The sequence below is a fragment of the Cynocephalus volans genome, chromosome 10 (assembly GCF_027409185.1).
Source record: "Cynocephalus volans isolate mCynVol1 chromosome 10, mCynVol1.pri, whole genome shotgun sequence".
Taxonomy (NCBI): domain Eukaryota; kingdom Metazoa; phylum Chordata; class Mammalia; order Dermoptera; family Cynocephalidae; genus Cynocephalus; species Cynocephalus volans.
Genome location: NC_084469.1, coordinates 51010481 through 51068054, shown reverse-complemented (window position 1 = coordinate 51068054; position 57574 = coordinate 51010481). Strand labels below are relative to the sequence as shown.

The 57574-nt window shown below is 46.3% G+C and overlaps 2 protein-coding genes and 1 pseudogene across 6 annotated transcripts; 2 read left to right on the top strand and 1 right to left on the bottom strand.

Annotated features, from left to right (window-relative positions):
• The first annotated feature begins 2964 nt into the window (after positions 1 to 2964).
• Positions 2965 to 9986, top strand: C5AR2 (complement C5a receptor 2). 2 transcript variants are annotated; one of them, XM_063111119.1, is made up of 3 exons: positions 2965 to 3150; positions 6244 to 6326; positions 7257 to 9986. In XM_063111119.1, the coding sequence occupies exons 2-3, from the start codon at positions 6281 to 6283 to the stop codon at positions 8282 to 8284; spliced, it is 1074 nt and encodes a 357-aa protein (XP_062967189.1). In that variant the 5' UTR covers positions 2965 to 3150; positions 6244 to 6280; the 3' UTR covers positions 8285 to 9986. The 2 variants fall into 2 exon arrangements, with proteins under 2 accessions (XP_062967189.1, XP_062967190.1); XM_063111120.1 differs by lacking the exon at positions 6244 to 6326.
• A 3692-nt stretch (positions 9987 to 13678) lies between these two features.
• Positions 13679 to 44856, top strand: DHX34 (DExH-box helicase 34). 4 transcript variants are annotated; one of them, XM_063111976.1, is made up of 17 exons: positions 13679 to 13724; positions 17063 to 18055; positions 20185 to 20496; positions 21743 to 21997; positions 23100 to 23202; positions 26624 to 26841; positions 29316 to 29490; positions 33222 to 33415; positions 34104 to 34205; positions 35959 to 36201; positions 36545 to 36718; positions 37072 to 37189; positions 39949 to 40055; positions 42202 to 42483; positions 43360 to 43536; positions 43741 to 43879; positions 44590 to 44856. In XM_063111976.1, the coding sequence occupies exons 2-17, from the start codon at positions 17351 to 17353 to the stop codon at positions 44721 to 44723; spliced, it is 3438 nt and encodes a 1145-aa protein (XP_062968046.1). In that variant the 5' UTR covers positions 13679 to 13724; positions 17063 to 17350; the 3' UTR covers positions 44724 to 44856. The 4 variants fall into 4 exon arrangements, with proteins under 4 accessions (XP_062968046.1, XP_062968044.1, XP_062968047.1 ...); XM_063111974.1 differs by having other exon boundaries at positions 37072 to 37204; XM_063111975.1 differs by lacking the exon at positions 13679 to 13724 and adding an exon at positions 15218 to 15482 and having other exon boundaries at positions 37072 to 37204.
• Positions 23210 to 26601, bottom strand: LOC134389529 (3-hydroxyisobutyrate dehydrogenase, mitochondrial-like; annotated as a pseudogene).
• Positions 44857 to 57574: the final 12718 nt, after the last annotated feature.

The following is a 57574-nucleotide window of genomic DNA, read 5'->3' as shown; positions in this document are numbered from 1 at the left end:
ATATGAAAAAATGCTCAACATCACTCAGCATCTGGGAAATGCAAATCAAAACCACACTGAGATACCATCTCACCCCAGTTAGGATGGCTAAAATCCAAAAGACTGAACGATAAATGCTGGCGAGGCTGCGGAGAAAAAGGAACTCTCATACATTGTTGGTGGGACTGCAAAATGGTGCAGCCTCTATGGAAAATGGTATGGAGGTTCCTCAAACAATTGCAGATAGATCTACCATACGACCCAGCTATCCCACTGTTGGGAATATACCCAGAGGAATGGAAATCATCAAGTCGAAGGTATACCTGTTCCCCAATGTTCATCGCAGCACTCTTTACAATAGCCAAGAGTTGGAACCAGCCCAAATGTCCATCATCAGATGAGTGGATACGGAAATTGTGGTATATCTACACAATGGAATACTACTCAGCTATAAAAACGAATGAAATACTGCCATTTGCAACAACATGGATGGACCTCGAGAGAATTATATTAAGTGAAACAAGTCAGGCACAGAAAGAGAAATACCACATGTTCTCACTTATTGGTGGGAGCTAAAAATTAATATATAAATTCACACACACACACACACACACACACACACACACACACACACACAAAACCGGGGGGGGGGAAGATATAACAACCACAATTCCTTGAAGTTGATACGACAAGCAAACAGAAAGGACATTGTTGGGGGGGAGGGGGGGAGGGAGAAGGGAGGGAGGTTTTGGTGATGGGGAGCAATAATCAGCCAAAATGTATATCGACAAAATAAAATTAAAAAAAATAATAAAGGGTACTACACAGGATACAGAGGAAGAGATGCACAGGGCCAGCTCTGGGGGAAGGGGCGCGGAGCTTCCATGCCTTCCCCCACGCACCACCCTCCGGGAAACTCCAGCTATCTGGAAGCCCTTCACATGCTGTATATTGCTCTGTATTTTATCGTTCAGAAGAGAAAAGAGGTGGTTTCCTCATCTTAGCCACCTGCCCTGTCAGCATCCTATAATTTCATAAGGTTGAACCCTATGGAATGACAAAATTCATCCTATTTTGGGGTGAATGTGGTGTAACGGTTTATTTATTTGTTGTTCTGAAAAATCACGGTAAGATGCAAAAACACAGAATTAGTGGCAGTTAGTACATTCCCAGTGTTGTACAACCATAACTGCTATCCAGTTGCAGAGAATTTTCACCACCCCAAAAGAAAAGCCATATCTGGTGAGCAGTCACTCTGCATTCCCCATCCTGTCGGACCCTGGCAACCACGAATCTGCATTCTGTCTCTATGGATTTGCTGGAATTCAACCTATTTTGACCTACAAAGATGGCGATTTCATGTGAGTTGACTTAATAATCTAGGATATTCTCATTCTAAGTTTCTCCAGGGAGGAGATGGCGGGTGAGTTGAGGGGCTGGTTGTCAGCATCTTATAGGGTGGCTAAGAAAGGACCCCTCCCCCTGAATGCCCCTCCCAGCCTTCTGAGGCCTGTCGAGACCCTGCTCTTGGTCCACAGCACCCCCACACCCCCAGGTTAGAGCCCTCAGCTCCAGGGACACCAGTAAACCTTTGCATCCCGGAGAAACTTACACCCAGAGACTTAGTGGCTAGATAAGGAATTTATCAAGATCAAGCAATCTGAGAAACAGACTCCTGTAAATTCTTTAGGTCAGAGGAAGTTTGACCTGATAAAGGATAGCCTCCCACTGTCGGTTTCTTCCATCTTAACTCTCTTCTTCTGACCAGGGCAGGTTCCCACAGGGGCCTAGGGTTGGCAGGATGTAGGAGATGAAGAAGCTCCCAGGACGGGGGCAGGGGGGAGGGGGCTGAGGGGACATTTGTCTCTATTGGGGTCTGGGGCCAGGCTCGGCCAAGAGAATATCAACCAGGGAAGGGACTGGAGATGCCCCAGGTCACAGATGGATTCCCTGCCTCTTTCCTCAGAAACGACTTCCTCTAACAGTGTGATTTTATTCTCTAAACAACAAGAAAACAAAAGTATAAATATATCCCTTCAGCTTCTAAAGCTTGCACAGGGAGGAGCACAGACACCGAGAAGTGCTGAATAAAGAGATTCCAAAGCTGGAGTTGGAGCCACTTCCTCTAGCTAAGCCTGCATTGTGTGAATGTGTATTTTAAGAATTTATATTGTATTCTTTGTTGTTGTTGTTAATTTCACAAACATGTACATAGCATATGTGCCAGGTGCTGTTCTGTGTGTTTTAAATCTATTCACATATTTAATGCTCATGGCAACCGTCCACTTCACAGATGAGGAAGTTGAGGCTCAGAGGATCTGAGGCCCTGAAACTTGGCAACAGTGGACCTGGAATATGAATCTTATCATTCTGGCTCTAGAGCCATGTTCTCAGCCACTGTACTATGCTAGGAGAGAAGGTTAAGAAGCACTATGGTTAACATCTTCCCATTTTACAGATGGAAAGTTGGATCTTCCCAGAGAGCAGATAGGACTTCTTTGTGTTTTGCCTACCACTGAGGCCTCAGGTCCTGTACTTGGCCCACTTGGTCTTTTGTGGAGGTTGTGACCCTGAGCTATCTTTCTCAGAACACATGAGTAGGGAGGAATATTTATCTGTCCTTGAGGCTCTGCAGAGGGCAGAAGGGAGGGGCTGAGCTCTCAGCTGGAGGCCGGGAGGAGGGTATCATCAATTGGTGCATTCAGGCAGGACCTCAGAGGGCCACGTGGGAGATTGAACCCAGGCCAAGACCTGCAGACCTTAAAGGGGAAACCACATGCAGGTCTGGCTTCCAGGAAGCTGGTGACATTGACGCTAGGGTTGGGGACATGGGGTCAGCTCTCCGCCCATCCATGTTGTCTCCAGCCTCACCGGCTGTCCTGTAATTTTGGGCTACATGAGTCATGGGAAGAAGACGGGACAAACACACCCTGGGAGTGGGAAAAGGTCACTCCTGTTTTTCCTGGTTGTGATGGTTTACTGGGGCACATGAGGTGGCAGTGGCCAGACGCGTCAGACAGGAGCCCCAGCAATTAGGGCAGATTCCAGGAGTCCGTCCACCAGCTGCCAGATATGGGAGAGAGACCCCAGACCTCCTGAGTTCTGGCTGTGGGTCTGGAGTGTGCTCTCAAGTGGCACCTAGCCAGATTGGGGAGGCTCTTGGAAGAGACGGTAAGGATGGAGGGAATAAGAGAGGGGAGGAAGAAGAGGGAGGGATTTCATGATCTTGGTATCCTAGAATCGCTACTTTTAGAATCTAGGAATCAGAATCAGAATTCAAGCTGTGTAATCTTTGCATCAGCACCCTGGAATCCAGGTCAGAGTCCTGGACTCTTGGCATTCACTTGGGCAGACCAACAGAAAAGCTCTTGTCAAAGGGTCCAAACATTTTGTCACACTTAGGCGTACTAACAGGACACAGCCTCTCTCAAACCTGCAGGAATTCTTGCAGCTTCTGGCGAATCAACCAACCTGTAGCATGCCCTGTGAACAAGCCCTTATCTCAGCGATTTCGTTTCTTAAGGAAGCTTCTTTCACTTTATTTTGATGTACAACATACACACAAGAAAGTGCACATGCCAGAACTGGGCAGCTCACAGCCAGGTAACCAGCACCTGGGCCAGGCACAGCACAGTCCCCTGACCCCCTGGGGACCTTTCCCAATCACTATCCACCCCAAAGGTAGTCAGTCCTGACTTCTAACACCATAGAGCCCTTTTTGCCTGTTTCTGAAATTTCTATGAATGGAATCATTTAGTACATTCTCCTGTGTAACTGGCTTCCTTCCCTCAACATTATATCATGAAATCCATCCACATTCTTGGGTGTGGCTTGTTCATTCTTTGTTGTAGAATATTCTACGGTGTGAATATACCATGATGTGTTTATTCATTCTGCTGTGGGTGAATATTTGGGTGGCTTCCCATCTTGGGCGGCTGTGAACATTCTAGTACATTTGGAGAACATACACGTGCTTTTCTGGGAGGAGGGCAGGTTGCTGGGTCATAGGCAAGGATTCCTGTGTTCAGCTGCAGTAGCTTCTGCTCCAGGGTTTCCAGAGCTCAAGTTCCAGCGAGACTGGCTGACATACGAACACATGTGAGGCACGCATGAGGGTGCTTGTTATCGCAAAAAACTGAAAGAAATCGAAGTGATCGCTTAGCCTCTCTGTGCCTCCATTTCTTCTTTCATTCTTTCACTCACCAAATACAGACTGAACACCTGCTGTGTGCCAGGTACTGTTTTAGATGCCACAGACACAGTGGAGCCAGAGCAGAGAGGAGCTGATGTCCTGGAAAATGAGGATAAGAATAATATTAATGATCTGAGAAATGGGGATAATCGTAATACTTACCTCACAGGATTGTTAGGAGAGTTATGTCTGGTACATAATAGGTGCTCTACAAACTCATCTATTATTTTAACTGTTATTAAATAATAAGAATGGTAATTATGTTTTATCTATAGATATAAGTATATGAGTAATCAATATAAAAATAAAGACATTTTATTTATTGTAAAAAATAATAAAATAATAATGCTTCTCATGGTTATCATTACCATGATTATTAAATGTAACCAGTTTGAGGCTGGTTAACATGACACCTGCAGCCTGTGGACTGGTTTCGCAATTCCTGCAAAGAATGGGGTTGATGTGTGTGTGGTTAGATTGGGAAACAGTTCTAAGATGCATTAAGGGGAAATGATGAAGAAATGGAAGAGTGTGTGCTGAAAGCTCTCATTTCTGTGTAAAATGTTAAGAAGGAAATGCCACAGACTGATAATGTCGCTTACGCGCAGAAAGTTCCCTGGGCTGTAATCAGCAGCAGCCGGGCAGAGCGGGTTCTGGGAGGGGAGAGAGCGTGTGTGTAGATGGCGATTACAGCAGCTAACGTGTAATGCTCCCTGCAGCCCAGTGCTGTGGTCGCTCTTCGCTCCTGCTAACTTGTTGTGTTCTTACGACACCCTGTAAGGTAAGTGTGTGATTATTCCCATTTGTAGACAAGGAAACTGAGGTACAGACAGGTTAGGTGACTTGCCCATGGCCACACAGCTGGTAGGAGTTTTGAGTTTTTAAATCCTGTGCACATTTACCCTAGAGATGCAGATAATATGAAAGCATGGTGCCAAACTCCAAACACACACAAAAAAGTGGCTTGGCCTCTTAAATGCTACCTGGCAGGGTGGAAAGACCAGAGGGGACTGCCCCAACTTCCTCTCTGTCCTTCCTGTTGTGTCAGCACCAGCTGGAGCTCTGGGCAGTGCTAGCCAATGCATGATAGTCAACAGAGAGCTGCAGGGCCAGGTTACTTTGACATTGTGTGGGGCAGGGACTCTTGGGTCCTGTCCTACTCAAAGCTCTGTCTGAGCACTTGTTTGGTGTGACATGCTTTACATGTATTAACTCCTCAAGGCCTCTCCAAACCAGTGAGGTATGTTCACCTCCATGAGTTGCATTTCTCAGATGAGGAAACAGAGAGTCAACTGCAACTGTCACCGAGGGTCATGGAGCATCTGGCTGTACTGCCTTCCAACTCTCCAGAGTCGAAGATTTGGGGATGAAAATATTCTAGAGCATGGGGTTCCAGAGTAGGCCTAACACTGTTTGAAACTCAACTGTGTTACCTACTTATCTGAGTGATCTTAGGTGGGTTACTTAACTTCTCTGGGCCTCTGTTACTTCATCTGTGAAATGGCTATAATACAATCAAAATCAGAAGGTTATTATAAGGATTAAGTGATATTATGTTCAAAGCTGCTTGGAGCAATGCCTGGCACATAACATGCCAACCCAACCTCCTTGCTGTTCCTTGAACGTGACCATCATGTTCCCACCTTGGAGCCTTTGCACGGGCTATTCTCTCTGCCTGGAACACTCTTCCCCCAGACCTCCACACGGCTCCCTCCCTCAATTCCTTTAGGTTTTTGTGCAAATGTCACCTTCTCAGAGAAGCCTTCCCTGAGCACTCATGTGAAATTCCCACATGGCCAGCTTCCCTGTGTGATTTTTTTCCATGGCATTTATCATCTTCCCAAATACTATGTATTTTGCTTAATTATTTCTTTACTGTCTGACTTTTCTCATGAAGTGTCAGCTTCCAGGGGAAAGTGATTTTTATCTGTCTTGTCTCCTCCTGTGTCTCAGTGCCTAGAATAGCACGTGGAACAGAAAAGGGGCTCAGGAACTGTGTTGAATGAATGAATGAATGAACAAATGAATTGTAGAGCATTCAACATGTTGTATTTTCTCTTTCCTAACTCTAGTATCCCATTTTAAAATTGCTCTAAGAAGATTCTAGGAATGTTTTGCTTCTCGACCTGGATGCTAGTTACACAGATGGGTTCAGGTATGAATCCCAGCAAGCTGTACCTCTGTGATGTGTGCACTTTGCTGTCCACATATTTTACTATAATCTTGTTTATATTAAAAAAGGTTAAAAATTGCTCCAGAGGCACATTTTCATTGCACCAAGATTAGAAAAAACAGGATGAGGAAGAACCAAGACAAGTACTTTTGCTATGAATACACGTTAACCTTTTACCCTCTTGATAGATATTCTGATTCCAACATTTTAAATTCTAGAACTCCAGGTAGCTAATGGGCTGGTGTTCTAACATTTCGGTGCTCTAGAATTTCACTGTCCAACAAGGTAGCCACTAATCACAGGTAGATAAACCAAGTAAAATTAAGTAAAAGTGAAAATTCAGTTCTTTAGTTTCTCAGTAGCCACATGTGGCTGACAACTAGGGCATTGGATATAGAACATTTCCATCAACGTTGAAAGTTCTACTGGACAGTGCAGCTCTGTAATAACAAATAATAATTGGTTCTAATAGTTTATTATTTTGGAATTCCAAGATTTTTATCTAGAGTTTTTATGCTAGAGTTCTAACATTGGGGTTTTCTAGAATTCCGAGCTGGGGTTCTAACACTTTGGCATTCTAGAATTACAATATTCTACATTCTACATATAAACATGCTGGAGGTCTAAAGTTGCAATATTTTGGAATTCCAAGGTGCAAATGAGATGGGGCTCTAAAATTTTTAGCAAGTCTGCAATTCCAATATTCTGACATGTTGGAGTCCTAAGATTGTAATATTCTAGAACTCCAAGATGCAAATGAGCTAGCCTTCTAACATTTAAAGCAGTAGAGTTCTATGGTTGTAATATTCTAGTTTCCAAGATGCTGATGGTCTGGGCTTTCTACACCCTAGGATTAACACGCACCTTAGAGTTTTCTTCACTGAGATTTCATAGCATTTCTCTTCTGTTCAGGTGTCTGGGGCTGGATGGAGAACGTTTCCTTCAGCTACGAGTATGGGGATTACAGCGACATCCCAGATCTCCCTGTGGACTGCTCAGATGGCGCCTGCCTCTCCGTCGACCCCCTCCGTGTGGCCCCACTCCTGCTGTATGCAGCTGTCTTCCTGGTGGGGGTGCCAGGCAACACCATGGTGGCCTGGGTGACTGGGAAGGAGGCCCACCAGAGGGTGGGTGCCATCTGGTTCCTCCACCTGGCTGTGGCGGATTTGCTCTGCTGTTTGTCCCTCCCCATCCTGGCTGTGCCCATTGCCTGTGGGGGACACTGGCCCTACGGAGCAGTAGGCTGTCGGGTGCTGCCCTCGGTCATCCTGCTGTCCATGTACACTGGCGTCCTGCTCCTGGCTGCTTTCAGCACTGACCTTTGCCTGCTGGCCCTCAGTCCGACTTGGTGGACTTCAGATGGGCGGGCACGTAGGGTGCAGGTGGCCTGTGGGGCAGCTTGGGCTTTGGCCCTGCTGCTGACCATGCCCTCTGCCATCTACCGCCGGCTGCACCAGGAGCACTTCCCATCCCAGCTGGAGTGTGTGGTGGACTACAGAGGCTCGGCCAGGGCTGAGAACACAGTGACTGCCACTCGGTTTATTTTTGGCTTCCTGGGACCACTGGTGGTTGTGGCCAGCTGCCATGGTGTCCTCCTGTGCCGAGCGACCCGTCGTCACTGGCCACTGGGCACGGCCATCATAGCGGCCTTTTTTGTCTGCTGGGCCCCCTATCACATGCTGGCGCTGGTACTGTCTGCAGCTGCCCCCAACTCTGTGCTCCTGTCCAGGGCCCTGAGGGCTGAACCCCTGGTCATGGGCTTTGCCCTTGCTCACAGCTGCCTCAATCCCATGCTCTTCATGTATTTTGGGCGGGCTCAACTTCGCAGGTCACTGCCAGCTGCGTGTCACTGGGCCCTGAGGGAGTCCCAGAGCAAAGATGAAAGCGTGGTCAGCAAGAAATCCACCAGCCATGACCTGGTCTCAGAGAATGAGGTATAGGCTTGAGGGACACTGGTTTGTTTCCTCCTATCCCATTTCACTAGCTTCAGGCATAGCTGGATCCGGGGGCTCAATGATATCTTCATTTTATTCCTTTATTCCTTTAACAAACATCCATTATGCACCTGCTATGTGGCAAGGCCTTGTTACAGGCATTGCTGGTATAGTAGTGACCAAAAGAGACACAAACCCTGCCTTTAGGGAGCTGACATTCTAGTGAAGGAAGACAGACAATAAGCAAACAAACAAAGGAATATGGAATCTGTCAAGTGGTGATAGGTGCTAAGAAACCTCAGGGGACAAAGAGAGCTGGGTGAGGCAGTGGTATAGTTTAGCCAGGCATGGCCCCTTGGGTAAGGTGATATTTGAGCCAAGTCCTGAAGAAGGGAGAGGAAGTCATGCTAAAATCTAGGTGAAAAACATTCCCAGGAGAGAGAACAGCAAGTGCAAAGGTCCTGAGGCAAGATGTACCTGGCATATTCCAGAAACTGTGAAGAGGCCAGTGTAGATGGAGCAGAGTGAGTGAGGGGGAGAGTATAAAGGGAGATGAAGGGAGAGAGGTAATGGGAGGCCAGAGTCTGAAATTCTCCTAGGCCATAGCAAGTGTTTGGGGATTCAGGGAGAGTTCTGAGCTACGATTACCAGATAAAATACAAGACTCCCAATTAAATTTGAGTTTCAAGGGCCGGCCCGTGGCTCACTTGGGAGAGTGTGATGCTGATAACACCAAGGCCACAGGTTCGGATCCTTATAAAGGGATGGCCGGTTAGCTCATGTGGGAGAGCATGGTGCTGACAACACCAAGTCAAGGGTTAAGATCCCCTTGCAGGTCATCTTTCAAAAAAAAATTGTTTTTTGAGTTTCAGATAAACAACAACAAATTTTTTTTTAGTATAAGTCTGTTCCATACAATATTTGGGACAGACTTATACTGAAAATTATTTATTGTTTATCTGAAATTCAAACTTAACTGCACATTCTGTAATTTTTGTGTGTGTTTGCTAAATCAGGCAACTCTATTCTGAGCGGGGGAGTGTCTTGATGTGACTTAGATTTTAATAGGATCCCTCTGATTGCTGGTGGAGATTAGACTACAGTGGGGGAGGGGGAGGGAAGTGAGGAGGCTACTGCAATAGTCCAAGCAAGATGATAGTGACTTGGATCAGGGTAATACAGCACAGGTGGTGAGAGGTTAACAGATTATGAACCTATTTTGAAGGTAAGGCCATGTCTAGACTCCTTAGTTTAGCATTCAGTGCTTCTCTCCACTGCTGAACACACTTATTCTCGAGCTTCTCAGACCCTGTAGCAGGCAGAGTAATGGCTCCCAATGATGTCCACATCCTAATCCCCTGAACCTGTGAATATGTGACCTTACATGGCAGATGTGATTAAGTTAAGGATCTTGAGATGAGGAGATGATCCTGGAGTGTCCAGGTGGGCCCAGTGTAACCACAAGGGTCCTTTTCAGAGGGAAGCAGAAGGATCTGAGTCAGTAGTAGGAGATGCAATGACAGGCACAGGGCAGAGTGATGTGAGACAGGGACCATGAGCCAAGGAATGCAGGTGACCTCCAGAAGCTGAAAAAGGCAAGGAAACAGATTCTCTCCAAAGCCCCCAGAAGGAACACAGACCTGTTGGTACTTTGATTTTAGGCTTCTGATATTCAAAACTTTAAGAGAATACATTTATATTGTTTTAAGTGACTATGTTTGTGGCAATTTGTTACAGCAGCTGTAGGAAACTAACATAAATCCTCTAGGCTGTATTATTTTCATACTATTGGGCCTTTTCTCAAGCTGGTTCTACTGTCTGAAAGTTCTTCTGTTCTATGCTGTCCAATTTGGTAATCACTAGAAATCTGTGGCTATTCAAATTAAAATTAACTACAATTTAAAATTTAGTTCCTCAGGCACACTGGCCATAGTTCAAGTGCTCAGTAGCCACATATGGCTGGTGGCTGCTGTATTGGACAGCACAGATATATAACATTTCCATCATTACAATTTCAACTGGACAATGCTGCTCTAGAATCTACTGCAGAATTTCACCTGCTCAGGTCTTTTCAGTCACATAGTAGTGGTACCTTTATATAGAGTCATTACTCTAAGACAGCACTTGATGCATTGTTTCTCCTTGAAGGTAACTTTCAAAACAACCCAGAGAGATAGGGTGAGATGCTTCATTTTATAAGCTAAAGTCCAGGGAAGGGAGGTCACTTGTCCAAGATCACACAACAAGGAAGTTGGAGAGCTGGAATTTGATTCCAGTTTTACTTGACTTCAATGCTCATGCCCTTTACCACCAAAATTTTTCTTCAAGGCCTCACTCAAATGACACTTCCTCTAGGGAGTCCTCCCTGATTCACGCCCCTCCCAGGGTGGAAGTTCTCTTCCCTTCTTTGGGTCTCTAGAAACCAGTTAAACTGTAAATTCCCCAAGCGTAACAACTAGACCATTTTAATTTCTGTCTCTCCTTCTCCCGTCCCAGAGCTTAGAAAGAGCCAAACTTTCTTTATCTATACCATTTTCTTCCAACTAGACTGTGAGCTCCCCAGTGGTGGGGATATCTTTCTTGCTATCTCTTTTTTACTTTATCTGATACAGGACTACATATTAGGTCCTCAACAATACATATTTTATTCCTTGGTATTTTATTCAGAATTCTCAAGCATGAATTATTAAGACCAAGAAGTCTTGTAGAATGAATTTTGTTCTGGGATAGCTTATACAGTTTCTTGAAAAGTTTGAAAAATCCTTGTGTTGATCCATTGGGACCAGGTGCCATTTTGGAGAGTTTTTTGATAACTTTTATAAAACACCTTTCATGATTTAATTTTTTTTCATTTATTATTTCATTAGCTTTTCTTTTTTTTAAGAATAAATTTTATAGGCTGGCCCGTGGCTCACTCGGGAGAGTGCGGTGCTGGTAGCGCCGAGGTCACGGGTTCGTATCCTATATAGGGATGGCCGGTGCGCTCACTGGCTGAGCATGGTGTGGACGGCACTGAGCCAAGGGTTGCGATCCCCTTACCGGTCAAAAAAGAAAAAAAGAATAAATTTTATGGGCCAGCCCATGGCTCACTCGGGAGAGTGCGGTGCTGGTAGCGCCGAGGTCACGGGTTTAGATCCTATGTAGGGATGGCCGGTGCGCTCACTGGCTGAGCGTGGTGTGGATGGCACTGAGCCAAGGGTTGCGATCCCCTTACCGGTCAAAAAAGAAAAAAAGAATAAATTTTATGGGAACGTTCAAGCATATTTCTGTGCAATTTTACATAAAATTCCCTTGGTCATTAAAAAGAATGTTTTCTGTTTGTTGTAACTCTCCATTTTTGGTTCTTAAGTTTGCTTATTCGTGTCATTTGTTTCTGTTTAATTTTTACCATAAAAATATTGATTTCCTGGAGTTTCCAAAGAAAGGTCTTAATATTTTTTCTAAGAACTAGTCTCAAGTTTGTTACTCAATCCTACATTGGCAGGTTGTGGCTTTCTTTGATTTCATATTTGTTGTTTACCTCCTCCTATTTTCCTCTTTTAAAAGTTCTAGTTTTTGATTGGAAATTTTAAGAAGAATACTTAGTTCTTTTGTTCCCCTCCTTCTTTTGATAATAATGTATGAATTGGCCTCTCTGAGTTGTTTCCCAAAGGTTTGATAATTATATCCAACTTTCCACTTGACATGTCCAATATATAATTTAAACTTAATATGCTCAAAACAGAACACTGGATTTTATCTCAGCCCTCCTCCTACATCTTGATTTCAGTGGGTGGCAACTCCATAATTCCAGGTACTCAGGCCAAAAACTTTAGGGTCATCTTTCAGGTCTCACTTTCTTTCACATTCCATTGCCAATCTATCAGCCAATCCCTCTGTGTTCTACCTTCAAAATATCTTCAGAATCCAACTGGAGCCATCTACTTTGACATTGCCCTGGTCCAGCCATCACCATTTCTCATCTATTGCAGTGGCCTATTCCCTGGTTACCTTTTCTCATCTTGGTTCCCTACTGTCTGTTCCCCACATGGGAGCTAGAGAATCCTGTTAAAATCTAAGTCAGATCATGTCTCATGTTCCTCCTCTGCTCAAACTCTTCTCATGGCTCCCACCTCACTCAAATTAGAAGCCAAAGTCTTTGCCACGGTATATATGATCTATCCTCCTCCTCTCCCCCACTTCATTCCTTACTATTTCTCCCTCCCTCCCTCCAGCCACACAAGCCTATGTGATGTTCCTTGAAGTCACCAAGATCGTTCTAGTCTCAGTTTTTATATTTGCTGTTTCTTCTACCTAGAATGAGCCCCCCTCCCCAAGGTATCCCTATGGCTCACTGCCTCATTTTTTTCAGCTCTCTGCTGAACTGCAAATTTAATGAAGATGTCTTCTTTGACCATGCCACTTAATTTTTTAATTAACATTTTTTCCCTAAGCCCTGAATTCGAATCTCATGACCACGCTACTTAAGACAGCATCACTCTATATGCCCCTTTCCTGCTTTGTTTGATCCATATAGCAGGAAGTACTGCTCAACATCCTATTTATTTTTCTTTTTGTGTCACTAAGATGCGAGCTCTCAAGATCAGGGACTTTACCTGTTTTGTTCACTGCTGTATGTCCAGTGCCTAGAACCAACTCCAGACCTGCAGGATGTACCCTCTAAAGGGCAATGTTACCCTAAGGAAATAGAATGATAGGAAGGCGATGATATTATTAACAAAAATCTAACATTTATTGAGCACTTATATGTACAGCACAGTTTATGTACCTTATGTATACGAGTACTTTTTAATTTTTTTTCCCAACAAAGTAGGTATTATCCTGTTATAAATGGGGAAATTGAGGCCCAGTCCCACACGACTGGCACGTCTAGGACTGCAGAGGACTCATTTTTCTCATTCATTTAGTCGTTCACTCAACAGACTTTTACCAACCATCTACTCTGCGTCAGGCTCTGGGGAACACAAGACGTCCAGGACAGAAACGGACCCTACCTTCAGGGAGCTTGGGGTTGGGTTGGATTTAGTTAATGATACATTAACAGAGTGATCATGGGACTGCTTTAATAGTTCCTGGGCCCGAGCCAGCTCACACGTTGGGTTAAAACTCCGGCTTCCCGGCGACCCTGGGGAGCAGGTGGTTGTGCATAAGGAGTGAGTACGGGGACGGGATGGGGAGCAAGCGCTTGCAAGTCCCTACCGCGACGCTTCCACTCGCCCCTAAAAGACGCAGGGCCGCCAGAGGCTCCGCCCAAAACGAGGCGGGGCGTGAGCGTGCTGTGCGCAGACGCGAGGTGGGTCTTGGGCCGCCCGCAACTCCGGACTGGCTCCTCTGTCTGGGGAGGGGCGGGGTCGATGCGTGAGGGCAGCGTGCGCAGGCGTAGGACTGGTCGGGCGCGCGAGGGTCGCCGGGACCGGAAGTTGAGGCGCTCGCGGCCGTTAGTGAGGTGAGGGGGATGGGGCCGTTGCGGATGGTGGCGGCGTTGGCGGCGGTCGGAGTCCGAGTCTGTCCGGGGTAGCTTGGGAGAGAGCTCAGGGGCGAGGAAAATCTGGGAGGAAGCCAAAGGATCGGCAGGAGCGGAAGGAGATGGAGCCTGAGCGTCTCTGAGAGAACCTGGGGGGCAGAGGACCGAGATTGAAAGAAGTGGAGGCACGGAAAGAAGCTTCGAGAAACTGAGAGAACGAAAGAGGGTTGGGGGTGTTGAGAGAAGAGGGAAGCAGAGAACGAGAGAGATCGAGGACGCAAGGCTGATGGGTTTCACCGAGAGGCTCACAGAGTCTGAGGCTGAGAGAGATGTGGTCGCTCCATGAACTCAGGAGGTGGAGGAAAACGTAGAAAAATTAGAGGGGGCAGTAGGGAGCAGAAATAGACCGAAGAGGGGAACGATTTAAATGGAGGAACAAGACACCGAATCATGAGGAGAGACCGGTAGATACGGAAAGGTGGAGACAATGAAATAGGGAGAACCCGACGAAAACTGGAGACGATGGAGAATCATGCTGGAGAATGGAGAAGGGAGGAAATGGATTCTAAATCCCTAGGTTTTAATTCCTCATTTGCCTTTTATTCCTTCCTTCTCTGTGGCTGAGTAAAATAGGGGGTGATAATAGCACTTTCTTAGGGTTGTGAGAAAAGTGTGTGTGTATGTGTGCATATGTATGTGATTTAGAATATGTATATGTGATAATAAAAGTAAGCAGTAAGTGTTAACTACTGTTAAAGCTTCGGACAATTGGGAGACAAAGTATGAGGTGGAGAAATGGAAAGGACGAGAAGGTGATGGAGAGTGAACCCTGGTGGGAGGCAAAAATGGAGAACCAGAAAAAAAGATTCAAACAGAAAATGAGATAGATGGAGAAAGTCAAGTGGAGAACTGAATAGGGATGGAGAAAGAGACAGTTGGATTACAGAGAAAATGAGAGTAGAAAACAGAAATATGAAGAGAGATGTGATCAGACTAGGAAAGGGAAGAGAGATGAGGATGGTGAGCAAGAAGATAGACTGAAAAAGAGACTGAGGCCTAAAGATGGTGAGAGGAAAACAGAGACCAAGTAAAGGCCATGAGCCTAGGAGAAATAGGCCAAGAGACCGGGAGATGGCTAGAAGCACAGGTGTAAGGAAACTGCAAGATCCAGACAATCTAAAAGCCTAAGAGAATAGACTAGTAGACTATTTGAGGGCTTGGGGATGCTCTCAGTTGGGCCCAGCATACATAGTTTATAGCCTGAGAGGACTGCTTTCCTTTTCCTTACCCTGTTCTTTTCTGAGAAACTCTGGCTTAGTATCACAGTAGCCATCCAAGGCCTTCTCATCTTCCCTCGAAACAGGAATTATATATATATGTGTATGTATATATATATATATATGTATATATATATATATATACATACACATTTTTTTTTTTTTTGGCGGTTGGCTGGTATGGGAGATAATTTATTCTGAAGGAGCCCTAGCATCACTCAGGCCACCGTGTTCAGCAAGAAGTGATGCACACTCCCCACAGGCTGTTGTTGCTGTGGGAAACAACTCTACCAGTTCACAAGTTCTTTTCACTGGGAGTCCGTATCTGGCTCTAACTCCCAGAGTTGTCCTGAGTTTTTTCCCCTGGGACTGCGGAGATCAGTCTCTGAAATCTGTTCCATGATGGCTCTTGAGAGGTTGAAGGCAGAGCACGTGAAATCATTGCCAACGCACTGTAATGAAGGTGATTTGTGGCCTTTTTACTCTAATCTTTTCCAGGTTGTTTGACCCTGGTTCTCACTGTTTTCCTCGTGTTGGTCATCTCTGTCATTGTGGGGGAAAAGCACTGAACTTGAATACCAGTTACTACTTAGCTTCTTTGTACCAGGGTAGGTGATAAACACTGCAGTGTTTTGGGATGGATATTGTCCCCATATTATAGATGAAGAAAACTGCCTCAAAGTTGTTAATTTGCTGATGGTCACACACCTAGTAAATGATAAAGTTGAGATTCAAACCCAGATCTGATTGACTCCAAAGCCTTTACCAAGGAAGGTTCTGAACACTTTTAAGACTATGAACCCCTTTAAGAATCTGAATGATGAACTTCCCTCCAAAAAATTGCACATATGAGGGTATGCTCTTTATTAGGACATTTTCAGCCCACAGTCAAAAACCCAGCTTTAAGCAAAAATGGCATTTTCTTGTGTAGTGGAGAAGTGGAGGGTTGAAGGGAACTAAGCCTCAAGCACTAAATGATGTTGCCAAGCTCCTCCTCTCCTTTTACCTCCATTTCTCCTCTCCCTGTAGTTGCACAGTAACCATTCTTGTTCATGGCTGTGCGTCTATATGCAGACTTTCCTCTAGAATAGTTTCTAGGAAAGACTATCATGTCCCAGGCCTACTGCAAATAGCTCCAGGTTTATATCAAGCTTGCTTAGTCATAATAGATAAAATGAGAGCTTTTCTCTTAGTAACCAAGTGTAAATTCCAGAGAAGGGCTGTGGTTAGCCCTGCTTGGGTCTTGTATCTACTCCTCAGTCCAATTGCCTAGGTTAAAGGGGGAATAGAATACCATGATTGGCCAGGCCTTTGTCACTTGCCTAACCAATAAGTGTTCTCTGATTTAAAGGATGTCAGAACCCTGTGGGCTTGAGGAAGGGACTGTTCTCCAAAGGGGGGTTGATACTGTTATCAGAAAGAGGGGAAAGGAACGTGTCATGTAGGCGAACATAATACATACATAACACATGAATTTTTTTTCCCCTCAGCTGGCTGGTGCAGGGATCAAACCCAATACCTTGGTGTTATTAGTGCTACGCTCTAACCAACTGAGCTAACTGGCCAGCCCAGCACTTGGAAAATTTTACGTTTAATTTAAAAGGGTTTCTGGTGTCCTGAAGCTCAGCGGACCCCCAATTAAGAACTCTTGCCTTATTCTTTTCATTATATCACACCCCTCTCATGTTATTAGCTCTCACAACAAGATTCTTGGCTGATCTCTGTTGATCAGCCATGTGACCTACATCTTTCCTTTAGGTCTAAGGTCAAATATCCACTCCTCTGGGATCCATCCCTGACTTCTAAGCCTGGCCAGGCACCTCTCTGGGCTCCCGTGGCTCCCGGGGCATCTTTTATCACAACCCTAATCACTGGATTGTCACAGTCTGGTGAAGCGTGTGTCTCTTATGTGACCATGGCTGTCTGTGAGGGCTCAGGTAGTCTTATACCTGACCTCCTTTTCCTAGTTCAGTACTTGAGAAACAGCAGGCTTTTATTAAATATTCCTAAAAATCAATGAATGTCTTCTGTTTTCTTTCCCAGGCATTCAGGGCCTGAAAACCCAGGATGAACTTGTATCCATCTCAGAGATTACTGCAGGAGTCATGAGGTGCCCTGTGTGTCACCAACTCAGCCACGTGCCTGGCCACTTACTTTGTCATTTGTGGTGGTCCTGTACCATGAACAAAGAGAAAAATTAGCTCTTTGAAGAGAAAGTGGTTCCTTATTGCAGGCACTGGTCTTACTGCTGGAGGTAGGAAATGGATGAGAATATTTGATCTGGGTGATCGGAACTGAGGCCAATTTAATGACAGCATTGTGATTAGCAACATGCCTTTTCCCAGAACAAGGGAGGGCAGGGATCACCGAGACCACCACCAAGCTCCCAGTGAGGAAGAGGTCCTGGAGAAATGGGACTGGAATTGTCCAGAGACCCGTCGTCTCTTAGAGGATGCCTTCTTCCGTGATGAGGATTATATCCGTCAAGGTTCTGAGGAATGCCAGAAGTTCTGGATCTTTTTTGAACGCCTGCAGAGATTCCAGAATCTCAAGACCTCCAGGAAGGAGGATAAAGACCCTGGGCATCCCAAGCACAGCATCCCAGCACTAGCCAACCTACCAAGTGCTTACGACCCTCGTTATCGCATCAACCTCTCTGTACTTGGCCCTGATACATGGGGCTCTCGGGGGATAGGCAGACGCTTGTCGATGGAGAGAATGTCTGAGTTCCGCAGAGCCTTGTTGCACTACCTGGACTTTGGCCAGAAGCAGGCTTTTGGGCGGTTGGCCAAACTGCAGCGTGAGCGGGCAGCACTCCCCATTGCCCAGTATGGGAACCGCATCCTGCAGATGCTGAAGGATCACCAGGTGGTGGTGGTAGCTGGTGACACGGGCTGTGGCAAGTCCACTCAGGTGCCCCAGTACCTGCTGGCCGCTGGCTTCAGTCATGTGGCTTGCACTCAGCCTCGGCGAATTGCCTGCATCTCGCTGGCCAAGCGTGTTGGCTTTGAGAGCCTCAGTCAATATGGCTCACAGGTGAGTGGCACATAATTGGTTTCCAAGTTTTCCAGTGTGACCCTGGGGAATAAGTTGCTTGTCCACATGGCAGTGTCAGTAAAAGTTAAGCATATACCCTTTGACCCAGCGATGATTCTTTTAGAACTTTGACGCTGGCATTACTCAGTATAGCACTGTAACAGCAAAAAAATTGGAAATGTCCTCAATGCTCATCAATCTTTTCTGAGAAGCCATAAAAAGAATTATTAAGGACACTTCCTTAATAATTTCTAGGATTCTAATCCTGGCTCTACCACTTAAAAGTTTTTGTTGTTGAAGTTATAATGCTCTAAGCACAGAAGAGTGCACACATACAATAAGTATATGGGCTCAGTGAGTTTTCACAAATTGAATACGTTTATGTAGCCAGCACCCAGATTAAAAAAGAAAAATCAAACATACCACACCCACAAACTCTCTTGTTTTCCTTTCTAGTTATTACCTTGAGCTTGAGGCCCCAAGGGTTATCACTATTCTTGGTAATAGATGATTGTATTAGTGATAGGTTATCATCACACCTTAGTTAATGGTAGACTATCATAGATTATTTTTGCTGCTCTTTTTTTTTTACTTTTTTTTTTTTTTTTGTGACCTGCACTCAGCCAGGGAGTGCACTGGTCATTCCTATATAGGATCCGAACCCGCGGCGGGAGCGTTGCCGCGCTCCCAGCGCCGCACTCTCCCGAGTGCGCCACGGGCTCGGCCCTTTTTTTTACTTTTATAGATGGAAGCTTGCATTCTCTTTTGTGGCTTTTGTTGCTCACCATTAGGTGTATGAGATTCATCTATAGTGAGTGTGTAGGTGTACCTCATTCATTCTCACTGCTGTACAGTATTTCATTATGAAGGTACCACAGTGCATTTATCCTTTCTGTTGATGCAAATATGTGGGATTTCCAGTTTTAAGCTTTTGTGAATGGTGCTGATATGAACATTGTAGGACACGTCTTTTAGTGTCTTTTGGTATGTATTTCTATTGGGTATATATCTGGGAGTAGTATCATTAGATGTTCATGTATATTTAACTTTAGTAGATACTTCCAAACCATTCTGCAAATGGTCGTACCGATTTATACTCCTACCAGCAGTATGTTCCATGTTGTCACCAATACCTGGTACAGTTAGTCTTTTTCATTTTAGCTTTTCTGGTGGATGTGTAGTGGTATCACACTTGCATTTGCATTGGGTTTCAATTTGCAGTTCCCTGATGACAAAGGACCTTTTCACATATTTATCGGCCATCTGGAGATCCTCTTTTGTGAAACAGCTGTTCACGTCTTTTTCCCATTTGTCTTTTACATTGTTCTTGATTTGTAGCTCTTCATAGATTCTGGATATGAGTCCTTTGTAGGATTTATATACTGCAAATCTTGTCTCCTCTGCTGTGAGTTGTCTTTCATTCTCTTAATGATATCTTTGGATATGGTGTCTTCTCATGTTAATATAATCCAGTTTGTCATTTTCTTTTTATGGTTAGCACTCTTTAGGTTCTGTTTAAGAAATCTACTTTAAGGTCATGAAGATGTTCTGCTGTGTTTTTTCCTAAAAACTTGTACCTTTAAAACTGTAATTCATTCGGAATTGATTGTGTGTGTGTGGTGTGAAATAGGGTTAAGATACATTTCCTCTCAATACCTCTTTTTAGCTCTGTTACCTTGGATGAGTGGCCTCAGTTTCCTTATTGGTGAGATGGGGATAATAATAGTTCTTACATTGTGTGGTGGTTTTGAGGATGAAGTGAATTGATACTCATCAAGCATTTAGAGTAGTTTCTGGCATATAGTAAGGACTCAAACAACAGTTAATTATTACTATTATAGTTAACGGATATCACATACCAGGCACTGTGTCAGATACTTTATGTGCATTATCACCTGAAATTTTCACAACATGTGGGAGAAAAAATTATGACTTTAAGGGATGGCATGGCTTGCCCAAAATCAACAGCACTAAATGGCAGAGGTGAGATTCAAACCCAAGTCTATTGGATTCCAGAGTCTGATGCATAGGCATGGCATTTGCTCAGCTTTTCAATTTTGGCAAGGTGGGGGGCTGGTGGCCAGGCCCAGGGTCCTCTCCTGACCTCACCTTCCTCCCTCCCACCCCAGGTTGGCTACCAGATCCGCTTTGAGAGCACACGCTCGGCGGCCACTAAGATTGTGTTCCTGACAGTGGGGCTGCTCCTGCGGCAAATCCAGCGGGAGCCCAGTCTGCCTCAGTATGAAGTGCTGATCGTGGATGAAGTCCATGAGCGGCACCTCCACAATGACTTCCTCCTGGGCGTCCTCCGGCGCCTGCTGCCCAAGCGGCCTGACCTGAAGGTCATCCTCATGTCGGCCACCATCAACATCTCACTCTTCTCCAGCTACTTCGGTAATGCCCCTGTGGTGCAGGTGCCAGGGAGGCTATTTCCCATTACAGTGAGTACTTCCCCCTTCTGCCACATCCCCAGACCTCCCAATCTAGTCTCTGGCCAAACCTGGACATGTCTCTTCTCTCTGTTGCTCTATTTCCCATCTCTTCAGTTAAGGACATTCTCTCTCTTTTTTAAGCAGCTGTTTTCTGAGAATTTACAGGTTGAGTGCTAAGTGCACGTTGGAGTAAGAGGTAGACTGCTGTAACAGAGAGACCCAAAATTATAAAGGCTCAAATAAGGTAGAAGTTTCTTTCTCTTATAAGACAGTCTGGACATAGAAGTTTCTTTCTCTTATAAGACAGTCTGGACGTAGAGGTTTCTTTCTCTTATAAGACAGTCTGGCCGGTCCAGGTTGGGGGCTGCTCTGTTCCCTGTGGTCATTCTGGGATGTAGCCTCCTTTCTTATTGCTCTACCATCTCATAGGGCAGGATTTCTCTAAGTCAGCAATACTGACATTTTGTGCTGGATAATTATTTGTGGTGGGGGCTGTCCTGTATGTTGTAGGATATTTAGCAGCATCCGTGGCCTCTACCCCCTAGATGCTAGTAGCATTCTCCTCTCCCAACTGTGACAACCAAAAATCTCTCCATATGTATGCACATGTCCCCTGGGGGACAAAACCACCCCCGATTGAGCACCACTGTCCTAGAGTTGTTTTTGTCTGTAGAGTCAAAGCTTCATTGTCCCTTGTGGTTTCTGGTTCTAAATGTTCATGAATCTGTGTTCCAAGCAGTCATAAAAAAAAGAATGAGGATGCTTCCTAAGAAATGCTTTTTAAAGTTTAATCCTGATTCTGCCATTTAGAATTTTTTTTCTTGTTGAAGTTATCGTACTCTAAATACAAAGAATACATATATCTTACGTGTATAGCTCAAGCAATTTTCACAAATTAAGTACATTTATGTAGGGCTGGCCAGCTAGCTCAATTGGTTAGAGCAAGGTGTCATCATGACACCAAGGTCAAGGGTGCGGATTCCTCTACTGGCCAGCCACCAAAAAACCAACAAACAATACATTTATGTAGCCAGCCCCCAGATTTAAAAAATTAAACGTTACTACCACCCTGGAAGCCTTCCAGTTACCTTGCTACTTTGTCTTTTTATTACATCCTCCAAAAATTACTCAATTTGAGTGTGCTGCCTGCTGCCTGACTGACCCTTGTCTTCTCCGTCAGCTTGTGATCTCCCCACTCTGTTGCTCTGAGCTAGAGTGACAGGGTGTGCTCCTGCCGGGGGTTGTCTTGTCACAGGTTGTATACCAGCCACAGGAAGTGGAGCCAACAACGTCCAAGTCGGAAAAGTTGGACCCGCAGCCTTTTCTGAGGGTGCTGGAGGCCATTGACAACAAGTATCCTCCTGAGGAGCGGGGTGACCTCTTGGTCTTCCTCAGTGGCATGGCAGAGATCAGCACCGTGCTTGAGGCTGCCCAGACCTATGCCAGCCACACCCAGCGCTGGGTGGTGCTGCCGCTGCACAGCGCCCTCTCTGTGGCCGACCAGGACAAGGTATCACACAAAGCCAGGCAGAGTGGGGCAGGTCTGTGCAGGCCAGGAAGGAGGAGGAGGTCAAGGTAGCTATATGCAGGACTGATCTGACTCCACAAACACAGAGATGTGTGTTACATTTATGTAAAGGTGCATAGCCACCTAGCGGCAGGGCCAGGCTGTGAACTTGAGGAGTTTGGCCCTGAGCCCAGGCTCTTAATCACAGGTCGGCAAACTTTTTGTGAAGAGCAAGAGAGTAAATATTTTCAGCTTGGAGGACCACGGGCTCTCTGTCATAGCTGCTTAGCTCTACCCCTGTGGTGTTAAAACAGCCAGAAACTAAACGGGTGAGGCAGTGTTGCTGTAATGCTTTATTTACAAAAACAGGTGGCAGGCTGGATTTGGTCCACAGGCCATAGTTGTTGCCTCTGCTCTTAACAATTGTGCTTGACTGTCTCTTAGAAGTAAGGGGTTTGTGCAAAGGGCCTGTGGGGAAAGAAATATGGAGCAACTGGGAAACAGCATGCAGTGTGGCTGGCGTCCAGACTGTGAAGGGGAAGTCAGGAGAGATGGGACTGGAGCGGTGGGTGGGGCTAGACCACAAGGGACCTTGAAAACCCTTTGTGGTGCCAGGGCTTTGTCCTGAAGGCTCTGGGGAGCCATGGGAGGGTTCTGAGCAAGGCAGTGGTCAGTGCCAGTTTGTTCTTTAGGAGATCCCTTTGGCTGCTGTATGAGGGATGGATTAGGGGCTGTGAGACCAGAAGCTAGAGAACAGAGAACAGAGGGGAAGCTGGAGCAGGATCTGAGCGGGAAAGGAGAGGCCTGGAACAAGGCAGGGGCTGGAGGTGTGGGGAGGAGGGAAGGAATTCAGGAAATGCTCAGGATGTTCAGGTGTGGCAGTGGGGCTGAGGGGGAAAGGGGACTCAGGACAGCCCAGGTGATGTGGGTGTTGAGCCATCTCTGCAGTGCAGACTCTGCAGGAGGAGAGGGTTCAGTGGAAGATGCTGAAGCCATTTTAGACACTCAGGTGTGGGGTGCCCATGGGACATCCAGAAAGCCACTGGACACATAGGTCAGTCTGGGCTGAGTTAGTCCCTGATGCCACCTCCTCCATTTTACCTAGGTATTTGATGTGCCACCTCCCGGAGTCCGGAAATGTATCCTCTCCACCAACATTGCTGAGACCTCAGTCACTATTGATGGGATCCGCTTTGTAGTAGATTCTGGTAAGGGCTACGTCCAGCCACCACCCCCCACCCCAAGGACCTAGAAAGAAATGTGGGGTCCAGAGATGTGCAGATGTAGCCAGGGAGCTTTAGACAGAAGCAGGAAGTAGGTGGCATTTGGGGCTGTGGAGCAGTGGCAACATCTTAATTTTTCTCCAACAGTCCAAGCTTTTCTGCCCCAGGGCCCTTGCACTTGCTGTTCTCTCTGCTGAGTGCTGTCTTTCTCCAGCTATCTACAAGCCTCATTCCCTCACTTTATTTCAGGGCCTACATAAGTATCTCTCCATCAGAGAGACCCACATTGTCCCCTCTGTATAAGTGACATACCCCTTCCCCTTCCACTGTTGCTTCCCATATGAGTGGGACTGCACTATATTTTATATCTGTTGCTCTGTTTTTTTTATTTTATGTCTTCCCTTCTAGTAAGTTTGCTGGAAAGTCAGCATGGCATAGTGGTTAGGAAATGCTGGAACCAGCCTGGGTGTGTTCACTGCTGGCTGTGTGACTTGGGTCTTGTCACCAACGCTTTATGTATCTGCTTATCTGTAAAATGGCAATAATAACAGCACCTCCCTCAGGTTATAAGGATTAAGTGAGTTAATATATTTGGGTGTTTAGGACAGTATCTGGCACAGAGTGAATGCTCAATAAATATTAGCAGTTACATTATTGTATTGACTCTGGGATGCCATCGATGGTAAAACATTCAATAATTTCATGTACCATTAAGAAAATTTTTTATCAGCATAGAAACTTATTTGTTTTTTTTTTTTAAAGATGACCGGTAAGGGGATCTTAACCCTTGACTTGGTGTGGTCAGCACCACGCTCAGCCAGTGAGCGAACCGGCCATCCGTATATGGGATCCGAACCTGGGGCCTTGGTGTTATTAGCACTGCACTCTCCCGAGTGAGCCATGGGCCGGCCCATAGAAGCTTATTTGAACTCAAAATAATATGGCTGTTATTTAAAATAATGTAATAATTATCTAAAGCAAATATGATCTTTGGTTCTGAGACAGGCCTAAAGGTATCATTCTTTTGAAATAAAAAATTGCAGTAAGAATGTACAAGGAAACAAAAAATATAAAAACAAGTCTGCTGTGTGTGGGTAGTTTTAACAAAAGGGACACACTACAGTATTGTAACTGAGTCCACATTATAAAACATGCAGCACCAAGTTCTCTTGCTTTATCAACTCTCCGGAAAATAAGTCAGTTACCACCACTTGGTTAATAGGACAAATTTCCTGAGGGATATGGGTAGTAATTTATTTCTATTCTCTAACTCCTCTCCTCACACTGATTTCTTTTCTTTCCTTTAAGATGGGTTTCATCCTGTTGACAAAATATTTGGTTTTATTTGTGAAATGGAGTAAATAATATCCTGACTGAAGTATTTGATGAAGTTGAAGATGCTCAGGGATCAAATTTTTTGAAAAGTCAATTCAGCTAGTTAGCAGAGACCATCAGTGGCTTGCAGAAAAAAAAATTTCAGAAATATATGTTTGCTAAACAGATGAAAAGAATAAGCAGTTAAAAATAGGTGCAAAATCCTAGGGATTATTGTGACCTACACAATCAAAAGCAGACAAGAGACCTGTGATTAAATCCATTTACTTGTAGAGTGAGGTAGTAGGAAGCTCCAAAATAGAATTTGGTTCCTAACAGTGTCCATGGCCAAAGGGCACAGTCACAAGGTCTCCTTCTCTTGTGGAAACTGGAACAGAGAAGTCTTTCGTTGAGTGGCCCTTTTTTTTTAAAAAAAGGTGACTGGTAAGGGGATCTTAAACCTTGACTTGGTGTTGTCAGCACTATGCTCTCCCAAGTGAGCTAACAGGCCATCTCTATATAGGGATCTGAACTCGTGGTCTTGGTGTTATCAGTACCACACTCTCCCAAGTGAGCCAGGGGCCGGCCCTTGAGTGGCCCTTTGCACATATCATCCTGTATATCTGATGGGCCAGATTGCCCAGAAGGATTGGGCTCTTTGTGTGGGTAGCAGAGTCTTGTGCCAATCCCACATTTCTAGCCATGAGTATTGTTCCAAATCCACCTGATGATTATTAGCCTAGAGAATTACATCTATCACCCCAGGTACAAGATTATAAGTGTCACTTGACCAAAACTGTCCTTAGCTTATATATAAGATTTTAGCCAGTAGTTTTGTGTCAAGCCATAATCTGATTCCAAGATTCGTAGCTTTTGCTGTTCCAATCATACTAACAGCTAACAGCATGTTGTTGCAGATCTCTGCAGTCTGCCCAGTCCCAGCAGCTCCACAATACACCACATTGGAGCCCATGCACCCTGACAACTGTTGGGCAGCAGCAAATTCATCTTTGATTCCTCCCATCATACATGTGAGGTTTTCAGACTGAGCAGCTCCTATACCACCAGAAACGGACATATTTGAAAATGCTCCTATTTTCTCAACTTCTTTGGCCGGTTCTTTTGAAACTGTAGTATCAATAGGACTGGAATCTATTAATAATGAGCCTTTCTTCCCTTTTTTTTAGAATTCCATTTGCTCCAGAACAAGCTTCTATGGTGTTGATATTGGTGGTCAGCATTGTTAATAATTTTGTCAGCTTTTTTTGGCTACATCTGCTGGGGAAGACAATTTCACCTGCATCTTGAAACTCTTTGCACGCATCAGGGATGCATCATAAATAGTGGATAGCCATGTTTCATGAAATTTTTTGCCCATTCCCCATTCATTGGACTGGGCAATTGCCCAGTCCAATGAATCCATCCAGCGTCTTAGAAGCCATCGACCTACAGCACACCTCTGCTGGCTGCTGCTGGTGGCTCCAGTATAGGAGGTGGAAGGTGGACCCTTGGAGCCATAAGGAAGCTGCCCTGCTGCCCCTGCCCCACCTCCCCTTGCTGACTGCTGCCACCTCCTGGCTGGCCCACTGACTGCGAGTGTGCACAGTGGAGTGGGTGGGTGTGCCAAAATTTTTTTAAAGGCTGTCAGTTAAACATTGACATGCCATTGATTTTTAAGGAGTCCCATTTTCAGAGACAATAAAATATGAAAAATGTTGGTCTTATGATGGATGGAATATGGCATTCTGTTCAGTCTTTTGAGACCAAGGCCTTTGGTTTATTTATGGCTGTATCTGTACCACCTAGTACAGTGCCTGACACATAGTAGGTGCTTTAATAAAGATATGTTGGGTGACTGAACCTCTGAAGGAGCAAAGACTTAAGAAAATAATGAAAAGATGTGTGAATGAAGAAACAAAAGAATAAATGAATAAAATGGGTCCAGAATAAGCTCTTGGTTAGGATTAATGGAATGAAGGTGTAAGTAAGGATGTCAGTGAATGAACGGATACAACACCAGGTGTGTGGATGTTTGCACATGGCTGCTACACACAGATACCCTGCCTTCATTGCTCCCCTTCTCTCCTCCCAGGGAAGGTGAAGGAGATGAGCTATGACCCACAAGCCAAACTTCAGCGGCTGCAGGAGTTCTGGATCAGTCAGGCCAGCGCAGAGCAGCGTAAGGGCCGTGCGGGCCGCACAGGCCCTGGAGTCTGCTTTCGTCTCTATGCTGAATCAGACTATGATGCCTTCGCCCCCTACCCTGTCCCAGAAATTCAAAGGGTGGCCTTGGATGCATTGGTATTGCAGGTGAGACTTGGGCAGGGAAGGGACTATATACTGATTCCTGGTGCCAGGGAAGACGCTGGGAGGCATTTAGATAGGACTATTCCCAGGAATTTAGGACCAATTAGGGCAGGGCTGGCCAAATGTCAAAACCTGTGTTGAGGGCTGGCTGGTTAGCTCAGTTGGTTAGAGCATGGTGCTGTACCAGCCAGTTGCCAAAGTAAAATAAACAAAACAAAAAACCCATGTTGAGGGAAGAATTGTTCCTCAAATCTGCAGGGTCAAGGGACGAACCCTGTGACTCAATCAGAATTCTTTCAGCTGTTGTAACAGGAAACGGAACAGAAAGTGGCTTTTAAAACCAGGGTTTCTCAATATATTTTGTGATTCTTATTTCATTAGTTATTAGCTTAGGTTAGGCTACTCTGACAAGTAGATCCAATCACAAAATGGCTAACATAACAATTTTAATTCTCAGGTTGGTAAGCAGTTTCCTTTATTCAGGGACCCAGGCACCTTCCCTCTTATGGCTCCATCATCTTCCTGGGGCCTTCTCAACATCTGCTTGTAGCCAGCTGAGGGGGCTGAGTGGGACAGCACGAAGATGAGTACAGGAGTCAGGCCTGTAAATGGTGCATTTGCCTTCCACTCACCTTCCCCTGGTTGGAGCTCAGCCTCATGGCCACTCCTAACTGTGAGGGAGGCATGGCAGTGTAGTCTCCATGATCAGGAATGAGAGGAAAAGGAAAGTGGGGAACAGCTAATGGTGTCTGCCACAGGCTCACATGCATGTGAGTGTAAGAGTAGCACAATCCAGCACCTTTCCTGCAAGTGGTGCATGCTGATATTTTCTATTCTGTTTGATTTCATTTTTTAAAAAAATGCTGGTTGTGACCACTACTTGGATTCTGTGACCCACTAGTGACTCATAGCCTACCATTTAAAAAAACACCGACTTGAATAATACAGAAAATGTGTTTCACATAACAGGAAGCCAAGCCCCAAAGTAGGGAGGTTCCAGATTTGTTTTTGTAAGTGGATCAGTGATGTTATAAAAGACTTAGGTTCTTTCCATCTTTCCAACCTCAGTCAATCAGCAGCTTTCCTAATGATGATGATGATGATGATGATAAGAAAACACTTATCTAGTGCTTCCTATGGGCCAAGCACTGTTCTAAGTGTTTTATGTATATAACTGTTTTGATCCTCACAAAAACTATTCAGTAGGTAATCTTATCATTCTAATTTATGGATGAGGAAAAGGATGTACAAAAAGGTAAAGCAACTTGCCCCAGATCACACAGCTGGCAAGTGGCAGAGTCAGGATTCCATGTGAGAGCTTCAGAGCCTTCTTCATGAATGCCAGTTCACTATGGCAGCCGTGGGCATCACCTCTTCTCCCTTTACCCTCTAGAGGCAGAAACAAAGTACTGCCCTTTTTTGTGGGTCTGATTTTTAAGGTCATGGGAACCGTTCTCCAAAGTCCCCTAGCCAGTCTCCTGTCCTATGTGTTAGCAGAACCGGATCACGTGTGTCCACCCTATGACCACTAATTGTCCAGGGGAGTGGCATTGCCTAACTAGATCAAAGCAGTGATTCTCAGCCCTGGCTGCATGTTGGAATCATCTGGAAAGCTTTAAAAAAAAAAAAAAAAAAAAATCTATGCTCTGCCCCCCGCTGAGAGCTTCTAGTTTATAAATATTTAACGAGTATTGGGTGATCTCAGACAACATCAAGGCTCAGATAGCAGGGAGCAAGGTGAAATAGCTGGTTGCTAGGTGGACAGCCGGAACTTCTAGTGCCTTCAGATCAGAGCCAGGTGAGCAGGCTCTCTGAGCTTTCTTACTCTGTCATGGTCATAAGAGATGCTATGCAAGCCTGGGAAGGGTGCCCACTGCCCACCCGGCTGTTGAATTAATTGGGATTCTTTTGATTGAAAATGAGAGAAATACAACTCAAACTATCATAGGCAGAAAAGGGGATTTTATCAATTTGTGTATCCATTGGCAGGGAGGGACTGTGCACTTGTCTAGCTTAGGAGCAATCTAAGGATTTCTCCATCTGCTGTGGTTGAGCTAATTTCTAGGCAGTGTTAAAAATAACCATAGCAGTTGTGGGCTTCCATTGTGGCCACTCACAAACCAAGAGGATGCTGGAACTTCTCTCTCTGTTTGCCAAGTCTCAGGGAAGGATTCTGATTGGCCTAGCTCATGTCATGTGCTCATTCCTTAGGCAGTTGCTATGACTGGGGGCTGAGGAACATTGGTCCAGCTTGATCAGGTGCTCCTTCTCCACAGTCAGGGTCTGGGAGAAGATGGACTGGGCAGACAAAGACCGAGATAGATGATTGCCCCCCTCCTCTACCTCTGTACAATGGACCTTGACATTGGGAGTTTTTAAAGTACCATGATTTTGTGATCCCCAACCATCCCCACATCCAGTGCTCCACAGTGGCTCATGTGTTCCCTGATCCTGGGGAGGTTTGGTTCTCATTCCAGATGAAGAGCATGAGTGTGGGAGACCCCCGAACCTTCCCCTTCATTGAGCCCCCACCACCAGCCAGCCTGGAAACTGCCATCCTCTACCTCCGGGACCAGGGCGCCCTGGACAACTCAGAGGCTCTCACCCCCATCGGGTCCCTGCTGGCCCAGCTGCCTGTGGATGTCGTGATTGGTGAGGACCCCCCTCTGGGTGATCACACAGGACACCCAGAGCTAGTGCAGGGCACTGCTCACTCTCTTGAGTGATGAGAACGCAAGTCTGTTCCTTCCCTGGACCCAGTTCATTCATTCAGAAGTCCTCTGTGCCAGGTACTGGGGATACAGCAGTGGACAAACGGATATAAATCTCTGCCCATGGGAGCTGACGTTCCAGTGGGGAAGACCAGCAATAAATCAGGAAAATAAGTATAATACATGGTAGATCATATAGTGCTAAGTGTTTTGGAGAAAAGATAAAAGCAAGAGAGGGTGCATAGGAAGTGTTGGGGTGGTTGGGGAATTGCCATTTATGATACAGACCTCAGGCAGTCTTCATCGGGCAGGTAACATTGGTGCAGAGAAATGGAGATAAGGGGTGGGAGCCCTCAAATAGGTAGGTACCTCAAATGCTTGCCAGTAGAAATATAAAAATGTAATGTAAGCCCCATATGTAATTTAAAACTTTCTAGTAACTATGTTAAAAAATAAAAAGAAATAGTTGTAATTAAGTTTGATAATGTATCTTATTTAACTAAATATATCCAAAACATTATAGTTTCAATGTATAATCAACATAAAACATTATTGTGGTATTTTATATTATTTTTTCATACAAGTCTTGGAAATCTGGTGTGTATGAGGGTACTCCAAAAAGTTCATGGTATTATCTTTCACTTCTGTTTTTCCATGGAAGTTTTGAAGTACCTTTGTATTTTATACTCACAGCATATCTCAATTTCAACTAGCCACATTTCAAGGGCTCAGTAGCCACATGTAGCCAGTGGCTGCTGTATTGAACAGTGCAGATGTAGTAGAAGGGCACTCCGGGCAAAGAAAATAGTTAGTATAAAAGCCCTGTGGTGTGTGAGGGGAACACTAAGAAGGCCAGTATGGCTTGAGCGGAGAAAGTAGGAAGTGTTACCCGACAGTCCCATCATTCGTTTATTCATTTGTTAAATATTTTTTGAGTACCTGCTCAGTGAAGAAAACAAAACTCCTGGCCTTGTGGAGCTCACATGTAATGGGAGAGACAGTGAGCAAGATAAGTGAGTCAAACGTATGTCATGTCAGCTGGTGATCCATGCTGAGCGGAAAGCAAAGCAGGAAGCAGGGATGGAGATAGGGGGACCGGGAGACAATGACATCTGAACAGAGGCCTGAGGAGTGAAGGGGAGCTGGATCAGGTGAGGAGCTTTGAAGTGGAAGGGAGACTGAAGTGTTTAAGTGGAACTGGGTTTTATGTGCCTGAAGGTGGCCAGAAAATGAAGGAATCGGCTTGACAATTTGTTAAGGGCCAGGAAAGGCCAGGTCCACAGAGCCCAATGGAAGCCACACCATTTCCAGTTCCTGGCCCTCCTGTTCAGGTCTTCAGTGACCAGTCACAGATGGATGTGGTGCTCCTTGTCCCCACAGTGTGTGTAATGAGGAATGGGGGGGCGTTTATCCTGAGGGATTCAGGGCCAGTAGGCCCTCTGGTCCTGTTGTCCTCGCCGCTGACCTGTGACACAGCGTTAGTGTCTTAGGTTGCTTACTTGAGACTTCAGATGCCACCACTATATGTTAGGCGTGGCTGGAGGTATCTGGCTTGCAAGGCTGCTTCAGCGAACGTGATGTGGAGCACCCTGATTTCGAATGAGTGACATAAAAGGCAAGCTCTCCCACTTGGATACCCCAGCATTTGGTGTATTTATGGGGTACCCAAGACCCCCTGAATGCAGGAATCCTGGGTTTTCCATAGCTTAGACCCATCCCCCTTTTCTCCTGTACACAGCCTGGCCCTGGCTTTGCCCTCGCACCCCTCTCTTGCGGTCATCAGGATATCATGACTTAGTTGCCACTTCCTCTTGCTCATTCTTGAGTCATCCTTGCCCCTCTAGAGGAGCCACTGACCGAGGCACGTTCTTCTTGCCTGATTCTCCTGATTGAAGACATTCTGTTTCCACCAACAGCCCACACGATATTCCTGCCTCAGCAGGACCACCCAGGACACCATTTCCTGAGCATGTTGCTCCACAGAGTCTTTGGAATTAACAACTTTAAGGTCCCATATCATAGCAACACTGTAGGACTTCAGTGTGGGCAGGAGGCTGGAGGTGATGGACTCTGAGGGCCTCCCAAGGCTAAGACGATGGTTATTTTTGTTTGTTTTAGAAGGAAACAAGGGTAGACTGGCCAGTCAGCCCACTTGGTTAGAGTGGTGCTGGTAACACCGAGGTAACGGGTTCAGATCCATGTACTGGCAGCTGCCAAAAAAAAAACCCCAAAAAAACCAAAAATGGAAACAGGGCTAGAGTAAGGAGAATCAGAGCTGGGAAGCAAAGTAATGTTTCACGAACACTTTGCATGCCAGCTTTAGGGACTTCATATCATTTTATCCTTACCTACTGAGGTCAGGGCCTCTGATTGCTCCAGATGTACAGGTGAGGAAACTGAGGCATAGTGGGGCGCTGACATGTGCCTGAAGGTGTGGAACAAGTGAGTGATAGAGCCTGACTTTGATCAGATGTGATGCTAAGTGCCTCATGCAGGCTGGGAGTAAGTGACTTCACTTTCCATCTGAGGAAACCAAGGTTCAGAGAATGGCTGGTGCTCACTCACTAGCCCAGTGGGTCCTACAACTGCAGAGTTGGGAGGCTCAGATGGCCTGTGCCGGGGTGGTCCTGGGCCCAGATGGCTCAGTTACTGTCCTCTGCACCAGGTGCAGTTCTGAGGCTTCACAAGGTGAAACAGTTAATCCTCATGGCAGCCCTAAGAGGAGAGATAGATGCTGCTGTTACCCCTTTTTATAGATGGGGAAACAGAGGCACAGGGAGTTGCCCCAGGTGACAGAGCTAGAGAGTCCTGGAATAGGACTTGCTTTCTGCTCACCTTTATTTCATGAGTCCAGCCCTGTGACAGGCACTTTGTGTAAAGACAGTCAAAGGGAACGGTGAGGGCAAATCTAGACACGTGACATGTGGACCACTGGCCATGGGGCAGGCAGGTGGGGCCCAAGAATCCCATGAGGCCCAGGGTCTTCTCAGGTCCCCAGAAACAGGGGAAGTCTAGTTTCTACTGGTGAGTGCTTGCAAATGGAGACATTTTCCCCCAGTTCTTTGGCCACGTGGGAATACGATTCCTACCCGTTTGCATCTCTGTGTCCTTCCCCGTCCTCCCTTCTTCCCCTCCTCCCCCTTTCCCTGCCTTTCTCCCCCTTCTTTCTCCTCTTCCCTCTTTACCTTCCACCTCCCCCTTCTGCCTCTGCTTCCAACGAAGATGGCAGAAGATTCATTCTGCAGTAGGCACAAAAGTCAGCACCTCCCATGTGCCAGAGCAGATCAAGTCACAGCCAACATTCAGTTCACACTGTAGAAGGAGACCTTGGCAGTTCAAAATGAGTGCCGGGGACTCAGTTGTAACTGGAAGAGTAGGGAAGACAGTGACATTGCTGACAGTAGTAGTCAGCACTTAGACAGTGTCCCCTACGTTCCTGAGGAGGCTGGCCCCGCGGTTATCTCTAATCTACAGAAGGGGAAACAGGCCCTTGCCTGAGGTCACATGACCAGATATCACAGTGTGGGGTTTGAATCTATCTGGCTCCCCATGCCCTTTGTGGGCGAGATAGGGGGAGGTGGGGGCAGGATGGGTTAGGGGACCCTGAGTGGTGAGGGGCGCAGCTATCCCAGCACCCAGAGGCTCAGCCCAGTGTCTGTCTGCTGGCCGCAGGGAAGATGCTGATTCTGGGCTCCATGTTCAGCCTGGCAGAGCCAGTGCTCACCATCGCAGCTGCCCTCAGCGTCCAGTCACCCTTCACCCGCAGTGCCCAGAGCAGTCCAGAATGTACGGCAGCACGGCGGCCACTGGAGAGTGACCAGGGTGACCCCTTCACACTCTTCAACGTCTTCAACACCTGGGTGCAGGTGACCTGGCAGTGGGGCCTCTCTGTCTGTCATTCTGCAGGAGGTCAGGGCCTCCTTCAGCTGTGACTTCTCCTTGTGCCACACCCCCACCCCACCCCAGGCAGGACCACTGAGCTCTCCAGAACAAACTGGGCCTACCTGGGGAAAACCACATCTCCACCATTCATGCTTTTGAGCTGAGGGGACAGGGAACTTGGGGTTCCTAAAGCACTGATTAAAACCAGTGCCACCTGAAGAAGGTCCAGTCTCCTTAGGGTGGCATCTGTAGATCCAACACACATTGGGCCCTGGCTCTAATCATTGCCCTGTATAGGGCAGTGCTAGGGACCCACTGGTGACCAAAACTACTGTAGTCTTGTCTTCCTGGGTCGCACAGCCAAGTGCAGAGAGACAGACCCATCCCTAGACACTGACAACCCAAGAGGGCTGGGATGGGGAGACCAAAGGGTTGGGAGAGGCCAGAGGGGGTACCTGACCCAGTATGGGAGTCTGGGAAATTTTCTTATACAACAGGGCATTGGGGGTGAGACCTGGAAGGAGGACAGCAGGTGTTTCTGGGGGAGGGCTGACCCACCTGCCTCATCCTCCCAGGGGGTGGTGTTTGGGCCCATGCTGGGGCAGTCTGGGTGGTGGGTCAGCCCCCCTGCCCCCTGAGTTGGCTAGGCCCTGACAACTCACTTCTACCCAGGTGAAATCTGAACGGAGCAGAAACACACGCAAGTGGTGCCGCAGTCGGGGCATAGAGGAGCATCGGCTGTACGAGATGGCCAACTTGCGGCGCCAGTTCAAGGTGAGGCACAGGAAGAGGGATGGGGACTGGTCCCACCAAAGCAGACAGAGTGTGAGCACACTCCGGACCACTCTCTTTCTCCTTGCCTGACAGTGATCAGGCCAGAGTCCCACCCTGCGTCCACCTTCCCAACCAGCAGATGACCAGGCATGGGGCAGCCTGGGCACGGCCATAGGGGTAGAAATCCAGGAGGGATCCCTGGAGGAAGTGGACAGGGTCAGCAGTGACATTCCTCATCCTCAGGAAGAACCTTGCCCTCTGGATCAGATGTACTGAACTGGCAGCACAGGCTGAGTGCTGGGAGGCAGCTTAGGGTGATGGTTTGGGCCAACTAATCCAGAGCTGGACATCCCAGTGGCAAATCCTAGCTCTGCCATTTGCTAACAGTGTGACCCTGGGTACATTACTGATTGTTTGTGGGCCTCAGCTTCCCCTCTGAAACAGAGATGATAAAAATAGCACCTACCTCACAGCCTTCCTGTGAGGATTAAATGAGTTAATACATACAGAGCGTTTAGAACAGGGCATAGCATGTAGGTGGTTTTGTATGAGTGCCTGCAATTACTATTACTACATTATTACATAGGTGAGTGAGTGGACAGATAATTTACTTTTAAATTATAAATGGATTCCTTCTATACCAAATGGTTCTGCAACTTGTTTGTTTCATTAACATTACACGGATGTGTCTCCAGTTGAGTACAAAAAGATCTGCTGCTGCTATATACTTTTCAGTGGTCATGCAGTATCCATGGAATGAAAATAGAGTAAAAGAGTCCTTGGTATAATCCATTTCCTTTGGTTGCAGATGGGCAAATTGTGGCCCAGAGTGGGCAGTCACCTGGCCAAAGCCTCCTGCTCAGTTTCTTTTGTTGAGGACCACTGATGTCCCAACTGCTCTCTGCATCTCTCTCTGTCCCTAGCTTCTAGAGCAGTGTTCAACCTTTGTTGGCCCCAGACACTTTAAGAATCTAATGAAAGGTGTGGGCCCTTTTGTACACACACACTAAAACACACATGTGTGCAATATCCTGCGTCCTCTGTTGGTGAGGGGGCTCAGCAGGAAACGGACCAATCATACCAGGTCATTTGAGGACTATTTACAAAGGGTTGGGTAGGGTGGAGAGCAGGGGAACCTCAACTTTAATGTGCATCAGAGTCACCTGGAGGGTCTGTTAGATCCACTTTCCTGGCCCCACCGCCTGAGATTATGACTTGGTCAGTCAGGGATGGAGTCTGAGACCTGACTTTTCTGCTAAGTCCCCAGATGTCCCAGATACTGCCTCTGTTGGTCATAGGCCCACACTTTGAGAAGCACTAGTGTAGGAAACCCACAGGGCTGGTGTAGCACTCTGAGACTGGTGAAGCACAGGCCTCCCCAGGCCTAAGGGGCAGGTGGAGGCAATGGCCAGATCCTGGACACGGCTGTGGGGAGAGGGCGCTGGAACCTCCTCTCCTGTCCCTGGCCCAGGCATTATGTTGGCTAACAATGATAATAGATGACTGCTTTCTTTCACAGAGCAGTTACGCTTGCCTGGCGTTGTACAGAGGGTTGTTCTTATCCAGTCCCCTTCAGACGTAACAGCCCTAGTGGGGAGGTACTGGGATGATCCTCATTTCCCATTTGAAGGATCCCACAGAAGCATGAGGTTGCTTGCTGGCAAGTGACAAGCCCCAGACTTGAGCCAGTATCAGAGTCAGGAGCCAATTCAGCCTGCCTCGTGTTTCTCACTCATGCCTCACCTGCCCCCAGGAGCTGTTGGAGGATCATGGGCTGCTGGCTGGGGGCCAGGCTGTGAAGCCAGGGGACAGCTACAGTCGGCTACAGCAGCGCCGTGAGCGCCGGGCACTGTATCAGCTGAAGCGCCAGCACGAGGAGAGCAGGGGGCGCAGGCGCAAGGTGCTGCAGCTGCAGGAGGACCCAGGCGGCTGCTCCAGCGATGAAGACCAGGCCGGCCCAGCCTCCCAGGGGGCTGATGATGGTGTGGACATCCAGGTGGGGCACAAAGGGTTGTCTAGTGCTGGGGTGGCAGGGTGGAGTTTACCAGAAGGGCCCTGCCCTGGGGTCTGAGGTGACATGGCCTTGCCCTGGGGCATGAAGGGACATGGCCCTTCCCTGGGTCTAAGGAGACATGGCATTGCCCTGGGGCATGAAGGGACCTGGTTCTGCCCTGGACTCTGAGGGGACAGGCCCTGCCTTCACCTCAGGAACCAGGTTACCATGGACAGGACCCCAGTGGTCTACAGAACCCTTTGGGTCCATGTGTCGTAGTGCAGGGCACTTAGACAGGTAGTGGGGAGGGTCCCCCTGGAACCTGCCTTTCTTGTGTTCCCACAAGGATGTAAAGTTTAAGCTCCGGCACAATCTGGAGCAGCTGCAGGCAGCTGCCAGCTCGGCTCAGGCCCTGACCCGTGATCAAATGGTGCTGCTCAAGCTAGTGCTGGGCCGGGGCCTCTATCCCCAGCTTGCCATCCCGGACCCGTTCAACAGTGGCCGCAAGGACTCAGATCAGGTGGGCCCTCTTCCCACTCCCATCCCCGTGTTCGTTTTGTCATTTGACACATATTTCCCAAGTGCCTGCTCTGTGCTGGGGACACAGCGGTGACTGAAACAGCCCTGGCCCTGCCCTCGTGGGGCTCACAGTCCAGTGGGACAGACAGAGTACCCCAGCAGACAGAGAGGGCAGGGCTGGGATGGTGGAGCCCAAGGGGCTGTGGGAGCTCAGAGGGAGCACCTGACCCAGCCTGGAGGGGTTCAGGGAGGGCTTCCTGGAGGAGGGGACCTAGCCAGGAGGGTGAAGGAAGAGCATCCCAGATAGTGGAAGAGCAGGTCAGAGGGCCTCTGCTTCACTTTTGGCCTCTGCAGATTTTCCACACCCAGGCCAAGCAGGGCACCGTGCTGCACCCCACCTGTGTCTTCGCCAGCAGCCCTGAGGTGCTGCACACACCGGAGCAGGAGACTAGGGGCAGTGAAAGGACCCGAGGTACAGGGAGCCCAGGTGGGAGGGAGCCCCCATCTGGGATGTGAAGGGCAGTTACACAGTGACCTCAGGGGCCCCTCACTGGCTGGGGTTCCCCCTTGCTGCTTCCCATACCCCACTTATGCTTGTGCTGCTGGCACGGGGCCTGTAGGAAAAGGAGGTTCTGAGGGCCAGACCTCGCTGCGTGGCCTTGAGTGGATCACTCCCACACTGAGCCTTGCCCTTGGAGTTGGCTGACTTGGACCAGTGTGGCCATTTCCAAGTAACACAGCACCCATCAGGAGATCTGACCCATGGTTCCATGAGCTCCCCAACTTGGTTCTGCAGTGGGAGGCTCCCCTGCCCCACATACACAGAAGGGCATCTTGCCACAGACATGGCTGCATGCTAGCAGTCAGATGCAGATTTGGCCAACCTTCTAGTTGGAGCTGGGCCACCAAAGCCTCAGCTGGGTGCCTACACACAGGACCAGTCAGGTCTCAGCCCAGGGCACCCTTCTGAAGGGTACTGCCAGTGTGCTTGGACAGAGGCTTTACTCCTGAAACCTCAATTGCTAGTTATGTATTTTAGCCGAGCTCTGGAACGCAGCCTCATCTTCCTCCTATGTGTAAAGAAAGTGACATGCTTTATTAAAGTGATAAATATGAGGGGACTTCAAAAAGTTTGTGGAAATATGGAATTAAAATATGAAAATAAAAAATGTAAACTTTATTTCTCAACATAAGCTCCATCAAGTTTAGGACACTTTTGTAAGCAATGACACCAGCCATTTAGTCCATCCCTAAAGAACCGAGAATCCTGGGAACTTAACCATGTCAATGCAGTCTTTTATGTTATTAACTGAAGAAAAATGGGTGCCCTTTAAATATTTTTTAAGATTAGAAAATGAAAAGAAGTTAGAAGGAGCCAAATCAGGACTGTAAGGTGGGTGCCTAATGATTTCCCATCAAAACTGTCACAAAAATTGCCTTTGTTTGATGAGAAGAGTGAGCAGGAGCATTTTCATGGTAGAGAACAACTCTGGTAAAGCTCTCCCGGGCGTTTCTCTGCTAAAGCTTTGGCTGACTTTCTCCAGACACTCTCATAATAAGCAGATGTTATTCTTTGACCCTCCAGAAAGTCAAGAAGCAAAATGCCTTGAGCAACCCAAAAAACTGTTGCCATGACCAATGCTCTTGACTGGTCCACTCTTTTGTTTAGGCTGGACCACTGTCACCTCTTGGTAGCCATGGCTTTGATTGTGCTTTGTCTTCAGGAGCATACTGGTAAAGCCACGTTTCATTTCCTGTTACAGTTCTTCAAGGAAATACTTCAGGATCTTGATTTCACTTGTTTAAAATTTCCGTTGAAAGGTCTGCTCTTGTCTGCAGCTCATCTGGGTGCAACAGTTTTGGCACCCATCGAGGGGAACGTTTGCTCAACTAATTTTTCAGTCAGAATTATATAAGTTGAATCAATTGAGATGTCTGTGGTGTTGGTTGTTGTTTCTACTGTTATTCATTGGTCCCCTTCAATTAGGGCATGAACAAGATTAATTTTTTCCTCGCAAATTGATGTGGATGGTCTGCTGCTGTGGGCTTCATCTGCAACATTGTCTTGCCTCTTCTTTTTTTATTTTGCCGGTACCCATGACCTTGGGATTATGAGGCTGTGCTCTGACCAACTGAGCTAACCTGCCAGCTCTGTCTTGTCTCTTCTTAAAACGAGTTTTTCATTTGTAAACTGCTGATTTCTTTGGGGCATTGTCCCCATAAACTTTTCATAAAGCCATCAATTATTTCACCTTTCTTCCACCCAAGCTTCACCGTAAATTTGATGGTTGTTCTTCAGTCTTAGCAGAATTTGTGGTAGGGCTTCTTTTCAAACTGATGTCTTATCTTTCTTAGCGCTTCAAACTAGATGCTGTTCAGATATGTTATAACAGGTTTGTATTAGTTTATTTTGGTGCAAAAAAATCTGGAAACCCATCATAGTATTTTCATAATATGCATTTTTAGTGAACTTTTTGTAGACCCCTCACATTAATCCAAAAAGATAAGGTTTATCATTTTAAATTATAAGGTAGAATTGGAAACTTTTCTCCCTAATCTTTAACAGCTATAAATTCCTTCAAATAGTAAAAGGCCACGAAAAATGATTACTTTGTACATTGTTGAATGTACTCATTATCCTTATTTGAGCATCACATATTGCACACAGGTATTGATATTCAATTCTGTACCTCACAGGTATGTATAATCAACTGTTACAGTAATAAAAAAATAAATTCCTAGTCAATTTACCCTCTTCCTATTACATTGTTTTTCTCCTTTTTTAAAATTCTTGAAAATTTCCAAACATCATTCAAGTAGAGTGTGATGAAGCCCTGGTGCCCTCACCCAGCTTTAATTACCATCGACATTTTGCCGTCCTTGTTTCTTCTGTCCCCTTACTTTTTTTTCCTTCTTGCTGGAGCATTTTAAAGCTGATCCTGGACATCATGTCATTTAGTAGTAAAAATAATAAGGGCCATTTTTCGCATTATTATAATGCTGTTATTACTCTTAACAAAATTAACAACGAATCCTTAATGCTGTCAAATAGGCATATTCATTGTGGCAAAGTATTTAAAAATAAGTTGCAGACATTTTATTGTTACCCACATGAGCATTTTCTTTATATGGATGTATAACTTGACCACATGGGGCAGGCAGGCCCAAGGGGATAGGTGGGGAGAGTCGGGTGGCTGGGGTGAGCCTGAGCTGTTCTCTTCAACCTTTTAGATGACAAGGACAAGATGAGTAGCAAACACCAGCTCCTCACCTTCGTATCCCTGTTGGAGACCAACAAGCCCTACCTGGTGAACTGCGTCCGCATCCCTGCCCTCCAGGTGGGTCTCTGCCCCACACCCCTCCAACTCCCAGGTTTGATAGCTGCGTTGGTGGGCCTGGAGGAGCCGCCTTCCACCACACTGGCTGTAGGCGTCAGCCGTGGACTGCAGACTGTCAGTGTGGCTGCTATCTTTTTCATTCATGGATTTGCTCAACAATTACTTGCCAAGGCACTGTTCCAGGCTCTGAAAACACAAGTGAACAGGGCAACAGCCCCAGCCCTGACCTCCTGGGGCTCACCTAGCAGGGGAGGTCAGACAATAGCAACAAACACAGTAGCGCTCAAAATGATCCGTTAGAGGTGGTAAGTGTTAGGGCAAAATAAAGAGTAGGGTAAGGGGGTAAAGGGCGAGGGTAGGGCACAGGTTGTAGATCTGGTGATCGTGGTGGGCATCATAGAGAAAGAGTAATTGAGCAAAGACCTGGAGGGAGGGAGGGAGCCATGTGGATCTCTGGGGGAAGAACGTCCCAGGCAGAGGGATGGCATGTTCAAAGGCCTGGGGCAGACACGTGCCTGGTGTGCTCTGGAAAATGTTGGGGCAGAGTTGGTGAGGGGGAGTGTGGCTGGAGATGGGGTCAGAGGCAGGTGGTGGGGCAGAAGCCCTGGGAGGGTTCTGAGCAGAGCTGGGACAGGGTCTGGTGTGGGGCAGAAGCAGGGATCCCAGCAAGGAGCTGACTGCAGCCATCCAGGCCAGAGGCTGAGGACATGCTTAGATTGCAGATACACTTGTGTATGTGTGTAGCCAGAAAGTGATGGTCCTGACAGTGGTAGCTGCCGTACCTTGAGTGCTCACTGCGTGTCACCCTGTGGCCCCAGGCCTGACCTGTGTGAGTCCTTGCAGCCTTACGATTGTCACTTTATAAAGAAGACTGAAGCTCAAGGTGGGGGCAGGTCACTTCCTAAGTCACATAGCAAGTGGCCAAGCCAGAGCTCCAAGGTCATATGCTGCACCCTCATTGATGAATGTCCACATTACCAGGACCCCCTCGATTTGGTCCCAGGGAACGTACAGGGAAGAGAGAAATCCTGTGGGCTCCCAGAGCCTCAGGAGGCTTTGTTGACACACTGATTTCCACTGACCATGCAATCTAACTCTGCTCTGTTCATTTCTATAGTCATCCGGATGGGTCTTGAGCACCTACCTTGTGCCAGGCACTATTACTATTCTAGGTGCCGGGGACGCAGCCATGGTCCAAATCGACAGAACTCCCTGTGGGGCTCCTATATGATGGCGGAGGCAGACAGTAAACAAAAACACAAAAATAAAAAAGGCAATGCCAGATGCTCATCCAAGCACTCTAAAGAGGCAAATAAGCAGGGTGAGGGACAGAGAGTGCTGGCCACCAGCAGGACCACAGGAGGAAACAGGTCTGCTGGCTGAGGTGCTGCCCTACGTTGTAATCTCTCCTCCCCTTTTACAACTTGTTTATGATGGAGGATTCAGACGTACACAATAGTAGGCAGAATGGTATATTGAACCCTCATGCACCTTCACCCAGCCCCCAAATCATTAGTCTCGTCCCATCTTCTCCCCTGCCCTGTCCCTTAGAATTTTTCTTGACATAGTATGAAACATTTGTAATTACCACCCTGACTTCTGTCCCCATAGGTGAGTGTGTGCTCGGTGTCTGGGTTCTTTCCCTCCACATTGTGGATGTGTGTGAGTGTCATCCCCCAGCCATCCTATTTTAACATGCAGCCCCTCCCTCTCCCAGCACTCTAAAATATGCTACCCCTGCTGCCCCCACCACTCCTGTTCCCCCTTCCCTGATTTAGCTGCTTCTTAGGACATGCTCTGTATTTTATTCTTTAATCTTGTTTATAGTCTGTCTCTCCAAGTCACCTATCAGCTCTAGTGGGGTAGAGACTTTGTCTTTCTTGTTCACAATTGTATCTCAGCACCTGGAAGAGTGCCTGGCAGAGTAAGCTTGCAGGAACTGTTCATTGGGTGGTTAGAAGGATGGAAGGGGAGGTGGATGGATGGGCGGATGGATACATTGGATAGACAGGTAGGTAGGGTAGGTGGATGAATGGGTGAGTGGATGAATGGGTGGGTGGGCATGAGCCCAGCTGGGTGGGGTTCTTTCTAAAATGATGTCCTACCCCTCACACCCAGTCCCTGTTTCCTACTCCCTCTCTTCCAGTCCCTCCTGCTGTTCAGTCAGTCCCTGGACACCAATGGTGACTGCTCCCGCCTGGTAGCTGATGGCTGGCTAGAGCTGCAGCTGGCAGACAGCGAGAGTGCCGTCCGGCTCCTTGCAGCTTCCCTGAGGCTCCGTGCCCAGTGGGAAAGTACCTTGGACCGGCAGCTGGCTTGCAAGGCTCAGCAGCGGCCAGAGGAGGAGGAAGAGGAACAGGATCTGCTGGTCAGCTGCAAGGAGATGGCAGCCCTGAGCAGGGAACTGCTGCAGTTCATGGCATCCAAGGTACCTGGTACCCAGGGTGCCTGTGCTGCCTGTGGCTGGAGGGCGTCTGCCACAGGGGTTGAGACTTGGAAAGGCCTGGCTTCCAGTTCACTCAGTGTAGGCACATTTGAGAGTTTTCAAGCCAAAGAGTTTAAGTGATTTGCCCAAGGTCACACAGCTGATTAAAGGGTGGAACCAGGATTGGATCCAGGAGCCGGGCTCCAGTGGCCACTTGACTAACCACTGCCCTGTGCCACCTGCATCACTCACTCAGCAGGTGTTTATTAAAGCACCTGCTGCACGTGTGGCGCATGTTACCCCCAACGGATAGTTAAGTGTATTCAGGATGTGAGAAGGAAGCTGTAGTTATCTGTCCATGGAGGACGGAGAAAAAGAATTGGATGGACAAACTTGAAATCAATCTCCAACCCTTAAGTGGGGAGTCAAGAATTGTTTCTGATTCTACTTCATGTGAGCGTCGTGGGGGAGAAGGGTGCAATCCAGGATGACTTCCCAGAGGAGTAGAGGGGCTGAGGACAAAGGGCAGAAACCCAGTGAGCCAGGGAAAGGGGAACAGTGCTGACGTGGAGAGGGCCAGGAGGAGGAGGGGCAAGGTGGCCAGACTTGAAGGCTAGACTCAGGGTCTGGATATGGTCCCACCAGCAACAGGGAGCAGAGGGAGGGGTCTGGGGAAGGCAGTTGAGATGGGGGATGGGGCATCAGGGCATGTTTTAGACAAGCTTCTGGTCATGAGTGTCTGAAACCAAGTTGTGATGGGCGTAAGTAATTGGCTCCTGTAACTGATATGTCCAAGGGAGAGCTTCAGGCACAGCTGTATCCAGGAGCTCAGATGGTACCACCCTGTGCCTATCTCTCTCCTGTCTCTCCTTCCTGTAGGTTCCCTACAGCCTCCGGAGGCTAACAGGGCTGGAAGCCCAGAACCTTTATGTGGGACCCCAGACCATCACGGCTGCCCCCAGACTCCCCAGCCTCTTTGGCAGCTCTACCCTTTCCCCCCACCCTACCAAGGGGGGCTACAGTGTCACTGACTTCCTCACCTACAACTGCCTCACGGTAAGCCCACCTTTGCCCCCCCTCATCCTCCTGCCCTGGAGAAGGGATTTTAGGAAGATCCCACCCCCACCCTCCCAATCATATTCCTACATAGTCCAGGGACGTGGTTTCCAGGGCCTGTAGCCCTGAGGGTTCTGGGAAGGGTCTAGCCGTGGTGTGGAGTGGGGGCAGTGGGGCCCAGCCTTGATGGCCTGCCTGCTGCAGAGTGACACGGACCTGTACAGCGATTGCCTGCGCACCTTCTGGACCTGCCCCCACTGCGGCCTGCACATGCCGCTCACGCCCTTGGAGCGCATCACCCATGAGAACACCTGTCCTGAGGCCCCACAGGATGACCCCGCAGGCAAGGACGGGCTGTGGGGGACCTGGGTCACCTGTGTCTGTCTAGCCATTCATCCATCCCACAGTTGTGTCCTGTGCATCTGGATGTTCACTGGGCACTGGGGACTGATGACCTCAGCCCTCTGGCTCTGGCTGGTGCCATACACAGGCCTTGTCATGAAGACCCAGAGCCTAGGGCAGGGAGGGCTGGGAGCACCACCTCTTTCTGTCTGTCTCTCTTTGGTTTCTCTTTTTCTTTGGTCTCTCTGTGTCACTGTCTGTCTCTGGACAGTTTTCTTGTTTCTGTTTCTCTGTGTCTCTCTGTGGCTGTGTCTCTTGTTCCTTTTCTCTGTCCCACAGCTGCCTCTGTCTGGGCCACATCCACCCTGTCGTCACACAGTGGACACTGCAGTGTCTGCTGTAGTGCACCACTTGCCACACACCAGGGTTCAGTGAGGGAGACCACAGCAAGGCCACATGGCTCCCACCGAGGGTTCACTTTGTCTCTTTCAGTCTCCATGTCTCTTGTGTGTTTCCTTCTGTCTCACTGGCAAGGACAGAGAGTAAAGACTGACCCGTGTATGCATATTAATCAAGGATGGCTTCCCAGAGGAGGCAAACCCTATTCCCCAAAGGCCAGGAGAGAGCCTAAGCCCCATGGGTACCGGGGGTTTGGGTGGGGGTGGAAGCACTCAGTGGAGCCCTCCTCATGGCCCCTCTCTCCTTCCTTAGGGACTGAGGAAGCTGCCCCTGAGCCCCTCCAGAAGGTGTCTGCCCTGCAGAGGCCCTTCCACTGCGAGGCCTGCCAGAAGGACTTCCTATTCACACCCACGGAGGTGCTGCGGCACCGGAAGCAGCATGTGTGAGCTGGGCTGGGAGCCCTGCCCAGGGCCAGGGCAACTGCCTGTCCCCCAGCCTAGGCTCAGAACCGTGGTCTGGTCACAGTCCAGAGGTGGGGGAGTGCGAATATGTGAATAAAGTCTACTATTCTGACTCAGACTTTTAAGCCTGCTCCTGCCCATTCAGAAAGTAGCAGTTGTTTCTGTCAGTCCTCCCCAGGGTCTAGCTTACATCTTTACTGCTGCAGTGTGCCACCTGGGGGGTCCTGGGGAAGATGTGGGGTGTTAGCTGAGCAGAGTCTTCTGGTATTTCCTGATTCCAGGTGCAGGATCTTGGCATCTCTGGTGGCTGCTCCCTCCTGAATCTGTCCTCACGGTCTCTGCTTCCCCTTGAGCTAGGGAGACCCTGAATTTGCCATCCACATGAGTCACTTTGAGAGTTGGGCAGGGAGGTAGGGGGCATTAAGATTTTCATGGGACCACAGGCTCCCTGCATGGTCACTAGTGACACTCCTGCTGCTGGACCCATGGGCAGTTCTTAGACATCCCCTGCTGGACTCCCCAGCCACCCTCCCTCTTCTCAGGCACTTTGACCCTAATTCTCTCCCCCTCCCTGACTGTCCTCACCTGCTGTGCTCTGCTCCCTCCTCCCCGCCCCACCTGAATGTGCAAGGGGTGGGGGGCCCATGGCCCCGCCCTACCTCACCTCCTTCCTCATGAGCTCATGCATCTCAAAATTGCCATGTCCCAGCATGCATTCTTTTTTTTTTTTTTTTTTAAAAAGATGACCGGTAAGGGGATCTTAACCCTTGACTTGGTGTTGTCAGCACCACGCTCAGCCAGTGAGCGAACCGGCCATCCCTATATGGGATCCGAACCCAGGGCCTTGGTGTTATCAGCACCGCACTCTCCCGAGTGAGCCACGGGCCGGCCCCCAGCGTGCATTCTTAAGCAAGTGTTGCCTCCGGCACCTCAGTTTCTTCATCTGTAAGATGGGATCATGCTTCCTACCTCTCAGTACAAAGGATCCCAGTCAGAGTCAGCCCTCCACACATTTCCGCTGTTATTAGTTTTTAAAATTATAGTTTTATGCCTGTGGGAGAGTGAGGAATCAGAAAGTTGCCAGGAATAGAAAATGGAAAAACAGTAGAGAAAATAAATGAAACAAAATGCTAATACTTTGAAAAGAACAATAAAGTTGATCAGGAGAAAAAGAGACATGGTGTAGCAATGAAAGTAGGACAACGTTACAGATCCTACAGATATTAAAAGGGTAGGGAATGTTAGGGACAACTTGATGCCAATAAATGCAACAACTCAATTGAACTGGAAAAATTTCTTGAAAGACACAAATTGTCAAAGCTCACCCAAGAAGAAACAGAGAAACTGAAGAACTCTTATTAAGGAAATTTAATTCATAATTAAAAACAAAGAGAACAGGCTCAGATGGGCTTACTGGTGACCTCTACGAAAACAGAAGGAAGAAACGATACCAACGCAACATCAACTCTTCCACAGCACAGAGGAGGGCACCTCCTGACTGATTCTATGAAGCCAGCATTACCCTACTGCCAAAACCAGACTAAGACAACATGAGAAAAGAAAACTCTATGCCAATAGCCTTTATGAACATAGATAGGCTGGCTGGTTAGGTCAGTTAGAGCGCAGTGTTATAACACCAAGGTGAAAGGTGCAGGTCCTCACACTGGCCAGCTGCCAAAAAAAAAATATATATCTATCTATACGTATATATATACATACATAGACACAAAAATCCTTCATGAAAGCTTTGCAAATCATATTTAATAATGTAAAAAAAGAATATGTACATCATAGCCATGAAGGTTTGTTCTAGGAATGCAAAGTTGGTTTAACATTTGAAAGTCAATGTGATTCACCATATTAAAAACCAAAAGCATTTGACAAATTTTAACACCTTGTGACCTTGAATAAAACCCCTTGCTGTGCCACCATTTCCCCCTGAACAAATGAATACAGCAGAACTGCCCATTTTCTCCCAAAGTGATTTCATTTTGTTTTTGTTTTTCCATTTTTAATTTTTAATTTTATTTTACTGTGACATACATTCAACATAAGAATGTATTAAATATAATGTACAGCTTAAGGAATAAGATAAAACTCATGTAACCATTAATACTCTAGAAGTCTCATCCATTATTCTGTCCCCCTCATTACCAAACATAGGTAATAATTATCCAGCATTCGAGGTAACTATTTCCTTGCTTTTCTTTATAGTTTACTATGTATGTATCCCTAAAAATATATAGTATAGTTTTACTTGTTCTTGTACTTTATATAAATGGAATAATACTGTATATATTTATTGTAGTTTTTATCTCAGCATTGTGAGATTTATCCAAACAGATGTACCATAGCTGTGATTTGTTCATTTTTACTTTTGTATAGCTTTCCATTGCATGAATAAACCACAATTTAAAATAAATCTACCCTATTTTATATGAACTTCAGGTAGATTTCAGTTTTTTACTGTGTTTCTGTGAACAAGAATGTCTTGTATTTATCTCTTGATGTACATGAGCAAGAGCTTCTTTGAATATATTCCTAGGAAAATTGCTAAGTCTTAGGGTATGTTCAAGTTCTACATTACAAAGTAATGCTAAACATTTCCAGAGTAGACATGTAGTAATTTACATCCCTACCAACAATGTGTAAAAACTCCTGTGATTCCTTTTTTTTCCCCCATTTTATTGGAACATAGTTGATTGTACCTGTCTGTGGGGTACCGCGTTGAGTATCAATACCAGTGTGCAATATGTGGTGTTCAAATCAGGATGATTGGTATGTTCTTCATTATACAATGTAATCAATTTTGTGGCCCTTTACCAATTCCTCCTTTTTCCTCTCCCTCTCCCCCTTTCCCACCCCTGGCAACCTCAGGAGATTTCATTTCAATATGGAAGCCTAGGAAAGCCTGATAAATATGTGTATGTGTGTGTGTATGTATATATATTTTCCTGAGTAAAAAAGCAATGCATGATTGTCTCAGGCAGGGGTCACAGCCTAAATAGAAACCACTCCAAGTGTTTTGAACAGGAAGAGATTGAATACAGGGAATTGGGTGCCTACAAACTCGTGGGAGGCTGGAGGAGCGTGCTCTAGGCTGGGCTCTCAGGAAACATACCCAGAGGGACAACCCAGAACCGACCCACCTAGAGTGGTGCCGCCTCTGTGGCTGCCGCTGAAACCGCTGAGGTCAAGAATACCGGACAAGGCTGTGATCCTGGGATCACTCCGTCCACGTCCACAGGAGGGTGTTTAATCGTTGGAACCTAATTCTCCATCCAGAATCCCAGCTGCCAGGGAGTCTGGCAGGTACGGTTGTTGCTTCCAGCCTCTGCTGAGAAGATGGATGGAGGTCAGCCAAGTCCATCCAGTGTCCACCATGATGAAGAGCATGGTAGGAAGTGTATGGTAGGAGAGGATGCAGGAAAGTGAATTTAAAGAAATAAAAATCCGCCATAATTCACCATCCAAGGGTAGGCAGGCCCTGTGACACTGCCTTCTCTCTGCCTAGGTATAAATACATAAGTGTATATAAATATATCATTTAAAATCAGTCAAGCTTCTACTGTATGTCCTTGCGTGTCCTCTCTATTTAATACTTCTCTGTGGCAAATCATGATTTCTCCAGATCATTACAAATTCTTCCAAAATTGGATTTTCTAGTGGCTGAGAAATATCTCACTGACTTGCCATCACTGTAAAAACCTATTTCCTGTTCTACATTTGGGCAGTTTCTGTTCTTTCCTCTTCTTTTTTTTTTTTTTTTTTTTAAAGATGACCGGTAAGGGGATCTTAACCCTTGACTTGGTGTCAGCACCACGCTCAGCCAATGAGCGAACCGGCCATCCGTATATGGGATCCGAACCCGGGGCCTTGGTGTTATCAGCACCGCACTCTACCGAGTGAGCCACGGGCCGGCCCAATGTTCTTTCCTCTTCTAATAGCATAATAGTAAACATCTTTGCATGTACTTTTTCTCAGGAATTTTTGTCCATGTTTGAGTTTCCATTTTTAAATAGTTTTCTACACGCTAGAAAAATCGGAAATGCTGGGAAAAAGTCATAAGGAGAAAGCATTTTCTCAAGTCCCCCGACCCAAGAGACTTGGCTTCTCTGTAGGGCACCTTCCCAAGAGTGCGATTACTGGGTTGAAAGGTCAGACCATTTGCGAGGAGTCTCCGGCACAGACTGCAGAATTTCCACTCCTTTTAAACCATCTGTATTTCTGTCCAACTATATTAGTTTGTTTCTGTTGCTTATAACAAAATATAGGGAACTGGGTATTTTATAGAGAAATTTATTGCTTACAGTTTCTGAGGCGGGGAAGTCCAAAGTCCATCTGGTGGTGGCGACAGTGACCCAGGGGTCTCACTTTGCAGAGAGAGCAGAGAGAGATAGTTCCTCATGCACTGTCCTTTTAAAGCCCTCAGACGCATGCACCTGACCACCATTTTTAATCCATTCACTACTGCATGGTTCTATAATCCAATCACCTTTCGAGACTCCATGTTTCAATTCCCACCCTCTTAACAGTCACAGTGGGGGCTAAGTTTCTAATACGTAAAACTTGGGAGACACAATTCAAGCTTCAGTGAGTTGGGGGGGGACATAATTCAATCCACTATACCAACTTACAAGAGAAATTGCATGCACTTTGTTATAATAGCAAACATACAGTGCACCATTCTAAGCACTTTACATGTATGAATTCGCTTAGTCTTTATTTTTTAAAATTTTTAGAAATTTTTTAAAAGATGACTGGTAAGGGGATCTTAACCCTTGACTTGGTGTTGTCAGCACCACGCTCACCCAAGTGAGCAACCGGCCATCCCTATATAAGGATCTGAACCTGTGGCCTTGGTGTTATCAGCACCGCACTCTGCCAGGTGAGCCACAGGCCGGCCCATGAATTTGCTTAGTCTTCAAAACAACTGAGCAAGATAAATAATATAATTACCTCTGTTTTGCAGATGGAGGAGCTGAGGCATAGAGAGGCTGAGTAACCCACACAAGGTCACACAGCCAGTATGTAATAGAGCTGGGATATGAACCTGGGCTGCCTGGCTCCCAAGTCTATGCTCTTAACCACAATTTTATGCTGCCTACTGATCTTTCTTCTTTTTAACGGCTAGGTAGAGCTACACAACATAAATAGACTATAATTTATTCAGCCATTACCCAATTACCCAATTGAAGTCTTTGTGGCTTCCAATTTTCTGATATAATGGGGGCTGGATCCAGGTTTTGTGGGGGCTGCAGCATATACAATTTGTAAGCCCTCTTTTGGAAAAAATACAGAACCACAAGCACAAAATTAGGCACAGAGTCTTGGAAAGGGCTTGTGCAATTGAGGGGCTCTGAAGCTTGAGCTGTGTTAGTATCATAATAAATCCCCCCGTGCTAACTGTATTGCAGAAATAAACATAGGTATGGCAAGTTGCAGAGGATATCCTTGCACAGCTCTGTGCATGTGAGCAAGTGTTTTGGGAGGTAAGATTCCTAAAGGTGGAGTTTGGACTTTCTGTCCCCAGTACCTACAACAGTCATGCCTGGAACATAGTAGGTGCTCAATAAATACAAGGGTACTTCAAAAAGTTCATGGAAAACTAGGATTAAAAGATAACACAAATTGGTCTCTGCCATTTTCACAATGTAATACCCTGCCATCACTGGTCACCACCAGAGAAAGCCTTCACCAGATATGTTCTCTGGACTTTGGACTTCCTAGCCTCTGAAACTGACTTCCAATCAAGATGGAAGAATAGACGGCACCCAGCATCACCCTATCTCACAATCAACCAATTTCCAGCTATTAAAAAGCAAAGAATTGCCAAGCTGGGGCCGCTAGAGCTCAGGGGAAGAGGAAGAGAGACCTCCAGAGTTCATGAAGGTAGAAGAAGTCATGATGAGAGAAGGTCTGCTCCAACTGTTTCGAGTCCCAGACACTTCAAGACTGGCCCTGGTGAGCACTCACAGCAAGAGCTGGCAAAAGCTGCAGCTGTGCTCTTCCTATGAAGTTGCTTGGAGGTGACGGGGAGAGGGCCTTGATGGCTCCCAGGCCAGCAAGACCACTAACAGGTTTCCTGTGGACCCACATAGGAGGGAGGCGCTGCAGACAACTGAAAACAGGGGCCACTTAGAGGCCAGTGGGTCACCACAAGGGACCAGCTCGTGTCCTGTCCCATGGGAAGTGTTTGGAGCACGGGTAGTAGGGGAGATGGGCCCACCAGGGGAACACGGGGGCACAGCATGGACAGCTGATCTGCCTTCCAATCAGCACAGGTCCACTCAGTGGAGACTGGTCAGGAATATAGAACAGCAGTTTGCTGAAAAGACTCAGGCCCAGACCAGAGTTTCCACATAACCCAGGAAATTCTGTATTGAACATCACAAGACCCGGAAGTGCTTACAAGGTCAATAATTAAAACCTGAGCTGCACAAAAAGCCTTCCCCAGAAAATCAACAGCAAAGCAGCAATTTAGCTCAACCACGGGGCTCAAATGCTGGTTCCCACAGGAAGTTCCCCCATTTTAGAAGTAACCAAAGGACAATAAATTAGTTCCAGTGCAGAGTTCAAGTTGTAGGAATAGCAAATAATCCAACACAGAACTGAAAGAAAAACAAAACCCCACAAATCAGAGACAAAGTTCTGATATTAACCAGTAAAGGTCTAATACCACCAAAGAACACCTGTAAAACCTAGAAGGACCAGAAGGTCCCCGGGCTCCTGAGCTAGGGCAGTGGGGGACCAAAGGCCTCAGCCATGTCCCTCCGAAGTCCACATCCAGCCAAACCATGACCGAATCGCTGTTGGAATGAGGGGTGTGCCACAGGCCTTGACCATGGTTCCCCTCGTCCTCTTCCTTCCACCTATCCCCTTTCCTCTTTCTCTCTCCCCCTCCCCCAACTGTTCTGCAACAACATCTTACAACGTAAAATAAATAAATAAATAAAGTAATTAATTAATTTTTAAAAAAGGTAATACAAGTCTTTTCATTAACATTTTGAAGTACTTTCATAGTTATTGAATATCTTGAACAGGATGCAAGAATACTAATCATACAGAAAAATTGGACCAAATAGACTATATTAAAACTTCTGTTTATCAAAAGACACCATTAAAAAAGTAAAAAGTGGTGGCCTGTTAGCTCAGTTGGTTACAGCATGGTGTTATAACACCAAGGTCATGGGTTCGGATCCCCGTACCAGCCAGCTGCCAAAAAAAAAAAAGAGTGAAAAGACAAGTCACAATCAGAAGACACACAAAAATTCATCTCCAGAATATAAAAAGAGCTCTTACAAATCAGGAAGAAAAAGACAACCCAGTGGAAAATAGACCAAACCGTAGATTAAAATGATCGGAGACGCGAAGGAAGACATAGCAGACGAGATGCAGGTGAAGAGCGGGGGCCACTGCTCTCTCAGGCGAGTAGCGCCGACCCAGCCGCTGTCACAGCTTTTATTACATTTAGCAAGCTTGTGCATGCGAGATAAGCATTAATGCATAAATTCTGTTATATTTTCTCAAGAGCAGAAGGCCGTTACCTCCCTTCTCAAGCACTTGGTTATCTATAATGCGTCTCCTGGGAACATCCCAAGAAAGTGTTCTCACGACTTCAAACGTTCTCAAGGATCGTTTGCAATCCTTGACATTTCTTGGTTGTTAACTCGTATGGGAGTTCGCCAAGTGAACACGTCCTTGGGTGCCGACCACAGATGTCCATTAACCATTTCCTTCACCAAACATTTAGATACTTCACAAAAGAGAATATTGGAATAGCCAATTAGCACCTGAAAAGATGCTCAACTTCACTAGCCATCATGGAAATGCAAACGAAGGCCTTGTGGTGGATCTACTGGAACTCTCCGATTGCCGATTGCCGGTGGGAGAGTAAATTGGAAGAACTACTTTGGAAACTTTTTAGTATTTTCCTTTAAACTTAAACATACACTTACCCTATGACAGCAATTCTGCTCCTAGATATTTACCCAAGAGAAATGAAAACATGTCCACATAAAACCATATACGTGAATGTTCATAGCAGCTTTATTCATAATAGCCCAAAGCTAGAAACAACTCGTGTCCTTCTACGAGCGAATGAATAAACGGTGATTTATTCAGTCCACAGAACACTACCCACCAATAAAAAGGAACAAACAGCTGATACACACAATAGCAAGGATGAATATCAGAAACGTTGCTTTGAGTGAAAAAATCCAGGAATAAAAAATACATACTGTATGATTCCATTTATGTGAAATTCTAAAAAAGGTAAATCTAATAAATAGGGACAGAAAACAGATCAGTGGTTGCCTGGGTCTGAGGGTGAGGTTGGGCATTGATTAAAAGTTGGCTGGAGAGACCAGGGAATTTTCTGGGGTTTGGAAAATTTCTATATAGTGATTTGTGGTGTTTAATAGGTGTATTTGTCTAAATGTATTGATGCTTTATTATATGTCAACTTGGACTCAATATGATTGATTTTATAAGAATTATCACCCTTTCCTGCATTCAGTCCACCCCCCTCTCCTCCCCTCTGCAGAATTAACCATTGTTCAAGTTCACTCTGCATCATTCCATTGATTTTGACGTTTTGTTCTGTTCATTCACATGTGCACGTGGAAATAAAATGTCGTGATTTTTTTAAAAATGAGATCATACATCACATGGTTCTGCAACATGCTTTTCTCCACTGAGTATAATTTGGAGAAAGAATCTGAATTGATTTCAGAAAGAATTCTTTCTGAATCAGTATAGAGCCTGCTCATTTTTTTTTACATGGCTGCATACTATTCCATTTTTGGATGTGTCAAAACTCTGTTTAACCAGGCCCATGTGGAGAGACATTTAAGCTGATTCCAATCTTTTTGCTCCTACAAACAAAGCTGGCAGGAATATCTTTGCATATGTGTGACTTCCAGATATGTGTATATCTGTAAGATCAAACCCTGGAGATGGAATCACTGGTTCAAGGTTCATTTTTACAGGTCCTTTGATAGATTCTCCCAAATGTCCTTCCATACAGTATGTACTGATTTATACTATTTTTATTTCCCCTGACTGCCAGTGAGCTACAGCATCTTTGCCTGTTATTCCAGGCCATTTGTATTTTCTCTTCTGTTCTGGCTCAAGTATTTTAGCTATGTTTTTCCTGAGCTGTTTGTCATTTTCTTACTGGTTTGTTGTAGCTCTTTATATGTTCTGAATCTTAAGCCTCATCATAGATGTTACATTTTTCCCAGTCTGTTGCCTGTCTTATGGCCTTGTTTTTGGTGACTTGACTCTCTCAAACCTTTTCAATTTTTTGTTGGTCAAATCTCTGTCCTTTTGTTGTGGGTCCTGAAAGTGCCTTCCCTAACCCAGGCTATGAAAAACAGAGAAAGAAATGGTTGAAGGGAGAGCTTCAACCCACCCTGCCCAGCCAAATCTCATGACCGTTCTTCAGGACTGTTCCTGCTTTTCCTTCTTTTTCCCATCTTAAGCAATAAAATAAAATGAATGTCCTACAGGCAAGAAACAGTTTTTTATTTGTGAGGGGTGGGGAGGCTGAAAATGGAAGTCATCCAGTGTCCACTAAAAAGCTTTAAGTATATGTTGAGGTCCCTGATCCGAGAAATCCACTCTGAGGAATGAATCTGAATAGGCAGCTGGCCAGTTAGCTCAGTTGCTTAGAGTGCAGCCTTATAATACCAGGGTCACAGGTTCAGATCTCCTTAACAGCCAGCTGCCAAAAAAAGAAGAAAAAAAAAAAAAAAAAAAGAAAGAAAGAAAACTGCTGGTAGGGGGCGCGGAGGGGGACAGGGAAGGGGAGTTCTTACAGTCCAGAAATGGCCATCAGGGCATATGTCTGATGTGAGAACCCGAGCTCACGGCCCCTCAAGGGTGAAGTCTATGGCCCTTAACAGCACCAAAAGACCTTGTTATATATTAATTACCTGAGAAAATACGTCCATTAATTACCCGGGGAAATATGTCTGTTCCAGGAGGAGCTGTGGCCCCACAAAAACTCCAGATGGGGCTGTAGCTTTGGCCTTCTCATGACCCTGCATGAAATAAACCTCATGAAGATGTCATTTTTCACCTATCACCAATTGGCCCAGAATAAAAGGACTGGTGATGCCCACTGCTGGTGAGGCTATGCGGAGACAGGCACTTTCATCCACTGTTGAGGGGAATTTGTACAACTTCTGTGCAAGGTAATCTAGCAGGATCTTTCAAGATGCAAAGTATGCATGCATTCATCTGATAATCTTTTAAAATGTTCTCTTGCAGCATAACATACAGAAACGTGCACAAATCATAAGTGAGCAGCTTGGTGAATTTTCCCAGATGAGACATACGTCTGCCACCAACATCCAGATCAAGAAATAAAACACAACCAGGCCCGCGGCAGCCTGGCTGGCGCTCCCTCAGCTCCCAGGAGTGACCAGCATTCTAACCCATGGAACAGGGCTTCCTGCTCCAGATGCACTATCTGTGTCTGGCTTCTTTTGCTCAACATTATGTTGCATCTGGCTGTGGTTTATTCATTTTATTGTATGAATTCACTATTTATTTACCTATTCTTTTGTTGATGGACATTTGGCTTGTTTCCAGTTATAAACAACGCTGCTGTGAACACACTGTACCTGGGTTTTGGTGAACACATTTCTGCATTTCTGCTGGGTATGTGGGTCATAGAATACGCTCAGTTTTAGTAGATTCCTCAAAATTGTTTTCCAAGGTCTTTTTTTTTTTTTTTTTTTTTTTCACTAATTTACACTCCCTCCCGCAATGTATGAGAGCTCCAATTGCTCCACATACTGACTTGGCACTGCAGGCATTTTTTGTTTTAGCCATTTTAATGATATTGTGATATTTACTGTGGTTTTAATTGCATTGTCATGATGATGAATGATGTTGATGGGTGTATTAAGCATTTGTTGATAACCACGTGTTAACCTACTTGTGTAGGTAACTTCAATATTTTGTCTTGTAAAAAGGCTGTTTGTCTTATTGATTTGAAAGAGATCTTTATATATTCTGGGTACAAGACCTAAGTCAGATACGTGTATTGTTAATATTTTCTCCAAGTCTGTAATTGCCTTTTCATTTTCTTAACAGTACTTTTGCAGAAGGGAAGTTTTTTATTTTGATGAAGTTCAATTGATCTTTCCTCTTTTATTATTTGTATTTTTTGTGTGCTACCTAAGAAATCTGCCTACCCTCGAGGGTTTTTCTCCTATGCTTCCTTCTAGGAGGTTTATAGTTTTAGATTTTACCTTTAGGTCTATGGTTCACTTCCAGCTAGGGGTTGTGTATGGTGTGAGTTCATGCCCGTGGTTCATTTTTCTGCAAATGGATGTCCAATGGTTCCAGCACCATTTGTTGAAAAGACTATTCATTCACCATTGAATTAATTTGACACCTTTATTAAAAACCAATGGACTCTATCCATGTGGGTCTATTTCCAGGCTTTATTCTACTGATCTGCTATCCCTGCACTACGCCGACCACTGCAGCATAACAGTGAGTCTTGAAACTGGTAATGTGATCCTCCAACTTTGTCCTTCTTTGTCAAAAGAGTTTCGGTTATTCTAGGTCCTATGAATTTCCATATACATTTTTGAATCAGCTCGTTGATTTCCACAGAAGCCTGCTGGGATTTCAGCTGGGATTGTCTTGAATCTACAGACATTTAGGGAGAATCAACATTTCAACACTGTTAAATCTTCCAATCCACGAATATGGTATATCTCTCATCATTATTATTTTTTAGGGTTTTCATATCTCTCAGCAACATCCCATAGTTTTCAGTGTACAGATCTTGCATAACCATAGTGCAAGCCCACGGGCCACAGTTTGCTGACCTCTGGAGCCAACCATTGCTGAATCACAGAGAACGCCATGGGCTGGGATTAAGCAGGGAGGACGCTGTCATCTTCTTTTTAAATGTCTGTTTCCTCACCTGCAAAATTGAGATGATAATGGTTCCCATCTCATAAAGTTGTTGTGGGAGTCGAATGCATTAATCCATGTGCTTAGAACAGAACTTCGCGCATACCAGGTGCTCAGCAAACATCAGCTACAAGGACCAGTAATGCAATAAGAAAAGTAACCGAGATTTGCTAGTCAGTCACCTCCTGTGACGTCAGAGTGAAACGGGGCTATTTCCCAAGTCAGAAATCTGGGTATAGATCTAGACTTTTCTTTTCTTTCACCTGCTGTATCCAATCAATCCCTTCCTAAGCCCTGCCCTTTCTCCTTTTTTTCTTTTTCTTTCTTCTACAAGATCCATCTCATATTTTTGCATACCTCATCCCATCATTGGCACGATAATTCAGTCTGCTGACCACTGCTCAATATACTCTGAGTTGTCTTCAGGCTTTGGCAGAAATGAGCATCATTGCATTGGGCACACACAGAGGACACATCCTCTCCCCCCCTCCCTGTCCCCCTCCCCTGTCAGCCTCTGCCCCTGCTGGCCTGGCCCATCTCCTCCCTCATCTCCTCACTTCCACGCTCACTTGCTAGAGCGGCTGTAATATAAAGCCACAATCAGAGACTTAAACAGCAGAAACTTATTGTCTCACAGTTCTGGAGATCAGAAGTTCAAAATCAAGGTGTTGTCATGCTCATGGTCTCTCTGTGACTTGTCGGGGAATCCTTCCTGCCTCTTCCCAGCTTCCAGTGGGTTGCTGGCAACCTCTGGCATTCCTTGGCTTGTAGAAGCATCACTCCAATCTTCTGTTTCGCATGGTGGTCTCCTTTTGTGTGTGTCTGTCTCTGTGTCAACATTTCCCTTTTTCAGAAAGACACAGTCATATCGGATTATGGCCCACCCTATGACTTCG

What these genes read in the sequence shown, in the direction of transcription:
- C5AR2 (XM_063111119.1), top strand. Translation starts at nt 6,281, where the DNA reads ATGTTTTGCTTCTCGACCTGGATGCTAGTTACACAGATGGGTTCAG. An exon ending in AGTTACACAGATGGGTTCAG is followed by an intron (nt 6,327 to 7,256) that starts GTATGAATCCCA and finishes TCTTCTGTTCAG; the next exon opens with GTGTCTGGGGCTGGATGGAG.
- DHX34 (XM_063111974.1), top strand. Translation starts at nt 17,351, where the DNA reads ATGCCTTTTCCCAGAACAAGGGAGGGCAGGGATCACCGAGACCACCAC. An exon ending in GCCTGTGGATGTCGTGATTG is followed by an intron (nt 29,491 to 33,221) that starts GTGAGGACCCCC and finishes TGCTGGCCGCAG; the next exon opens with GGAAGATGCTGATTCTGGGC. An exon ending in CCGAGGTACAGGGAGCCCAG is followed by an intron (nt 37,205 to 39,948) that starts GTGGGAGGGAGC and finishes TCAACCTTTTAG; the next exon opens with ATGACAAGGACAAGATGAGT.